The 72,089-nt window shown below is 39.7% G+C and overlaps 1 protein-coding gene and 1 long non-coding RNA gene across 2 annotated transcripts; one reads left to right on the forward strand and one right to left on the reverse strand.

Annotated features, from left to right (window-relative positions):
• Positions 1-2,382: 2,382 nt before the first annotated feature.
• IL7 (interleukin 7) lies at positions 2,383-14,002 on the reverse strand. Its single transcript, XM_085053080.1, has 5 exons — positions 13,387-14,002; positions 9,951-10,093; positions 5,712-5,798; positions 4,772-4,924; positions 2,383-3,466 (listed from the first exon to the last, which is right to left on the reverse strand). Exons 1-5 carry the CDS (start codon positions 13,394-13,396, stop codon positions 3,320-3,322), a joined length of 540 nt encoding a protein of 179 aa, XP_084909206.1. The 5' UTR covers positions 13,397-14,002; the 3' UTR covers positions 2,383-3,319.
• A 4,442-nt stretch (positions 14,003-18,444) lies between these two features.
• LOC146442155 (uncharacterized) lies at positions 18,445-51,174 on the forward strand. Its single transcript, XR_014850169.1, has 7 exons — positions 18,445-20,348; positions 31,523-31,761; positions 32,655-32,771; positions 35,825-35,890; positions 37,533-37,639; positions 47,539-47,817; positions 50,954-51,174. It is a non-coding gene; the product is annotated as an uncharacterized LOC146442155 (long non-coding RNA).
• The last annotated feature ends 20,915 nt before the right edge of the window (positions 51,175-72,089 follow it).

Below are 72,089 nucleotides of genomic sequence, written 5' to 3' on the forward strand. Positions count from 1 at the left end.
GGATTCCTAAGTCACCTTGAAAAATATACCAGATATTCAAATCAGTGTGATCTGTGTATATTAAAAAAAACTCTGCATCTCCTCTATTTCCCCAGCTGTACTGAGAATTTAGTTATGTAGAGTCCATCACTGTGACACCTGTAGTATTTAATTCTTTTTCTTTTTTTAATAATAAAACTGTAAGGGATATTAAACTCACTGGGTTTCTTCTCCTTCATGACATTAGAACACTTTTGTTGATGAAATTATTAAGGAAAAAAGGGGAAGTTTATGCTTTTCTTGATAAGTTTGCTTATGTGAGCAGAAATTACAGTAAGGGTTTGGATTCCTGATTTTTTTTTTTTTTTTTTGCTAAATAGGGATAAATAGAAGAAAGATCCTCTTTTCATTGCTTTTTTTAGGGGAAACTTCCTCGTACTGAGCTCTTTAGTTTACCTGGAGAGATACGGATTTGAAGGGTAGCCTATTTAGTAGAAAAGGATTTGTCTGGATGGATGCAGCCAGACAGTTTTCAGTGTCTGTCCAGGTGGAGGCTGGTAATGAGTGCTGTCTCTCAAGACTCTTCTTTTGGACTGGTGCCCATTTAATATTTTCATCAATGACACAGTGAGATCAAGTGCACCCTGAGCAAGTTTGCACATGGCACAAAGCTGAACAGTGCGGTTGCCATACCAGGACAGGGTGCCATCCAGAGGGCCTGGACTGCCATGACTTCTCAAATATGATGGATAGTGACTTAGACGCTTCCTCTGCCAGTTCCCTCAGAACCCACAGATGTATCCCATCAGGTCCCATGGACTTGTGCACCTTCAGGTTCCTCAGATGGACTCAAACCTGAACCTCATGCAACAACAGGGCTAACTAATTTAAATTCCTACTTTTTTTTTTCCCCCTTGACACCTTCCCATAGATTCCATGTGCTTCTAAATCATGGTTCTGACCTACTCATATTGTTTCGTTGCTGTGGCCAAATAAATAAATAAATAAATGCATAAATGAAAGTGGCACGGAGGAAGGCATGGTAGTGATAATACCATGCAAGTTTTTCATCCCTTTGCCCATTCCTGGAAAGCGCTTTAGTGCCATGCTTGTAACTTCAGGAGAGCAGAGGAAGTTCTCAAATAGAAGGAGCAAACAAGAGCACAAGTCACTGCATTTAGTTTAGCAGTTAGTATGTGCATGTAGGCAGTGACTCAAGAAATTTGGCATCAAGGATCAGGCAGGATATTTATTAAGAAAAGTAACCAGAAGAATTCCACAATTTCATAATCACTCCATTTAAATTTCTGCTCTGGATCTAGCTGTAGTCTTTCCCCCAGGGAAAAACTGCTTTATTTCTCTCAAGACTTTAGTTGTGGACTGCCCCTTAAGTCATTTAAAGTGACTAATTTTTGTAGTAGCTAATACTGCATCTGTGTGTTTTTGCTTTCATTCACACTGCCCTTTCCTTGCCAAGGGGTTATTAGGAAATAAGTGTTGGCTTTCAACTGTTCGTGAATTTCCAAAACAAAATCAAAACAACTGTTCTTTAGTTTCAGAAACCAACTGAATCCTCAGTCTCCTGGGTAATCTTTCAGAAGAATGGATTTCCAGTGAAATCCTTATGATAGCAGTTTTGTTCTCTTATGTACAACATGATACTGTGAAATGTTTCCCTACATAAAAGATATATGAGTTGGGATTGTTTCGGGTTTTTTAAGTATTTGGAGTTAAAGTTGCAATCTCTTCCATGAAGAGCTAAAGAGCATCTGTGAAAGTCTCAGTCACAGTTTTACAGAGTTACCTCTTCTGCCTCATCATCACCATAAATAAATGGGGGATTGGAGAGGGTGTATTCCAAGGAAACATGGCATGATTGCTTTGCTCTTAACCTCTTCCCTCACAGATTCAGTATAGCAATATTATTCCAGTCAAATACATAAGACTAGTGCTGTTTACAGTCAACTGAGCAAACAGTTCTTTGAAGCCCATCCTACTGCTTTTTCAGGTGTTTGTCCTGAATACCAAAATTTTTACAGAGTAGTTCCACAGAAAAAAATTTAGCATAGATAAAACAATTTATATTAGTTTACTCTGAACTAGGAAACTACAGGTTGGCTTAACTAAGGCTTTCCTAAAGTATTAAGTCCAAGGAAGATGGCTGGCATAGAAATGTTTGCCTAAACTGGGCTAGTTACAAGCAGCTAAGAAATAGATATTTTAAAATGGGAAGTCCCCAGCTGTTGGAAGTTACGTTACCAGCTGTGCTTTTAATGACTATCTCTAAAAAAAAAAAACTAAAAAAAGGAGGAATGACAGTCAAAAAGTGAACAGCCCAATTCTATAGAAGACAAATACTTTATTACCAAAGGAGTTATATCAAAGTAAGAAACTGCAAAAGAGTTATAAACAACTATAAAAATACTTATATTTATTCAAAATTAAATATGAGCACTTTATTAGTTAAATGCCAATATATTATTCTCTGACAATATTCACACATTTTAAGTCATGTTTGTCTAACATCTTAAAACATGTTATATAAAATAATTGCATATAAGAAATCACAATCCGAAGCTAAGGAATTCTAGCTCCTCCTGCAGCTACCTCTGGGTTGACCAGATGTACAAGGACAGTGCTGTTTCCAGTCAACTCAACTTACATTCAGGCATTTCCTTTTTCGCCTTCCACAGGACTCACTGTCTCACCTCTATTTCAGCCAGCAGAAGCATGCTGCATCTCTCAAAAATCAGTAACCTTCCTAAGTTTTTCTTTAAAGCTTATTTTTTCCCTGTTTTTCCAAACCCAAATCAGTTAGCAGACCCATTAGATACACCCTGAAAACACTTCCATGTCAGCAGAACATACCCAAGATTAGCTGCTGCTTTGGTATATTGTTACTCTTGGTCCTTGATGTGTTTTGCATAGACATAAAGAAACCAGCTACTTTTTCATACTGTTTTCTTCACCTGCAGATTCCAAGATGGTTTTATAAATTGCAGTAGACATGTAAGTAGTTGCTTTCATATGACAGTATTATAAAGTTACTGGAAAAATCAGAAAATTCAAAGCAGTTTCCAGAGCACAGAGGTTGGACTCAGGCTTCTGCAGAGTTCTGTGTTTCAAATGCTGGTCTTTTATTTCCATTTCTTGGACTTCAGCAGGTTAGTTCAGCCGTTTCTGTTTATGTCATCTCTAGGAACAACGTACAGTAGCTTTCCATCAGAGTTGTGGCATAAAGTGTTCATATAAGCGAGCAAGGTTACTTGAAGAATGCATATAAAATGCAAAGATACCAAGTAATGCCACTTTGAAAGAAAAGAGCAGGATTCACCTGGAATCACCTGGAAATTGTTTTTTCAAATTTATTCCAGCAGGATCGAAGGCTGGATATATTTTCCTTCAGTTCACAAACTTCTTGGTTACATTTCTTTTTGGACTGTTCACCTGTCTCTGTATCTTCTATATTAAATACACGTGGGCAAACCTGAAACAGAACAGATTGTACTGTTAATTAAGAACTGCTTATTCTATTCCTACAGACATCTTTCAAAACAAACTGATTGTGTTACATCCCAATGAAAACTGGAGATATCCTGCCCATGGGACCATGAGAATGTTGCTTTAACACACAGCATATAAGGACACCTGAAATGAGAATATGTACATCCTCTATTGTTGTTTAAAATTTATCCTCCATTGCTAGAAGGACTGAGAAAATAAAGCCAAATAAATTGTGAGCCAAACTTGGACTGTATGTGTTGAGACTAGTGGAACAAGACAGACCAGTTCCAAGGGCTAGTGCTGTGCCCTAGCGTTCAGGAACTCAACCAGACAAAACTATCATGGTTCTTGTTCGCATTCAATAACTGCTCATAATTTTTGCTAAATTATTTTAATTGGTCTTTAAATAAAAACTGGCATCCATGAGGATAGGCAGAAATTACGAGGGTGGCACTGACTTTTATGTCTTGACCGGGATACCTTTTAAAGTAAGGCAAATATTGGATTCACCAGAGGTGACTAAGCAAAATAGACACCAACATTGCTTTGAAGATCTGGTCGCATCTTTTATGTCTCTCCACTTCAAGGAGAAAAAGAATGAGTTAAATGAAACCTTCAATCCATCTATTTAAGCATTATATCCTTTGGTGCCTATGTGGAGACTTTTTGATGTTGGTTAATATTTTTTTGTTCAATAGGCAGCACTGAGCCACACTTTAAAGAACACTCTTCCTTTGCTACAGTAGTCTGTAGATCACTGCTCAACATTTGAGTGACACATCAAAAAGAAGATTCTGCCAATGACTTAAAATCCAAATATTATCATACCTAATTGTTCTTGTTGAATTTGAGATATTGTGGTTAAAACAAAGACCAAGGACATTACAGAAAAGAGAGAAACTCACCCTAATTGTTTGTTCAGACAAACGAAATTAAATGTTACTCTTAGGGTTGGTGAGAAGTAACAATTATGATTTTATACTCTAGAGAAGTTTAAGCACCTTCTTTGCACAAGCCTGGTCTTTGTTTCTCACTGGAGAATTACCTCAGGTATTTCACTACTGAACCAAAGCAGATGTCTTCACCACAGGCTTCCAGATGATTGTCTCAGTCTTTGCAGTGGGCTTAAATGTCTTAAATTACAAGACAAATGCTATACAGAGCAAATTTCCTCTGACACAGAACATGTGCATGATAGTTGTATCTTTTAGAGGTAGATGTGATACTCTGTGCTGAAGAGCTCTAGGAAATAAGTCAAATAGTTAAACTGTGGAATGAGTAGACTCACCTTTTCTTTTTTTGGTCTTTCACATTTGCACTGTAGAACCTGTAATGTCCCACATGAGACGAATGCTGCTTTCCATCTAAAGGCTTTGCTGATTCTCTGTTTATTGTAGAATCTGAGCATGTTGCATGCCATGCTCTGTAGTGATTCTATTTCCTGTCAAGAGAGCAAGGAAAATATGTCCTCAAAAGCTTGCGCACTATTAATTCTTTGCAATGTTGGTTTGTCTTAAAAAAAAAACAAACCCTCCATCAATTACCATTAGGTTTTTTTTGTTTTCATGCTGCAAATCTTTTTCAATAAAACACATCACTAATCTGACCTACCTGCCATCTCTTCAAGGGATTTAAAGTAGCAATTTTTAGTAGTAATAATAGTAGCATAAGGATGTTAGGAAGAAATCACAGACTTAATGAAATCAATTCATGCAGTTAGGAAAAGACATGATTTTTGCAGCCAGTCCTTTTATCTAGTCATGATAAAATCTGTAGCAACAGGTGACAATTGTGCTTTCTGGCATTTAAGATTTGCCCAAACTACTATTTTAAAGATTTCAGATCTGAAGTGAAAAGCTTAACTAATAAAATTTTCTGTAGAAAAATAAAAACAGAGGTTGGAACATTTTAATGTATATGTTCAAAACAAAAAGTGTTGGAAAAAGTGTTGTGTCTATTTTGGATTAAAAATATAGAAGAATCTTCATAGTAGGAAAAAAACACCCACATTTCTTGGATATGGAATTGCTTAATATTTAAAATTTTAAAATATCAGTTTACTTGACACATTGTGTGATTGCAGATTCAAAAACATAACAATCCTGAATATTGTGATTTGACTTTTAAAAGGAAATACTACTCTATAACACTATTTTATTCAGGGACTGGACTGTACAAAGAACTCATCTGAGTTCGTACCCTCTAAATTATGAAAGGTTAAATTTTACCTCAGTATCATTGCAGAAAAACACTTTGATGTTTTCATATTTTTTATTGTTGCAGCACCTGTCACGATTCTCTGCAGACATATTTACCTGTAAAATATCATATATGTTTAGACATGAAAGTACTGTGCCAGTGCTCAGTCACCCTCACAGTAAAAAGCTGTTTCCTAATGTTCAGAAGGAACCTCCTGTGTGTCAGTGTGTGCCCACTGCCCCATGCCCTGTCACTGGGCACTACTGATGAGCCTGTAGAGGTGCCCTTTGCCTTCTCACTTCAGGTATTTCTACACTTTGATGAAATCCCTCTGAGCCTTGTCTTCTCCAGGCTGAACAGTCCCAGCTCTCTCAGCCTTTCCTCATTAGAGAGATGCTCCAGTCCCTTCAGCATCTTCATGGCCCCTTGCTGGATTCTGTCCAGTAGCTCCATATTTTTCTCATGCTGGGAAGTCCAGAACTGGGGACAGAGTTGTTCAATTTAAACCTTCATATTCTATCAATGTACTTTGTTCTTTGGAAATTTTGAAACACAGAGCAATGTTTAAATTTTACATTTGAATTGTAACATGGAATGCATTGAATAGAGTGTTTGTCAATGTTTGTCTCAATAAATGCATGTCCCAGCTCTAAACAGATGGTAGCACTCTGCTTATATAACAACAGAAGATGGCCTAAGCAATATCCCATGCTCTTTTGCCTGACTAATCTTTTATCAGTGGTTTATCCTCTGTTGTTGTTTTTTCTTCTACTTTCACACTTGCCATCAAGATGACAATGGAAGCCAACTCAACAAAAGCTTCATTTTCTTCTTCAGCCTGTACCCAGATAGCCCAATGCAACCAGAAGGGCTTTTAGAAGGGCTGCTCACAGCAGTATTGTTTTAGTTCTCTTAAGTACACATATGAACACATTAGACAACTTAATTCCTAAAGTTTTTCTGCAGAAATTGCCTGTATTTCAGGAGTTCACCCAAGGTGAACAGAACTTCGTTCAGGAAGTGTTCTCAAAACCAAGAGTTTAGGAAGTCAAACATTCGATGACAAAGAAAAAACCCACAAAACAAAACAAAACACACAAAAAACCCACAAAAAACCAACCAACCAACCAAAGAAACAAAAAAACCCCAAAAAACCAAATTGTAAAAACCCAAACCACCAACATTTAGAAGCTAATGCAAATCTTTTCCTGCACCACAACAGAATGAAGTTTTGCAGCAGTCACACAGCACCAAAATTTATAACTATAAATTTATATAGATATGTATATATCTATATATATAAATAATCACCCTAAAATCTCTATAATATCTCTGGCTTCATTTGCCTGCTGTTATTGAGTTTACCCATCCTCACTGGCTTCCTCAGGTCACCTTTAATATAATGTACAGTAACCACTTCTGAAGGCACTATATTGGCTGTGACTAAACCAACCTAAGGGAAATCCTGACCTCAAAAAGTCATTAGTGAAAATTAAATTACCTTACAGAGATCTAATATATAAATCATTAGTCTGCTCTGTAGCAAAACACATAGCTGCTCCAAACATCAGGCTGAGGGACTGAAAGATATTTACTTTGACTCTGCAGTTGCAGGAAAGTGCCTAGTGGGCAGTTGCTATCACCCACCCATAATATTTACAGTTAATGTATAGTGATAATACACTGATTTTACATGGAAATTTCTCTTGAACGGGGAAAAGTATGGACAGAAAAATGAAGAAACTTGCACAGTAGTTGCTTGTAAATGTGTGTTCTAGGATTAAAATCTTCAGCACTGAGTCCCATTCATTTTCACAAATATTAATTCTTTGAGATTTACATATTTATCTTGATAACCCTTTTCATTTTCACACAGTCTCCTAAAAAAACCCCTATATCTTAAAAATCCTTTATAATATTTATTACAACTGAAAAAAAACTCCTTTCAAAATGTATCTGTAATAATGTCAGTGCTCCATTCCAATCCTTGATGGTACCCTGGGGCACCAACTGCATCAAGCTCCATCCTACAACAGGACAGTTGCCCCATCCAGGCCAGGACAATCCCCAGCCTCCCTGACCCTGCATTTGGAGCAGGGCTGGAATGTGTTTCAGAGCTCTCCACCACAGGAAGACAGCAGGGTCTGCTGTCATTTTCTTTACAGATTAGCTATCTTCTAACTGCCCACCAAGAGTTTATTTTTGTTCTCTAGGGAACGCTTGTCTTTGTCTGAAATAAGACAGCGAACTGAAGGGAGTGCTTATCTATTCTAATATGGCCATTAATATTCTCCCCAAATTTGGTGCCTTGTTCAGGATAAAGTCATTTATCTATGGAGAATTACCTTTCTCTCTTCATAATCTCAACAAACAACATGATTGAAATGGTAAATGATCATTCCCTGACCCTAAAGGTATTTTTTTTCCAGATGAGGGTTGATGTATCTTGGTAGAGAAAGGCTGGAAACCACTGTCATAATACTCTGAAGGATGGTGGTTTTCATAACTGTGAAGAAATTCCATGACTCCTGATTTTGCTTTTGGAAAAGGCCTGCATATTACTTGTATTGCATGCAAATAGATCTTGATTTAACTCTGCAACAGAATGGTGAATTCTCATTTAGTGACAACTTGTCAGAAAAATCCTGTTTTCATGGAAATGCCTCTGCTAACACAGCTGTGGTAAGTGTTCGCCCATGAACGTGTTCTTGACAGATGTCAGAGGTTGGGGAGCCTTGGAATTTTTTCTCCATCCCTGTTACTGAGCAACAAATAGCTGGGTGATTAGGGCCATCAACTCTTTTGTAAGAGACAAAGGGGTGTGCTGGGCAGGGCACGGCAAGGCAGGAACCAACCGGCCGTTGGAACTGGCACTCGTTCAGCTGGACCGGGAGGAAAGAGATCGCTCTTTGCTTCTGGCTGCGACACAGGAAATCCAACTCTTTTCTTCTGGCTGGGTGAGCTTTGATTCAACCACTTTCCCACTGGGAAGTGCACGCTTCCCGGGCTGCATTTTTCTCGCAGTACCTGCCAGGGAGTCCAGCTGTCCCTGCCGCCTGCCCCGCTTTGCCGCACGAGACCACAGCGTCTGCTGTGACTGCAGAATCCTTGCTACCTCGCTGGCTAGCCGGGGAGAGCCAGCTCCTGCCCCTGCCGCTCCGCTCGCCGCTCCGAGCTGCCTGGCTGCCTGCTTCCTCAGCTCTCCGCCATTACCAGCTGCCTGAGGCTGACCTGACCCTGCGCCACAGCGCCACCTGCAGCCGCTTGGCAGTCATAGCACCTGCTCTGCCCGGCCGGGAGCTCAACAGCGCCCCTGCTGTTTTTCTGCCGTGATTACACTGCATGGGAAAGTCATCTGCTATTTGGTTTCTGATTCTATTTGTGGTTGTTATTATTGTTATTGCTTGTTTATAGATACTAGTAAAGAACTGTTATTCCTTTTACCTTTGCCTGAAATCCCTTAATTTCAAAATTAAAATAATTCGGAGGGAGGGGAAAATCACATTCTCTGTCCTAAGGGAGGGTTCAACCTCTCTTAGCAGACACCGGTCTTTCAAACCAAGACAACAGATGAATTTGATTGCTAGTAATTCATGAAGAAGAGTTGAAGGGTAATTTTTGGGCATGGATTGGTAAACTTTTATGATACTGTTTTGAAAAGCTGTAATAAATCTGGCTGATAAAGCCATAATGGTGGAGATTTAAGCATGAGAATGTTAAGTTCTTCTGTGCTGCCATCTAGAAAAGATAATTTTTGTTGGCTAAACAAGATATATTAATAGGTAAAATACAAAGAAACTTTTACTGTCATATGAATTTGGTGCCTCTGTGCATTTGTGTTCAATTGACAACATAAAACTTCAGTGAAGAATTCTATAATTAGTACAACAAATTACAGGCTGTGTAATGCTTTCTTCTCTTGATAAAAACATCCAAACAGAAGTAGTCATAAAATTACTTTAGAAAAGTGTACTTTTTAATGAAATATATGATTTATGGCCAAATGGTACATGTGCCTAACTACGTGATGCACAGTCACAAACACCTGTAACACAGTATTTGTACATTCAAATAGGTGGCACCCAAAGACTTCAGAGATTTTAAAGAGACTGAATTGTTGCACCCCCTCAAATAAAACCACCATTCCAGCATAATATGTGAGCTTAAATTGGTGTTCTATCTTGTTTTAATATTAGAGCTTTTATTATTAATTGCTAGCATCCAAAAATAATCAACACTTTTTAGGAAGCCCAAGAGCTATTACCTACCAGCTCATTGATGTCATGACTTAGTATATTCTCATACTTCACACGGATTTCAGTTGTTCTATTTCTCATTACACAACTAGATGAATTCACTGGAGACAGAACAAGAAGCAGTGGCAGAACCGGTAAGGTAGATCTAAAAAAGGCTGGATTACAAGAAGAACAGTTAGGTACATATTGATATCACAGAGTGTATGCTGAATTAACAAATACATTCTGTAATCTGTTAAAATAGCTTAAAAAGTTGTCTTTGTACCATCAAATGATATGTGCCTTACTTGAGGGAAGGATTCAGCACCAGATTAAGACACTCTTTGGGTGCCTAAACTCCCTCATACTTAAAGATGATTTAGCCAGTGTGGGTAAGAACGTACAACTATTGAACTGACCAGCTTCTTTGTAACTGCTTGGGCTGAATTCTTATCCAAGCTTCACTGCAAGTATTGAATTTTGTTGGCCCATAACTGCATCAGGAATATGTAGACAAGTATCTTAATCATAAATATTTAGACATTCAAGTGTCTTAATCCGCAGATGAATCTTGTTTGAAGATTAATTCGCAGATGAATCCCCATGAACATATCTTTATAATAAAAGTGTGTTTAAACACATTTTCAGGCTGACCAAAGATACAAATCCATGCTACTGGCCATAACATGAGACAAAGCAGCAACACAACCTTCTCTGCAAGGGTTTTGCAATCTTTTGGAGCAAACCCCCCTGCCCTTCACTTAGTTTCTCCCTTTAGTGGACCGTCTTGCTTTGCTCTAACATCTGGTCTTCTGACCTTGTATGACATCCAGGAAAATATGAGTTCTGTGAGGACTGGCAGAGAGAAAAGACTGAAACATCAAAAGAACCTGAAGTGACTGACAGGAGGCTGCAGGTGACTGACCTGATACTGGGAATGAGGGAGACTGAGTACCTGATAATACATGGTAGGAAACTCATAACTGGACTCTGGCCTGTAGCTAGTTGGCTAGGATGATTCTTAAATGGAAGGTTTCAAAAAAAAACCCAACAAAACAAAGCTAGAAATTTATATTGGAGGACTAGCAAAGATGCCAGCAGGTTCCTGGAGGAGTATGCACTGTTTCAGTCCATCTCCACTGCTGGGTAAGAACAACAGCTGCATACAGAGTAGCTGTGGGATTGCAGCCAGGAAAGAAAGAAGGGATGCCCTGGCCGCAGCTGCTACTTTCCCTCCTCTCCAGTGAGGATGGGCTGCTGGGTACAGCCAGTCCAACACTCAAGAGATGGACACCTCTAGACTTGGGCATCACTAATAAATCACAGCCTCAGAGAGAAATTCTGAACAACTAAGAAGAAAGCAATACAACTTGACTATAATTTTTATTGAGCCACCTAACTTCTGCAATAACCACAGTCACACCACGGTCACACCATGGTCACATGTGCTCACTGCCACTAAGAGAAACACAGTCCCTTACAGCCCATCCCAGCCATCTCCCTCCACACACAGCAGAATGAATCTTCAAAGCAGAATGCATGCTTTCCCTGACTAATGAAGCCTTCTTTTTCTGATAGAATTCTTGTGAACATGCAGTGATGTACACCTCTGTTCTAGAAACAGAGGTGGATACAGGACTGGAAAAATCTTACCTGTACAAGCTAAATCACAGAATTTTTGTGGCAAGCTGCCTGCCAAATTTTAATGAGAAATTTGATGTGTTGAAAACCAAATTTTCTAACCTTTTCATACACTGATCAACTGAGGTCTATTAATGTCTCAAAAATCTATCCTGATGAGCTAAGTGGATCTTGAATGGATCCTACATGTAGTAAATGTAAAAACTATGTAAGGTGACTATTATGATCTTCAAGCTCCAAGTGGACACACCTGACTTCTACAGAGCTTTATCTCTATAAATCTCTATGCTAACTATATCTATGTTGAATGAAATACCAGTTTGAAGGACTAAGATTTAATATTTTAAAAGACATTTACAAAAAACATTCAAGAACTCAATTACACGGCAACATTTTTCCCATCTCCCATTGCACTTCTTGAGTCCAGTACAAAAGATGAACTGCAATGCTTGTTTGAAAATAGGGTAATACAAGCAACTTGGAAATTCTGTTCCACAAACATGCTTCAAGAGACAAAAATAGCAGTCCTCTAAATTAAAGCCATCTAAGTGACTCCATCTCTTGAAACTTGGCTTGTCCAGCAACCAGTGGAGATGAGAGGTAAAACACGCAAAGTCACTTTTATTTCTTCATTTTTACTTTCTCTGTATCATACAGACTGCCAATCTTTTTCAAATTAGAAAATTACAGAATAAAAGAAGGTCGTGAGTTGCACACTCATGAAGTCCCTTGAGCCACTGTAACATGGTGATCAACTTTGTTCAGACATTCTTAAATGAGTCCTCTGGAAAAACTATTAGGGTTAAGTTACTATGAGAAACGTCATAAAAAGTTCTAGGAGATTCAGATTGCAAATTGAAAGGTATTTTCTTAAAGTAAGGTAACTTACAAAGAATAGGAATTTATAGCATTCCAAATGACCAACAATTCAAAAGAAAGAGAGTATGTATTACTGGTAAGAACCCATCTTTTCAGTAAACTCCCAGAAACTTCTAAGTCATATCTGGAAAGCCCCAAAAATTCTCCTAGAAAATGCATGAACAGTTAGTATTCCAGTATTTCCACATATTAAAAAAAAAACCCAACTCCTGGCTTTCAATTTTAAGAAACCCTCGTGTGCATACAGCCCGCGGCACCTCCTCAGCCGCACCCAGAAAGATCCTTGCAGCAGCCCCGAACCCCCACGGCCCATCCCCATCCCGGTGGGGGGCTCCCTCTGCCCCCGGCCCGGCTCTGCAGCCGCGATCCCCGCGGGGAGAGGGTCACTGCCAGCGCTTCTGCCCCTGTCCCGCCGGACCTGGCGCACGGGGCGGGCGAGGCACCCCCGGCGCTGTGCGGCACCTGCTCCGGCCGCACCCGCGGGGCAGCAGCGCCCACGGCAGGCAGACACCCGCGGGAAGGCAGGCAGGTGCCCGCAGCTCCCGCAGCGCTTCCCGCAGCGCTTCCCGCAGCTCCCCCGCCCCGTGCTGACCCCGCTGCTTTTGCCACTCCCGACCTCGGCTTCCCGGCAGCAGCAGTGATGGGAACCTCTGGCTTTTGCTTTCATTCTACGGGGAAAAGGAAAAAAAAAGCAAAACTGGGAATTTCCCCCGCCGTCACCACGGGTTTAAAAGGCACCGGGCGGCAGCGCGCCGGCAGAGCAGGAGAGACGGCGGGGCAGACGGCGCGGAGCCAGCGGAGCAGGTGAGGAGCCAGCGCGGCCGGGGTGCGGAGCGGAGCGGCGCGGAGCGGAGCGGCGGAGCCCAGCCCAGCCCAGCCCGGGGCAGGTGAAGCGGGGCGCCCGCTGCGGAGCGGAGCGGAGCGGTGCGGTGCGGAGCGCGCTCCTTACCATGGAACATGGTCCGTGGGGAGGCTGTCTGGGAGCTGCGCCGACGGGTCCGCGGTCATGGTGGCGGAGCCGCCTCGCCCATGACGGCCGCAGCGGCGGAGCTCCGCGCAGAGGGGCCGAGAGGGGCCGCGGCTGCCGGGCCGGGCTCAGCAGCCCACCGCCGCCCGCCCGCCCGGGGGGGCCGCGGCACTGTCCGAGGCTGCGGAGGGACGGCTGGGCTTTGCTTTTCCCATGGGGCTGCGCCGGCACCGCGCGGCTACTTTCACTTTCTGCTCCGCCGCGGCGGTGCTGCCCGCGGGCCGGTGGCGGTGACCGGGACGGGCGGCATCCCCGCTCCGCCGCCTGCCGCGGGGTGGGCGAGCGCCTGGGGCCGGGCGGAGCTGCAGTGGCGGAGCTGGGCTGCGCCGGCGGGGGTTACATAGAGCCCCGGCTACACGCCCAGTGCCGTGTGTGCGGCCGGGGAGGGAAGGATGGATCTTGGCACTACGCGTGGAAAGAGCCGCTCATCCGCGGGGAGGATATCCTTAAAAAAAAAAAAAAAAAGAAACATCACTCCGTGTTGTGGAGTCGCTTTTGGGGAAGAGAGAGGCTTGGTTTGAAAGCTGATGCACTGCCCTTTCGCTCCCTGAGCTCCCTTGGATGGGCTGTGGGAGGCGGGACTGCCAGGAGGGCTCTGTCTCCGGTCAAGGGTTATCCCGGGCCGCTGGCATGGGCTCAGCAGTGCAAGGTGGACGCTTTCTGCAGAGCTCGTCGGCTCCCCCCCTACCCCCAGCAAAGTTCAGTTGTGGAATCAGAGAGGATTAAAAAAGTGTGGTGAACGGCTCAGAAATGTGTTTTAGCGTGGAAGACACCCAAATTCTAAAAGCAAACCTGTAGCAAGATGTGTTTTTCCAGGTAAATTCAGAATGCAAAAATTGCCATGTTGTGCAGTTGGAAAGACTTGGAATAAAACAGGGTATGAAATATCTTAGTAGCTTAATAGTATCTTATTTCATAGATACTACTTACCCCCTTCACATCTCCTGCCCAGAATGCTTTCTAAGTTTTGAGTTCTACATCACTTTTCCTGCTCTGCATGAGAACAGAGAGCTAAGTCCATAACTGCTCTTCCTTCTCACAGGAGTGCTTTTCGAAGGGGTGGATGGATATTGAGGTGTGAATACCAAGGAACAAATATATGGAATGCTCAGGATAGTTTCCTCCCAGTCTCTTGAATTGAAATTCTGTCACTTCATTCACGTGTGAGGAGGTGCTTAGTCTTCTTTACTGTCTGTGAATCACACTCTGCTTTAGATTGGCTATACATTTCTCATGAGTTTTTCTTTGGAAAAGAGTTTAATCAATTCTTCTTCAAAAACATTATGTCAAGATTCAAGAGAGAGATGGTATTCCACCCCTTCGGCTTTGAGTCGGTTGACTTTATTAATGATTTCCTATCACTACTATGTGGGCAAAGAATAGAGATCAACATCAACACAGCTCCATACAAGGAGCAAGCACATATCGTTGCTTGTTCCTTTAATGAGTGCCAGGTTGGATATGATGAATTGTTCAGTTCTTGAATTTGAACAACGATTTTGCCTTAATAATGGATAAATTATCTAGTTTTTATTGTGTCTTGTCACTTTTTTTGCTTGTTTTCATTTCCTCTTTTCTTTTTTGTCTTCTGTCAAATATTGTCTGAAAACATCTCTCTGTGCATTTCAAGTTGCTGGCATGTGCAGGTCAGAGAATGCCACAGGACTCTTCTTTTGAGGGGAGATTAGTACCTGGTGTAATGCAAGCATATTTGTGACTATCTGTTTGTAGGGTCTGGTACTTAGAAACTTGCACTTTCAATACTTAAATGTTTCAAAAAGCTGCACTATGAAGCTCCAGCCATGCAAAACTGTATTATCAAGATCAACTTTCCTTCTAGGCAAGTAGTTCTTCCAATTTCTTATGGCAGTACATGCATGTTCACAAAATGAGACAGTTTATGCAGATTGCCAGGGTGCAAAATATAAAGGAAAAACTTCTTTAGCTGCTTTGTTGATGTTAGTTTTCTCGTGGAAACATCAGGAGGACTGATAACTGCTAAAATTTAATTTTTTTTTAATAATGGATTTGATGGAAGAAGTCAGCATAGTAGCTTAAAGCATTAATGGAAACGTAACTCTGAAAGGTGATGCTGGAGTCTTAACAGGAGTTTTGCTTTTTTATTCAGTAGTGGAAGGATCTTTTTTTTTGTCTTTTTTTTTTTTTAAGATGAAAAGTCTTTTAAACGTATTGGAGACTTTCTTCAGTTGAAGTGACAAATAGATGGCATGATCTGTACTTTGCCCCACATCATGTGTTTAGATCCCAGTCAATCCCTCTTACGTGACCTAACCCTATACCATGGCATAAACTTATGATATAGATGTTATTTGATGTATTTGTACATAAAGGGTGCTTAAATATTCAAACTTTGTCTGTAACTTTTACATACTTTAAAAAATATTTTTAATCTCTACATGCATTTTGTTTTCAAAGTGTTTCTTTTAGTGATTTAGCAATGTTTGCTTTTTTTTCTGAAAAGATTACCTACAGAAAGATCAAATTCAAGTATTCAGAAGCATATTTTTTTTAAAGGAAAAACAAACACCAGCCAGTCGAAATATTAAAAGAAGGAATTTAAGACTGATTATGTGAACGTCATCTTAACAACCCATTTTAATCAAGAAATCATGGAAGGAGTCCTGAACATATAAAAGTTTATCCCATCTGAGACTTAGACTGATACCAGTCATTTAAACTAGCTGCCTGTTTTGCAAAACACAGTTAGTGCTGAGCTGTGACAGAGACCTCTCCGTCTGGAGTGGAATTAAGCTGCAGCTTGACCGCAGCTGTGGGTAAAACCTTGGGAGGAATAAAACTGGAATATTTCTGTAGAGTTTCCGAGACATTAGGTGTCTCACTTCACTTCCATACCTTGACAATTTATAGAGCTGACCATTTCAATAGGAGATATATTACCTATATTTTGTAAATAGTTAGACTAAGTAAGATTCCAAATAAGCAATCCCTGGAAAGATGTAGTCCAATGCAGGGCATTGCTGCAAATGTGTGCAGTTTTCTCTTTCACACTGTTTTTGAAAATAAACCATAGAAGAGGATACTGCAAATTTCATATCTAACAGCTGAAAGGCACCTGTAATTTTAGCTGTTATTGTATGAACATATTTCAGGATTCTGTTCAATACATTTCCTGAGGACAGTTTCTCTAAACAAGTTTAGAAATCTAATTGTCTCCTGACCTGGTCAAATTTATTCTTAGAAAAGCAGGCATTACATATTAACCTCCACCAGAATACTAATATTGCTGGGTAGCTACGTGATTCCAAAGCACGTACGTTCTTGTTAAGATTCAATTCTCCAAAGTCCAAGTACTTCTGGGATTGTTGCTTCTTTCTCCAGCTGTTGCTTGTCAGCTTGAAAAGGTCTTTTGATCCTGACTTTAGATTTTATTTTAGGTTGCTCACAAACTTACAGTATCATTAGTGAATTACTGTATTGTTGAATAACATTAATTAAAAAGTTTTAAATTTTTGATGTAATTTTGGAATAGAATGTATGTGCTGCAGTTGTAACTGGTGGAACTCAGGAAAGTGTTATTATGCTCTTATTTTTAAAAATAAATATTAAATAAATAATTTAATTTATTTAAAATTAAATAAACTTAATTATTCTCAACTAACTCTAGTGGATGGGGAATAGACATAGTCTCCCCTACTCCTTCCTCCAAATAAATCTGAACCCACAGAGAATCCCTACTTGACTGGGACTCAGAGTTATGTTTATTGTGCATCCAAACCTCTGATTGATATTCAGGTGTGGGAAGTTCTTATCTTCTGTTGTATTTGGGCAAGACCAAGGGACCTAATTTTATCATTACACTAGAACACCCATTTTTTTAATTACTGGTGTTACTTTCTGAGTACAAATCATTTGTCCTGTCACTGATGTAAGCAGTGGAAAAACCCCCATGAACTGACTGATAAACTGGTTTTCAATGCAGAATTATATCTTACATTCATTCAAATGTAATGTGTGTATGCCTTTTTCTTTGGTGAAAATTAAAGAAAAAAAGTTCTGGAAAACTATTAAGAAAAGAATTGTGGAAGTGTGGGAAGGAAGATCCCAGGAATTATTTATTATCAAGCTGTGGAACAGAAGCGGTGATTACTTTCTTTTCCTGTCTTGCTGTGCAGGAAAATACCAATAAAGATTTTATCAAGAGCAATATGCCTAATAAGGGTATTTTGAGAAGCCACCACTAGTTAGGGGAATTTTCCAAGAGCAGTACTAGCAGTGTTGAGGAGATGGTGGCAATCCTGGCTGCCAGGGCACTGCTTAGAGCCTGGTGTGGATCAGGCCTTTCCCCAGCTGCAGTCAGGCTCTGGATTGTCCCTGGGCTGTGTTTGCTGGTGCCTGGGCTGTGCCCAAAATCCAGCTGGAACTACTGTGCTGCTGGGTCACAGCATCTGCTGGTGTCAGCTGGGACACAGTGAGAGGCTGCAGCGGGACAGTGCTCCTCACTGTGCAGGTTTTGTGCTGGTTGTTGTCTGTTTCAGTGCCTCAGATGAGGGTGAATGTGGGAGACATGAATATTTCAGCCAAGACAAATTATGAAAATCCTGTTCCTGCTTTAATGAGGCACAGTAGAAAGAAGGGGTTGGGTGTGGGTTTCTGCCAATGCATATTCTTTTGCTTTTCCTGCATTAAAAAGTATCTTTTTAGGGAGGAGAGGAGGTTTGGTAACCACAATAATCATTGCAGATATTAACCCATATTGAAATGATGAATATTTCATTGCATTTCAGGCTAGTGAAATTTCCTTTGGGTTTGGTGTTGTGCTTTTAAGCGTTTCTTTTCCAAAATTATAATCAAATACTTTTTATGATTTGAGTGAACCAATATCTTTTAGTGGTCTTTCTTTTAACAATATTACATATACAAGTTTAAAAAAACACTTATTGAACTTTTAAATTTCCTGCTCTCCTCTCCTTCATTGCCCATTATTTGTTTTGAGAAAATGTGATTAGTGAGTAGATTAAAGGCAAACTGTCTCTGAAATATTACTCAGTTTCTTCCATTTTTCTTTCTTTTCATTTTCCTTTTAATGTGCTTTTAATTTTTTTTTTTTAAGAGAACTGGAAGCCTTTCTCCTGGTTTTAAAGACAACCACAAAAGTACTCTGAAAACTGACAGCAACTTAATTGGAGCCACTGTGCCAGGGAGTAAAATTAAATCTCTACAATTTTTTAGAACCAGAGGACTACCTGAGGAATGAGTTTCAGGTCTTAAATCTTGGGAATATAATACAAGGTGCTAAAGGTTATTTTATCCTTGCTTTGAATTAATAAATGCCCATTACAGTTCTGATGAATGGTTCAGGTCTGTTACTAAATTAATTAATATACTTTTTTTTCTCCATCTGAAAGAGGTGTGGGGTTTTTTGTTAGATTTTGTTTGTTTTTTCTTGTAAAATCCATTCCCTGATTATTTAATCAGGAATATATATTTTAGGAAAATATATTCTGTGTCCTTCATACATAACATAAAGCTGACTCGTTTCTCCCAGCATGAAAACATACTTAAATATGATGAATTCTGTGAATTTCAGGGTTTTTTTATTTTGCCAATCATGCCTTTCTAGCTTGGTATGGTTTTACTTGATCAGCTTTTACTTAATTTGTTTAGTCCAGCAGCTTGTTTAAATCCATCCATTTAATAGACCTTGAGATGTAGTCTTTACTATCAAGAAGCTGCATATATTGCATGATGGTAAAATTATCTTGAAGAGGAAGTCTGTTCCTAAAACTTATTTAATTAAAAAAAAAATCAATACAGAGGAATGGTTTAAAATGGAAAGCTCTTATTGTAAGTGTGGATTTTGTGAGCCTAGTCCTGCAAGCCTGTGCCTGCTTAGCCCTAATTTGACATGCCTAACTTCCACGCTTATTTGTAAGCAAAAGATTAATTTGCACATTTGAAGCTTGAATGAAAATAGAGCATTTCCCCTTTGAAGATATGAGTTATTTATGACATTAATTTTGCTGCTGTCTGGATTTGCTCCCAAATAATTCTAAACCCATCTCTATCTCTGAGATTACAAATTGCCTTGTAATAGTAGCGTAAACCATTACAAATGTGCTTTTCTTCCTTGTTTGCAGTGAGTGTGAGATCTGTGTGTGGTTAGAGTGGGAGGGGGTGGTTAAGAAAGAAGAAAAAGTTCAATTAAAATATGATACATTAATGCAGTTTGCCCAAGAAGCGTCACTTGGCAAATCAAAGCAGTCGGTGCATGCTGAGACTTGAATTTCTTTTTTAACAATGTACACTTATATGTTACATGAAGATGTAGCCACAGTGTTTCATAAGAACAGTGTGCGGCTACTGTGGTTTTTATTTTATTGTATCCATTTTAAAGGTCTATATTTGAAACAGTAAATGGATATGTGTGTGCTTGTTCTGTGGTGTTTGAGCCTTTTATTGCCTTTGGTTTGTGTTCTCTCTTCAGCAGAGGTAACCAGAGATAACACCACCTCTAAAAGAGTGACCTGGAATTATTCTAACCCACAGAAAATGGATCAAATAATAATGTGAGCTATAAAACCGAAGGAAAGAAATGAGTGAATGTCAGTAGTCACTCTTCTTTATTGTTTTAAATTGCATTCACAAATTGTTCCCAAAATATTCAACAGTGACATTTTTCAGAATGCTGATGAGCCAAGGCTAAACATGACTGTTGAGACTCTCTTTGCCTCACATCCTTAATTACTACTTTCTAATTAATCTGTCTTTAATAGGCTGTTTTGATTTCAGAAACTTATTCCAGAATGTCCCACCTTGACTCGAAGATTTGGGTCACTTTCAAAGTATTAAACAGACATATAATTATGAAGAAACAACAGCAATAGGAGATGCAGCTAATGAAGGTTGGTATATTAATAGTAAAGGTTTCCTGACTCAGCAGTTTTTAACCCCCTCCTCCCTAAAAGTATTGAAGAAATATACTACACATCTCTTATTTCTTATCCCTGGCTTATTCGTTGGAATTCTGGGCAATAGAGCTTTGGAAGGAAAAATAACTTGCCAGTAATTCACAAGTAATTTCACAGGCAGAGTTCTATTTTGCCCCCTGTTTTATTTGATGTGTTTTTATACAGGCACTGAGAAGCTGTGGCATTTTCTGTGTGTGTCACACCCAGTGTTAGCTGTTATCTTTCCTGACCCAGATGATACAATTTAGTGCCTTTTGTCTGTGTATGGTTAAGATTAGGGCACGGCTGTGAGCAAGGCGGCTGAAAATGTGTTTAGGTGAGACTGTGTGATTAAGACATTTAAAGAGGTGAACAGGGGTTTCAGCAGGGGGCATGTGTTTCTTTGGGAATGCTAGTCCACTGCTGGCAACCTGGGCCCCTAAATCAGAAGGGCTTTACAAGGGGTAGAACTGCCAGATCTTCCACAGAGGCAGAGCCTTGCAGGCATTATGGCATCATATACACTTATCTTCAATTGCTGCTGAAGAGCACCCAAGGAAGAGATCCCTGTGCTACAGTGTTCTCACATTTGTGTTGATCCCTTAAGAGACTTTTGGTACAGCAAATGCACCCTTACTTGGGGTACACCTGGGGAAATACCAGTCTTAAATCCATGGGACGTTCTCCTTGCGCTTATCCTGCCCCAACTCAATATTCCTTGTGCTCTGCTCTGTTTATAAGGGTCTTGTTTGAATGAAGATGTTACCCAGTGGTGCTCATAACACAGCTTGTGAACATGGACAAAGAGTCTTCCCCAGTGCCAGCTGGTGAATATGCTAGCACCTTAGCTTCCATGGGTTTGGACTGAGGCATTAAGAAGATGTATGGACAACATCCTCTAGCTGCAGATCCTGAGGCACAAGCTGAAATTGCTGCCCCCTCCATTTCCCTGGCATGTAAACCTCTCCTCACTGGGAATCAGAGCTCACTGTTACTGTTTGACAAGCAGAAGAATGGGAACTTCCATGGTTTGTGTGCTTTTAGGAAGAGTTTCTATGCACATCTCTAGGAGACAGATGCAAAGAAAATACAAAATGCTCTAACTCTTGTAAAAGAGCGAAACAAACCTTTACTGTTGCATAAACAAAGACACCTTGGATTGTTAGCATTTGGAGATTGTGAACAGAGAATGGACCCAGAAGTTGCACTCAAGGTCTCAGTGTAATATGGAGATATCAAGGCCAGGTTGCTGGGGCATTGACCACCCTGCTCTAGTGGAAGTTGTCCCTGCCCACAGCAGGGGGGTTGGAGTGAGATGATCTGTATGATCTCTTCCAACCCAAACCATTGCATGAACTCCACTGGTCCCACAGCAACCAGTGACCTTGAACCTCCACTCCTGCCACCTCACCATAGCTGAGTAAAGCAGCAGAAACAAACCTGTGCTATCTGAATGGGTAACAAAATTGTTAAAAAGCCCAATTTATCTCACAAGAAATGTTTTAGTTGATACAGTGGAGTATATGCAACTGTGAAGACAACATTATAGAAGTGTTTGGACTGAAATGTTAGAAATATGTTCCCTCGAAGCTGGATTGCATAAAGAACAATATGAACATTTAATGGTGCATGGGCACCCCTCTCATCACCCCCAGTTAGGCTCCATCTGCCAAGGACTGACCTATCTTGGGCTGGGTTCTCAGTTCAATTTGGCATGCAGGTATGAGTGTGCAAATAGGTTACCAACAGTTGCCTAGTGCATGGGAAGTGCTAGAATTTCCATGCTTTTCCATTTTTCTCCTTCAAAGATTGCCAGTCTCTTCCTATTCTGTCCTTCCTGCTCACATTGTTTGGAGTCAATGTGTGGCACAAGGCTGTAACAAGTGAAGTCACAAGTGTCTTCTGTTAGTCTAGAAGCCACTTGAGGAGGGATTCTGGAATAACCTTTAACCAGGTGCTGGAGGCTTAAGCTGCTGGAAAACTGACTCTCCTTGACTGTCAAAAATTTTTTTTTTAGCCATTGCCCTGAAAAGAAGCCCTCCATTCTGGGCTTGGCAATTTACCTAATATCCAGTAAGTTCTGGCTTGGCAATTTACCTAAGAGCCTGTCAAGGAAACTTACCTCCTACAGTGACCTTTCAAGCTTGATTACACCTGAGATGGAGATCTACTCAGGCAGTCCAGAAATTGCTGTGGTCAGAACAAGACAGGGCAGCCCCATTAGGAAGGGGGGACAGGAAGATAACCTTCTGCTCCCTGTCTGGGGAGGTGTTTCCAACACAAGCTTTAGAAAGTGATCAAGACAATTTCCACAAGGCACATCTACAGAAAAGTCAGTGGGATGCCAGTTTCCCTCCCTTGGATGTCTGGATTTGGTGGGTTACCTGCCTCCCAGGTTCTTCTGGTGCCAGTTAAATCTATTTTATGTCCTTTTCTAGAAGTATTTCAAAAAGTTGCCAGGTCCAGAAATTTAAAAAGTGCTCAGGCTTGTCAAGGTTGGAGTTATCAGTTCTAAGCCCTGGACCAAGCTTGGATGAGTGCTTTAGGAAGAACCAGAGGGAAAAACCAAAGGCAAAACAGTGCCAGACTAGCTAGTAAGAAATTTATTAAATACACAGGGATTCCTTCCCTCCCTTTTCATTCCTGTGCCCAGGGTTTGCACCAAGGATGCATGGCATGGTGTGCCAACCTGAGAGTGCTGAAAGGGAACCAGCTCCATAGGAATGATAAAGTGTCCTGTGCTCACAGGGAGCTGGGGTGTGACAACCTCCCCTTCCCAGATTTTCTGCACAATCTATGGGCACAGGAGAGTAGATGGCTACAGCATTTTGCTTTTCTCTCCAGAAACACTTTGTGAGAATACTTTCTGGTTATCTTGCCTTGCCACAGACATGAACTGAAGATCATAAATATGGTAGATTGATATTTCTTTTGAAATAATATTTGAAAAAAGAATAGCAGGAAGGTAAATTGTACATGATTTTTCTGGTGCAACACTAATTATGAAAATGTTGGTGATCCCTTTTGGCAAAACTCAAGGGCTAGCCTGTTGTTTTTTTTCCCCTCATCAGTTCTCCCCACTCTCTAGGGAGCCTGCCAGAATGAAATCAGTCTGGTGACAAACTCCTTCAGCGGTAGCCTGAAACGCAGGTGTGAGTGTGATCATCATGGCAGGAGATGGGCTGATGGCTGAGTGGGACAGAGTTGGGGTTGGTTCTTTACTTTCCTGTGCTGACAACTCCAGGGTAATGGATGAAGCTCTGCTGGCCTGGGCTATGTGTGTCTGTCAGGGACTGAGGCACTGCTCAGCACCTCGACCTCTAACAGTGTGTTGGCATCACTGCGCTCAGAGCAAACAAGGAAAGAAGTAGTTTAAGAATAAAATGACAAACATATGCAGATGTGTGCAGTGCTAATTGCCACCACAGGTGTCAGCCACTGCCAGCCCCCACATAGGTTTTTCCTTGTTATACCACATCACCACATTTGACTGGTCCTGTCCAAACTGGGTCACCAGATATATGGGGGAAGGAGATGGGGAAGAAGTGGGTAGTCTGGAAATGGCTCTCATCTTTCAGCCAGGCAGCTCTCTGCATGTTGCTCTGGATGTGAGACAGGCTGTGGTTGTCCTACAAGTGAAACACTGCCATGTGCCACATGGCAATCAGTCAGTCAGCAGCTAAATAAAACTGTGAGTCAGGTGAGAGATGTGCCTGGAGCAGGGCAGGCTGGAAGGGGTTTGGGAGCATGTATGAAGGTGCAGTTGCTGCTGCACTGGTTTATGTGCCTCACAGTGATTTTCTAGAGCAAGGCTGTATGCCAAACACTCTGGAAAAGCTTAAGGTGCAATCAGAATGCAGGATACTTTAGCCCCAAGAGAATGAAGTTGCAACAATGTTGCCTTGCTTGCTAGGGGAGATCTGCCTGCTGGTGCTGTCCGCAGTGCTCATGCTCTGCAAAATCAAGTTATCCATTTCTTACAATTTGAAACCACTTCTGGAAGTGAGGACCGGGATTGACATATGGGTTTTGTTTTTCAGTATCTTTTTAATAAGTGGTGAAGGATTAGATTAAAAAACATTTCACAATACAAGTGTGGGAAAAGTGAATGGTTCTCTAAGTAAGATGTCTTTAGCTTCTGTTATTATCAGGATATCTCAAGTGTCATCCTTTACTACTATCTTCACCAAAAAAGATTGAAAGTCTCTTTTTTCCCAGGGCTGCTTTGAGGGGAGGAAGTAGACTAGAATAGAGTTTTTAAGCTGAAACACCCCCCACTCCCCCTTGGATAATTTTTTACATTAGTTATATGTAAAACTGTTGATCCAAGAGCTTCTTGGCTGCTGCTTTCTTCTTGTGTCTCTTTGCCTTTAAACTGAATAAAGGTGTGTCTGTTCCCAGCCAGACAATATTATTGATAAATTATTTTAGGAAAATTTAAGTAAAAACAGGCTGGTTGACTTCTGAAAGGAGGAGAAGCACTGAAGAAAAATACTTGCTAGGATGGAACTTGTTCACTTGAGCTGTGCTGAAGTAGGAGAAAATTGGCATAGCTCACACAAAACATTTTTAATGTTCCAGTTAAAACTTGATACGATCTGTCAGCTGTAGCAAATATTTGTTCTGGCTTTTGCAGGTATCTGTCAGTGTTGGCTGGGTCTGCCTGTATGTGCAAGTGTTAAAGGGTACCCTTCCCTTGCTGTCTGAGGGTGCTTGCAGCAGCGTGGGAAAGAAGGACCTTCTTTGGAACAGGGTGGAAATGAGTGGCAAAAGCTCATGAAAAGTGCTTCATTGCTCCACAGGGTTAGGGCCAATATAAAAGGTGTTGCATATGGTGGAAAAATTTGCATGCTGTTTCTAATGTAATTTATTATTTGTTTTGTCCTTTATCAAAAAGCAATCTGATTCCCTATCCTCCTTTTCAATAACCAATGAAGATTTAATTCACTTTCCCCTTTCTGTGCTATCTGTGAGACAATCAATTTATTTGCCCTTGTAGGGACATGAATACAGATTGACTTCAGAGGTACATGCTTCTGGAAAAGATACGCAAAAAAGTAGTATCAATAGAAGGGCCAAAGCTGAAAGATGGTTATTTGATTTATAGAGTGATAAACTGGTAAGTGTATTGCTAACTGAATCCAGTGGCATTCACAACAGTGATTATTATGCAGTTTACTGCTCCATCCAAGTGCCTCTGTCACTCAGTGTTGTCATTAAAAATTAATGTGGTGGCTACACACTCAGAACTACCACTGCTAAGTGGCCTCCTGATCGTTTCTCTGACATGGAAAAAGAAGCATGCAGATAAAATTGTCTTTTATCTAATAGGTCATTTGCCTCTTGCGCTGAAGAAAATGATCCATTAGGTAGAAGTAAAGCTCTACATTTTCACAAAGTAGAAGATAATTATGAGTAGGTCTTTAGCAAACAAAGTTGTCTAAATTCAGCAAATTGCAAAAAATTAGAATATATATTCAGTCTCATCTCCAAAACCATAAAGGCCCTACAGGCATTCTGAGTCCCTGTCTTCTGCTTCCTAGTTTGGGTGACTGGAGCACAGCTCAGAGGTTGGGAGAGTCATGCTCTGCAATGTTTGTTTAATGTAACAGATTTTGGCCAACACATACAGTTGGAACTTGGCAGTCTAGGTAGCCTGCAAAGTTAAACTCTGCATAGACATGTTTCCCTTTTTGTTAGGTACAAAACATGTTTGAGGGCTTACATCAAATACTGTGCTCTGATAACAGGAGCTGTAGTCTCGCCAGTTTGGAAACTTAAATGGCTGATGGTTTACAAATCAAATTTGTACTGCAGTACAAAACTGCAGTGGGTGTGAAACTTTCCCTGTAGCTCATCACTGGCTTGGGCCATGTCCTTTATGGATGCCAGTTTAAGAAGGTCAGATATGCTTTGTACTTCTAGAAGGTTTAATAAGTATTCCTATAGCTGCTGGTTTATTTGAGATTATAACACCCTGGCCTCCTGTTGTATGTCGCTATCTGAAATTGGATTTGCTTCACAAATGAATTAGGTGACTTTTCCTAGTAGTTTAACTTCCAATGTGTCCTTCCAAATGCACCAAACTTTCCTAATGTGCCATATTTGTACAGATGTCTCTTTCTGGAACAATACTCTTCTTTCTTGGAAAGATGGAATTAGGGAAAAAAAGCCAAACCTGTGCAGAAGTGAATTTGTTTCTGGAATATCTTGTTTTCGTAATAAATCTAAAAGTTCTGGGCTACAAATCTATTCAGGCTACTACTCTGAGAAGTGGTGGCATAATGATTTGATAAGTGAGGGTGTAAAGTGCTGACAGTGAAGGTTGTAAATTCTTCTTTTATAAACTTCAGTGATTCACATATTAAATAATTTATGTCCTTGTAACACCAAGTCACACTATAGTGCAGTAGTTTTTGGACATATACCTGTTAAGTTTCTTTAATAGTTAGATCATAACCAATACTTACTGTTTGAGTATTGCAAATGCAGTATCTTAAAAGCACAGGTTTTACTTTTTTAGTTGAGAGAATCCTATTATGGGTTTTATATCTGTAAGGTATTCTTAAGTAATTGTATAGTTGATTTTTAACCAATTACCAGTATGCAAAACACCCTGTCATAGTACTGGTAATATTTCGTATGTAGTTGCAGACTATAAAACATTTATAATCTCTAGTTTTTCCCATTAGAGCTTCTTCCCTTTTAGTGAAAGAATTATTTAGGAATTGGACAACCCTCATTGTCAACCCTTTCCTGTGCAAAAAATAAATGAGATTTTTGTGGTCAGGAGAAAAAATTTCAAAGGCTCAATAGAATAAATAAGATTGTTAAAGCCAAGACTTCCAAACCTTAGAACTAGAATCAACTTAAGTTAATTTTGGAAATGTTTAATTGTTGTCAGTACTTTACTGAAGAGAGTTTATTTAGAGTCAGTTAATACTTGGCATACAGGCAAATATACTGTGTAAGGAGTCCTTCCCTACACACTACATCATCACTGCAGCCTAATGCTTTCTTTTAAGCAGTGCTGCCAAAGTACTGTGTTATCTCAAAACGCTAGTTTCATTGGTTGATATGAACAGTAAGCTGGTGATCATGAGGATACACAATTCCTCCAAGTTTTGTGAAATTGGCAGCTGTGTGAAAGAAACTCATTGTCTTGACAGAATGAGTGGCTCTAGTATAAAATTGTGACTTGTTGTAAATCAGATAATCAACCTGAGAGAGGAAATTACAAAACCTTGCAGTTTGCAACCAGTCTGACTGGCAAAGCTAGGGAAAACCAAGTATGGTTCAGTCCCTGTTTTGTTTTTTTTTTTTTTTCAGTACGTGGTGCTTTACTTCCACTACTCTGTGCAGGAGCAGGGCTTAGGGGTATGTCTGGAGTGTCCTTACAAAGCTCTGTCATTCTTCATGGTGGTTTTTCCTGATGGAGAGAAACCAAAAATTGCTTGCCCTTTTCTAAACAATGAAGGTCAAAAGTGATGACACTGTAGTGTGCTCATACTTTTGTCCCCAGATTTGTGTTGCCCTGATAAATTATGATATTACATTTTTGATGGTGTGAGATTTTATGAAACGGCATGCCTGAGTTTTGCAGAGCTTAAAAGGAGTACAGATGCTGGAATCGTGTTTTCTGGTGACCTTTCACTGCCTTCATGTCTCTGAACATTATTCTGTGAGTTGGAAAAATGTAGCAGGAAAACATTTTTGCAGACATGGATGCTCTAAATATTTGTTCACTGAAGGGTTTTGGAATTTCTGATCTGCAGAACACTTGTTAGTGGCCTTAAGACAGCTGGCTGATCATGTTGAGTAGGCACTGCTCCAGACACTTTGTGCTTGTAGGATAGTATCTCATTCAGTTCTGTACAGTAGACAGGAATCTTGTGTGATTGCAAATGCAAGTAGTGAGTTTTCTGTATCCATTGTGATACAGCCACATCATAAAAGCACTTGAGAACTTCCATTCTAATATTTAATAAGGGTAATGCTCCCTGTAATGAAATTATAGCCACCCAGCTCTTATCTCTCAATTAAAAAAAACAAAAAACCAAAAAAAACTAAACATAATTGAGCAAACCATTACTATTATATGATTTTATTTGCTCTTTCGCATGTCCACTCTGCTCTCAGGGTGTGTGTGTGTGTGTGTGTGTGTGTGTGTTTGTGAGACTTCATCTTCTTCAGTGGTATGACATGGCATTGTGGTCGTCTAACACTTGAGATATATTTTAAACAGATTTTTCTCTGGCCTAATTAGTGAGGATAATTTATATGACTAAACTCCATTTGCCTTTACTATCATGATTTTGAGTATAGCCATGTCTGAATGATGTGGACTTCTTAAACAACTTTTTGGGCTTGAAAATTGGTGACAGCATAACCCAGAGTTTCTGTAGGCTAGCCCTTCATTTCTGAACTGCAGAAAGAACAAGGAACTGGGAACAGGAAAATTACTTCAGGGGGCCTTCTCCTGAGAGAAGGTCAAACACTGCTGTTACAAGGAACTAGAAGTGTTTTGCATCAGTTTTGCAAAACAGGGTTCCAGGTAGGGATGCTTGCTCTGGGGGAAGATTGGTCTATGTCCTTCTGACCCGGAGTTCCAATCCTTCAAATTCTTCTCAAACAGGGAAGGATCTCTCTGAGAAGAATTGTAAATGAACATGGATTTCAGTACTTCAGTGCAATCTCATGTACCATAGCCCTTCATAGATTTTAGTTTATTAAGCAAAAACTGAAAGCAGATTCTTTCAGTCTTGGATACACCTCAAGATCAGTGTCTCTCAGTATGAATTCTTGGGAGAAAGATGACAAGCTGTCAGCACTAGGTAAAAATTTATGTTATTTACAAAAGATAGGCGAGTGAAGGGTGTGACTAAGTAGCTGAGACTTCCAGGAAAGAGAGAGTCAAGATATGAATCAGCAAACATGAAGGAAGAACATCTAAAATGTTAATGACCAGACATCTGTTATGAGATATGGATTGTTTTCTTGTCTTCCACTTCAACTAATACTCTCCTTTCTCAGGCCACTCTGCGTGTTACTTTTGGGAATGTAGTGATTAGAAGTATTTGGCTATTCAAGTACTTTGATTCAGAAATGAGGGGAGAAAACAAAAATATGCCATGAAATAAATTATATGGTATCTTTGTCTTTTTTATGACCCTCATTAGTGTAAACATAATACTGTAATATATTAATATTTTTCACTCTTTGTTTTCAGTCTCCTTTTTTTTTAATAGGTTATCCAATACACCCTTATGTAAAATATTAACAGAATTTTTACTGATTGCTTGAACATATTCCTGGTAATTTTTTACTTTATGTGAAGTTATACTATTAAGACCTATAGTCCTTCTCAAATAATAAAATTTAGAGCAGCAATTAAGAGGCAGGATGTTGCATCAGTCAACATTTTATGCGTCCCCAAATTAAAACTGTTTGAAATTGTTTGAAAATTAGAGCTGCTTGCACTGTCTGAAGACTTAAAGACAGGGAAAGTGCTGAGAAAACAGATGTGATACTTATTTAAGTAGGGAAGAGGAGGAAGGGAAAGAGGAAAAGTTGAGATAGGTGGGCAGTTGTAGACCAGTCAATTATTTCCAATTTCCAGATAAATTCTGGAATAAAAATTCTAAATACATACTTGAAAGATCAAAATGAGATGAATTATAATAAACAAGTTATGTTGAGCCAATATTATTACTTTCTCTGTTAGGATAATATGTCATTTAAACAGAGAGGAAGCAACAAATTTATTCTGCCTTGGCATTATTAGGACTTTTGATGCTGTTATTTATGACAGGTTTATACAGTAAGAGAAATATGGCCAAGGCAATGTACAGCTAGCTGGGTGCATCACTTAGAATTCAGATTCCAAACAAACTTGTCACTGAGAACACTCTCAAGGATGTAGAAAACATATATAACAAGGGTGTGCTTTGTGTCCCATGCTAACCCATATATTGTCTATGCCACAGAGTGTGTGCCATGGAACTGTGAGGTGTATGGTGCATGCTGGAGGACAGGATAAATACTTTAAATAACCTCAATGAGCTGAGGTAGTTCAAAGAGCAGGAGACGGAAAATAGGAAGATGTGAAAGATTGCACCTGGTAGGAGTGAGCCAATACAAAAGCACAATACAGACTTGTGAGTGTGACTCTAAAGCAGACAATGAATAAACATTGCCCTTTTCTGTGCCATCTCTTTCTGTGTTTTATCCATTACAATACATGTGGACAGTGTATTTTCTTGTGTCCTTTATGACCTTTTCCTGTTGGATCTGCCTTTCTACTTTGGACAGCCTCATTCTGTCCTTTGTGCTTCAAAAAGATTTTTGCCCTCATTAATTTCCTGCTGTATACTTGTATACTTTCCACACAACTGTTTTTGTTTTTTTTGTAAGATGGTTCAATTGGTTAAATTTTTCTTGGAGATGTACTTTTTTTCTGCCGGTGAAATATAATCAGTTCCTTGTAACTAAAGTGGTGTCTCCTGTCTTTGTGTCCCTTGCTCTTCTACCTCCTTTTTCCCCCCAGAAATGCTAAGTCATCATGTAATGGTTCTGCTACTTGACCTGCAGATTCCGTATGCACAGCTGATTCTCCTGGCAGCACTGCTGACCACTGGAAGTCTTCTCTCACTGCTTTCCTCACCTTCTCTGCCAAACTGTCTCCTGCCTGAAATCATCAACAGAATTTGCTTTTCTTCCCCAGCACTAAGACACAGATTTTTATGACAACTACATGGGTAACTCTTCTGACTGGATTCTGGGTCTTCTCACCTTCATCAGTTCACTTCCACCATAACAGTTTCCACTATCCCTGTGCTAAGGGTGTGCTCTCCTGGCACAAGGAAACAGGGTGTTTCTTTCCCCCCCAGGCTTGTTCTGCCACACATTCAGCCTATATCAATTACCCAATCCTTTCTCAGCTATGCTAACTGGCCCAGATAACCCCATAAGTGTTATAACATGTTTAGGGACTTCCATTCAGATTCCTACATTTCCTTCATTGGTACAGAGGTCTGAAGTGTTTTGTAAAAGGACTGTTTTCATTTCCTTGCAAGCCTGTATGACTTATTTTAAGGAATAATCATGCCAGATCACTTTCTCATTTCTAGGCAGAGAGAATTGGCAGATCATCAGTAAAGACATTTCCGGTGAGGAGAGGAAACGTGAGCGTTAAGGTGCTGTTGAAATACAGATCTGGAAGATGACGGGAGCACATTCAAGAAAAATAAAAGTTGACAAGAACTGATGTAGACCCTTGACATCAAGGGGGCAGAGATCCTTTGGTGCAAAAGGAAGCAAACTGGCTGATTGTTGTCTACCAAAGAGCGAGAACGGGATTTACTCATAGGTAAATCTAGAGACTGAGCACAATGGGAAAGAGCTAGATAAACTAATGGGTGATTGATGTGTGTAACTAGTTTGCAAATAACTTCAGGCTAGATCATGGAAGATGGCTTCTAATCAAGGGAAAAAGCCTTATTTCTGTGTTTTAGCCTTTAGCCTGTGTTATGGCAGAGATAAATAGCGAATTAAAAAAAAAAAAAAAGTGTAGTAGTACTATGAAAATACTGTTGCTAGGAGGCTGCTGGAGACACAATAAAATGGCCCAATAGTATCTTTCAGTCCTGAGCTACAGAAGAGATCTTCAATACACTAAAGTCTGTCTCTCATACTCTCTCTTTTTTTTTTTTTTATACAAAGACTTTTACAGCTCCTACATATTTAAAAGCAAGAACAGATTTAGCAAAGCTACACTAATGTACTTGCTGATTCTTTGAAGCTGGGAGTTAAAAAGAGTCGTATTCTGGGGAGAGAAAAGAGCATTTCTTTGATTTTAATGATTATTTAAAGAATTAACTGGTAACTCCTGTTTATGTTTAGCTTACGCTTTGTCTCCAAGAACTGAGCATTCATCTTAAAATCAATGGTTGCCTAGTGACAAGCAATTATGATATAATTTGATTACTTACATACAAATAAAATATTTTCTTGGCCGGTAATGATGGTAAGAAGCCTAAAGTTGTGATTTTATCAGTTTTTGGAGGTTTTAGCAAGACACATGCATGGGTTTTGACATTCTTGTAAGCTACTTGCAAATCTCTTGTTATGCATAGAACCATTTCCATTATGTAATTAATGTTTATATTTAAGGGTGGAACAAAGAGGCAGACTTGGGTTTTCATTTTGTTTTGGCTTTATTTAAAATTATTTCATATAATATTTTTAAAACATTTTTGCCAGAAAAAATATAATTCTGTGCAAGTTATCTTTGCTGAGAGCTATGGCCGGCTCAGTACCAGCAATCCTGGCAGAATCTGTGTTTGCCACTTAATTATTCCAGTTCATCTCAGTAAGAAGGTAAGTTCCTAGTAGATGTGAATTTGCTGATTGTGAGCTGCCTCAAAATACTGAAAGAAAATATTGCAAAGACCAGTCACAAGAACCATAATGAAATGCATTCTTACTGAAATGAATAGGTTCTTATTGACTGAGTGTCATTTGTGCTTTCACAGATTTGTGTTACTGGAAACTAGATTCTTTACAAGGGACACTTGTTTTCCTGAAAACTAAAAGTGAAAATAAAACAAATTAAAAATGTAAGAGAAAAAATATAACCACTATAACAGCCTCAATTTATGAGGAGCATAAATTTTCAAAAGATGTTTGTTGTTTCTGTCGGCTTTCACTAGTACAGAAGTTTCAAATCAAAATTATTACATTCTCTCAAGGAACACTACTTAAAATCATTATTATTTACTTTATTGCTGGCACAGTAAGAAGGATAAGGCTAATCTAACAGTTGAACCTGGGATAATCAAATACACTTCTGTGGATTTGATTTGGATTATACAGACGTTTTCAAGACTAGAATACATGTGAGAGGTGTAGGGGGTGTCCACTCTTTCTCTAGGAGCACCCATGTTACTTATTTTGGCTGCACTGTCTAGGAAGCAGCTGTTATATTGATTCTTTTTGCAGCCATGGGGGAAACACAACATTTTGCTGTGCTGGAACCATTTCACTGGTTCAGTGGAGGCCAGCAGAGGCTGGGAAAAATGCAAGTAGCCCTCTTTTAGAGCATGCTTCTCTGCAAAGTCACACACCTCTCTTATTGACAGTCTTGTGGATTTTTTTTTTCACTTATCAGTTGCTCTCCACTATATAGACAAAAATAAAACACATTGTATAAAACTTGGTTTAGTTTATTAATGAACAGTAAGACTAATGAGTGGCATTTTAAGTGCTACAGAACAATCCTGTTATGACTGCAAAGGCATCACTTTCTTTTTTATATCTATAAGGCTATACAACTTCCTTTTTTCATACAGAAAATGGTCCGTACATTAATTGCAGTGATGAACATGGCACATGGTGGAATTTCGACCTTAAAAATGTTGCTTATTTTGATGTGCCATACCAATTAATACCACACAGAAAACTTCATGTATAGGTGAAGCAGCAAGGTATTTCCTCACCAGTCAAACACAATGTGGGATTCTCTTGTAGGGATTAAGTCTAAATAATGCCTTTTCCTCCCCTGCTTTTTTTTTTTCACTTTGCATTTTCTCCTGCTTAATGAAGGAAATAAAGGACTTCAGATCACAAAGGACCATAAAATAAATATGAGCATTTAGTAAGATGATGTCATCTTCATATTTTATGGATCCATGGAGAGCTGAATTGAAATGCAAAGGAAGAAAAGGAAGATATGCATTACTTCTGTATCTGACATTAGCTATTCTTACCACATTGCAGTGTCAATTTTTATTTCTCTCTTATGAATGAGATGCTGTAAAAAAAACCAAACTGAAACATCTCAGAAAACAACCACAAGAATGAAATATAAATATTATCTTCAATATTGGCTCTCTTTATCCTAGAGGTAGACCTTTGTGTGATGCTATGTGCTGAGGGAGAACTCTGGCAAGAGCATCTTCCATCTTCAGGTGTGGTGCATGTAGGAGCTAGAGGTGGAAGGTGGAGATCAGATAGGCAGAGTAGGCAGAGTAGGGAAGTGCTGAGGAAGGAAAGGAGCCTTCTGGAGCTTTGCTGAAATCTGATGAAGAATGGGAGCATTGGTGAGCATGATGGTTTAGTGCAGGGAGACAGTGCAGATAAAGAAACTTTTTTTTTTTTTTTTTTTTTTAAGAAATCGGAGTGTAAGGTCCTTTTAATCTGCTTAATGCCAGAGTTTATCTTATTATTATGTAAACTTCAGGGCCGGGAATATATAAACGTGTAACCTGTGCACCGGGAAACCCTTGTCTGTGGCTCATGTTCCACGAGAGGGAGCCAGAACTGTCTTAAAACGTCGGCAGGGAACCCTGAGCAATAATGCAGCCAAAGCTCGACCCAGGGCGCTGCCATTGCCTGCTGGCCAAGGCAGTGTTTTATTTTACCCCAAGGCAGTCCCCATCGAGCTGCTGCTGTCCAGGCTGTGCCTCCCTCTCCTCGGGGCAGCCCAGGCTCGCAGGGCAGAGAGGGACATCCTCTGATCCCCCGGCTCCATCCTCACCTCCTCCTCCTCCTCCTCCTTCCTCCCTTATGCTCGGTGTGCGCCGTGCCCAGGAATTACCAGCAGTGCGAAGAAATTCTGCTGTGGCTGTGCAAAGACACGAGTGTGTCATTGCTGTTAGCCCTCTTGGGATAATCGGCAAAGAATGCAGTCCCTTATCTGCAGCTGGAGTTTTTATTATTCTGCTTAGCTGAGGCAATAAATGCAGGCAGCAATCTGAGGGGTGAAACTGGAATTAAAATATGCAATGCCTGGCAGGGAAATAGGAAGTAAGAATGCTTTTTGGATCATTGAGTTGTGTGTGCAAAGATGTACTTCTTCCTGACTTTAACAGAACAACAAAGCCTCTAATTGGAATCCTTCATTTATGAATGCATGTACTACATGGAAAAAACCCAGATTTATAAAATCAGATAGTGGGTGATATCTGATAGTGATATTTATAAAATCAGATAGTGGGTGATAATGGATTTCAGAACAACTTGGAGTTATGAAACTGACTGCAATAAAAGTTAACTGATCTGAAATAAGAGTCAGTGATATTAAAAAAATATTACTGCTAAAAAAATACTTCCTTTGGCAAGGAAGTGCTCCTTGAGGAGGTCAGCTGGAACCACTGGTTGAATGCATGGAGCTTGAACTGAATCCCATGCTGGCGATGTGGAGCTAACTGAGCCTTGCTGTACACTGAGGGGCACCTGTGAAGATGCCTTTCTAGGAGATTTCTAGGTCAACAAATGTCCAAAATCGTAAGGCAGAGGTCTGCAAGCAGGAAAGCCTGTAGGTACATAAAGAAAATGAAAACATTTTGAAAAACTTTTAAATGAACAAAGTATAAAAATGCCATTGTTTTAAAGCCAACAATATCAAGCAAGAACAATCTCATTTTTTGCAGGGAAAATTATTATTTATTGCATCAATGGATGTTTCAAAGCAAAACCCACTGTTCCTGAGACATAAGGTAGGAGAATTTCAGGATTGGAGAAGTAGTGTGTGTGAAAGAGAGGCAAACCCTGCAATGATAGAATAACAGAATGGCTGGAAAGGACCACGGTGGGTCATCTGATCCAACCTTCCTGGTCAAGCAGGATCATCCCAGAGCACATGGCACAGGGTTGTGTCCAGATGGTTCCTGAGTATCTCCAGTGAGGGAGACTCCACAGTCTCTCTGGGCAATCTGTTCCAATGCTCAGTCACCTGCATGGTAGAGAAATTCTTCCTCACATTCCGGTGGAACTTCTGTGCCTCAGTTTCTGCCCATTGCCTTTTGTCCCATTGCCTGGCATGTCTGAGAAGAGCCAGGATCCATCCTCTTGACACCCTCCCTTCAGTTACTTTTCGAGATGGATGAGTTCCCCTCACACAGCTGCCTTGCCACTGGGGTCCACTGTGTCTTTGTCCATGTGTCCAGTCAGTCTTGTTGGCCTGAGCCTGGTCGGATGGACCCGACTGCCAGAGCTGAGGGGCATTAATAGCTGGTTAAAAGAGTCAATGAAAAACTTTGACTGAAGGCAGGGGTTTGTGTTCTGGATTGTAAAATACTGCTTTTATTTATTGGTGGAGGGGTGTGAATGTGTGTAGAAGTACAAATACTCACTGCATCACACCACAGGGTGGAATGGTTAGCATGTCTTCCTCGTACTTGTGCAGTAATGGGGGCTGTGGGAGAAGGGTGAAGCACTAGGCAGTATCTTGTTTGTTTGAGTCTTGGAAACTTCACTTGACATATGTAAAACTGACGTAAACACAACCAGAAACTGAATTTGGTGACTTTAGTTTTGCCAAAGCCAAAAAGATTTTTTTGCTTGAAGGCTTGTCGTAATATACATTACTACTGGTCTCTTCACCACTTTGCCCTTTGGTCTGCTAGAAGCAGCCAAATGCTGAAACAGGATACTCATAAGGATTATGCAAACAAAGGGAATATTTACATATAGAGAATGATATTGACATTTGCATGTGCCTCACAGTGCCCCCTCAAATGACACTGAACAAGGTTATATTAAGGCTTCTTTATTAGATTTGCATGCTGTGTGAATTATGACTGATTCTTAAAAACACAAAGTGCATCACTACTAAGCTCAGACACAATTAATGTGTGGCTAAAACTTGCAGTCAGCTTATGGTTGACAGTTAATGCAAACAACTGGAAGACTGTATAGAACCAAAATGCATTTAAAATATCTGGTGCTCAGCAATTGAAAGTCCACTCACATTTTACTTCAGCCAGCTTTTTTCATTGAAAACATCCCTTGAGAGTAATTTATCCTCTTTTTAATGTTAGCAGTCATATGACAAAATAGTTGCATGGGAAAAAATGTCTTGGAGAAGCATCTTAGCAAGTGTCTTAATTATTAGGTAAAAATAACTTTTTGTCTGACAAGTGAAGAAATGCTTGCAAAATACCAATATGGGCTTTTTTTTAAGATTGCTGTTATATAAATATTACAAAATCATGAAACAAATGTTATCAATAAGAAATATGTTTCTCTCATTTTTTCCCTGTTTTTTTTAGTTCATTAAAAAAAGGGCAAAAAAACCCTTAGGAAGCAAGGGTTAGCAAATATACCAGTACACTTACTGACTGCTTTTTTTTTCTAAAGTGACAAAGGCAAACCAGAGGCTGGTCTGACCTTTATGAAAGAACAGATCCATGGGGAAAGAAGTTTCTTTCTGACAGACAGGAAGCTATCCAATTCAACCATTAAAAGTAATGAAGGAGGATATTTAAGTCATCTGTTATCCCAGTAAGTCAAATGCAACCTCAGGCTGTTGTTTCTCTAAGGCTAAAAGTGTACTTACACAGAACATCTCACTTACAGAAACTATCAAATACTCTATTGTAGTAATTATAACCAAATAAGCTATCCATCTGTTAGTGTTTCGAGGTAATATTTTAATTTAAAATATTTATTGTTTTTCTTTCAGTATTTATTTTTTTCACTGTGCACATAATCCCAAATTTCACTCTGATTATTATATTACATAATTCTCTGTGTCTGCTCTATTTTGCAAGGCTCTCTGTTAATAGTTCGCTTATGATCCTTAAGTTCCCAATGCATATCTTGATATAAAAAATAGTTGTAGATAATCAATATTTACTAAAGCAGAGAGTGCAATTTAGAAGTCTCTGGTAGGTATAGGTGTAATCACAATACACCTATCACCTACTCACCTAATCATGATAGGTATAAGACAATAGTGCTATAGATCATTATGTAAACAGAAGTGGTTGTAATGTAGGATGGATGGTTAAGCTGTGAAATTAAGGAACCTCAGAATCAGCATGGTACATATTTATTTAGAGAAAAAGAAAATACATATGATGTAAAAAAGACATCCTGACTTTAGCAAGCAGAGAAGTGATCCAGAGTAGTAGGCACCTGTTAGCAGCTTGTCTCTATTTGTTGGTTTTCCACACAATAGATTGAATGGCTACACACTTTATCTTTTGTTTGTTAAAACTTCTCTTATAAAGGCAGCAAAACCCATGGTTGAAAAATGTGATTATTAAAAAAAGTATCGTGGCTTTATTTGTGCAGTGCTCTCATTCAATGGAATTCGAATGAAGTTTGAGAAAAACTGCAAGGGGAAGAAGAACTTTGCTATATAACAAAATGCAAAGTCTCAATATAAGAGCTGAATCATTACAAAAATGAAATTGCAATGCCTCAATACCCAGCAGAGTGGATGATGAGCAGAGTACAGTGGAAGGAAGGTAGCCTGGCTCTTCCACACCAACTCTGTAACCCAACTAAACAGTGCATTCTGCTGTGAAACTGAAGTGTAGAGTTAAAGGAAACTCCAGCTAAGCAATTTAAGTTAAAGCATTTTGGCACAAATCATTCTGATGTCTGTAGAACATCTCATATGTCACACATCCAGGAACTGGGAGCTCACTCAAGTTCACATATTGTGACTTCTCCATGCTGTCAGGTTGGGGATGGGGTAGGTGGAACACTCTGTCCCTTGCCCTGAAGTGAGATTGCACAGCGTGTGGATGTCCTGAGTGAGCCCAGGCTGCTCCTGGTCAGGCTGAGAATGTGACAGCTGAATATTGCAAAATGCTGGGAAGTGTTGATGTCCTGATGGTTGGATTGTATCCCCAGGCAATGGCAACCAGCAAGCAAGTTCTTAAACAAATCCTTTGTAGCCTTTGCCAGGCACTTTGGGCTCCCTCCAGGAATTTTCACTGAAACAGGACAAACTAATAATGATCACTGTTATAACAAATGGGGCTTCATTATGTGCCAATGGTGTTGATACAACTGGAAGCTTTCCAGAATTATTGGGGTTTATTTGCATGGCGTGAAAGTATTATGAAAACTGAATACAGGTAATAACATGGAATAGAAGTCAACTGAAAATTTTAAATGATTAGGTAAACTTGAAATTTTAAAAAATCTCCATGGAATATGAAAAGACTAAGGAAAACAAGCTTTTACCTAAAAGGAAATAAGAAAATAAAATCTATTCTGGAACTTATAAACAATGCCTTGAGAGATTGCTCTAATCTGTTCTGTAATAAAAGAGGACTAGGAGGCAAAAAATGTAAAAAACATAATGAAAATTGAAGTTGTCTTGAATTCATTGATGTACAGATAATAAGTTTTATTTAAAAGCATGGTTTTAAATACATTTACCAATAAACATTCCCTAGAAAACTCTAAAGTACACATTTATTGAATAACAACTTAGGTAGGATGACATATGTTAATGATTGGTGAAAACAATCTTAAGCTAAAAAGTCATCTTTACCAATGCATATACCAAAAGGAAATGGCTGGTAAAGTTGTATAAAATTACTTCATCTCTTTGTTTGTAAATATGTTTCTCTGTGTTAGATGCTTACTGAAAATGGAGCAAAATATTCTGAAGAAGGGAAAATAAATGATGGGTCAGCTGAATCCCTGATATAAAGCTCTCCTTTGAGTTCTTGACTGTGGGGCTAATGTTTGCTGGCTGAAATTACTCTTGCAGAGGTTTGAAAGTTGGGTGAATTCCTGATTTTCATGTGAAATTCTCCTCAGTTGTAATTGCATTAAATGCCACATAATGTATATACATGTATTTTTACGTGCTTTTTAAAAAATAATATAGCATACTTTGTTTCAAATGAACATTTCCTTAACAAGTATACATAGTAATGTGAGCATGACACGCTGATTTATCTGGCAGCATGAAATTAGTTTTTTGCTACAATATTTTATGTCTGTTGAATCAGACAAAATTATAATAGCTCAAGGGATTTTCATCTGACAGAGATACTTTCCTATATGTGTTCTTAAATATTAACATCATATTTTAATTAAATGTTGAGCAAGATTTTTTTTTACTCTTTTTGAGAGTAGTTGCAAGATGAAAGTTGAAACATGAAAGACAGTTTCATGTTATTTTAAAGTATTTATTACTCCTGATGTACTTTAGGAAAAAAGGAAGAAACGATAAAAGTTAATTTGAATGAAAAACATTGAAAGAGGAAAGGAGAAGAGTATGCACACAGCATTTGCAGTAATAATTTGTTCAGAATGTGTTGTGTTTGCCTGAGAAAGGATTTGTCTAATTACTGAAAAATAATGTACTAAATCTGTGATTTTAATCTTATAACTTTTCATAATGAAAGGAAGTAGACCATGTAAAGGTCTGGTTTAGCAGAGTGTGTACAATTCCTTTTTCACTATTACATTTTGTATTTTGCTTACAACAATTGGCTCAGGAACAAGGGCTTTTTTCACTTTTCAGTGGTGCATGTCCACAACTGCATGCTGTTGATTTGGCATAAGTTTTAGCACTTCTAAAACTTGCTAGAAAGTGACTGACTTAAAAAAAAGACAAAACAAAAAAAACACAACAAAAATCCAACCAAACAAAAAAGTGTTGGTATGTAATTGCATCCCCAGATTAAAATCAGGCTTCAGTGCCTTCTCCTTTCTGAGGGTTTTGTCCTGGCAGCACTAGATACTGACCGCTCCCTGGAGCACAGAGGATGTGAATGTGAATGCACACACATAGTCTTTCACAGTGGATCACAACTTCTGGCAGCAGCTAGGAAATTAAATGTAATCTCTTACAGTTTCAATTTTGTCTTATCTGTTGTGCACTGGAAAAGACTTTGGGTCCTTGTCCCAATGGACTGCCCCAGTCCTTATCTCACAGGGAGATAGGAAGCAATTGCACAGGACAAGCCTGACTGTTTACTCAGCAGCACAGAGAGCTTTACCTGGAATTATGCCTTATGCACGTGGAATAACTTTTTCCCCTTGCTCACCTCCTGAAGGTGATACTCTGCTAGCTGCCCACAGCAAAGCACTGGAGAGTCTTAGAGCAGCAGTGGGAAATGATGTGGAGGCACGGTGGGACCCTTGAGAGGGAAGCCAGCTGGGAGAGGGATCCCTGGGGAGATGAGGGTTTCTGAGGCCTCTCTGCCTCCCAAACTGTGCTACCCTCTCCCTGCCATGACTGTCCCACTTGCTAGAGAGTGGAGGAAAGGCAAGGGCTCGCTGTGTTAGCATCCCTTGCAAAGCTGGAAAAGTCCTGACTGGTACATAAATTCAGGCACCAGGAATCAGCCCTTTGTAGTAGACAAGAGCTTGTTTTCACATTTCTCCAGATTTTTGCACAATTGAACATTCCATCAGCTTTGTTTGCTGTGATTTCCTTTTCCTTTTCCTTTTTATCTTATTTTTTTTATTTGTCCAGCTGTTCCTCTTTTTGAACCCATGCTGTTTCTGAAGTCAAAATAATAAGTGTGAAATAAAATAGGTTTATCTATTCTAGAATATATTCAAAGTGATGAAAGGTTTGTTCTCAAGATGTTCATTATAGAAGTTGGCTCTTGCATTACAGAACCATGTAGTTTCAATGGTTTTATTCTCCAGAGCCAGAGAAAAACAGCTTTTTTCTTCTTTTCTAGGGCAGTGGAACTCAATCACATCCTCCAAAACTGCAGGTGACAGAAGGTGATATTTGGCAATGGAGTAATCATGTAAAAGACATGTCCTAACAATCTTTCAGCCCTCAGGAAACTTCATGTGTCATATGAGAAGAATTTTTCAAATTTTAGGTTGTTATTCTCAAGTATTTGACATAGATGACCAGAATGGCACATATTTTTTTGTCAGCGTCACAAAATGTAAACATGAATTGTTAAAAGTGGCCTATGTGCACTCTAGTGAGCTGGAAGGTGAAAAACTAAGGTCTTTTACTGTGACCATGGAAGATGCTTCTAGGTTTTGAATGGGAGGGAAAGCACGTATGTCCCCTGTGAGCCTTTCAAACCATATTAAAATTCCTAGATTTGTCTAGCTTTTTGCTCTGTAAACCCCAAGATTGATCCATTTTCAGGTGGGTCTGCTTGCAAGGAGCAAGCCTCATTTAGTGCACTCTTCTCTCCTTACAGTTAAAAATGAGTCCCTGCTCAGAAGGGTGTTAGCAGCACAGGTCACTTGCACAAAACCCAAAGTGTCTTGTCCACAGGTTGCTCACAGCCCTTTGTTTTGGGTCTACAAAGGAAGGTCCCACCAGCAGCACTGTTCAGCTACACAGCTGCATTCCAAAGCAGTACAAGGTACTGTTCCATGCTCTATAACAATTGTTTTACTCAGTTGAGCTTCCAGTACATTTTTAGGCTCCCAAGGTTGGAGATGAATACTTAACTGCTGCACACTGCAGATGACAATGAATTTTTGCATGTTCATTTCTACAGTATTGGTTTTGCATGTGTCTTTAATTTAGACAGTCTTTGCCTTAGCATTTTCACCCTAGTTCTAGCATTTAGGAAGGAAAGGGCAGTTTCAACACTGAATACACAGGGATTATAGACCACAGCTGGCGGTGCAGCCATTTCAGGAATGGCGACCATAGTTGTGAATATGTTGCCTTTTATACTTCCCAGCAGCAAATGCACTGATTGTTCCTGGAGACCTCCTGAGAAACAAGTTGCCAACTGACTTGTGATTCAGCTTCAATCTGCGGGAAAGGAACTTTTAACTTCTTTTTTTGTGTGCTTTTATGCATTTTTAAGCTTTACCTGGAGATGTTTCAGAAGTTGTCCTATATGGCATTCCTCTGACCTTGCCTCAGGTTCTGTTCTTCCTTGAGTGTCTGCTGGAAATAAGAAGCCATGACTTCCAGCATGTGCCTTACTAAAGCCTGTAGCTCTCTGACGACTGGGAACCTTCATTGTGCTACTTGACCGTGTAATTGTGCCTCTGCCCAGCTCAGCTTCACCCGTGTTAGCAGGCTCCTAGTGCCCTGGCTGGGCAAAGGGGGATTTCTCTCCTGGTGGGGTGTGGCTGGACCCTGGGGTCAGATCAGACAGCCTCATGCTTCTGGAGCTGGAGTCCCACCTGTGTCTGGCCACAGGGCTTTGCTGTGGGAGGTGGGCTGTCAAACTGTAATTTCACAGAGTCATACAATGGCTCAGGCTGGAAGGGACCTTAAAGTTCATCTAGTTCCACACCTCCTTCCCAGGTGGAGATAGGTTTGTTCTCATGTGATCAATCTTTTTATAGTAAGTGCTGCCAAAGAGTCTGTGATCTGGAGAATGTACTCATTTCTCTCAATCCATTTGCGGTAAAAACAACCCAAACAGGATGGGAAAAGTATCCTGGCAAGGTTTCTGGCTTATCTGATTCGTTGATTCAGCATTTCATAAATAAATAATAATTTAAGTATGTTTTTTCCTTTGTAAACAATACTGGTCTTTTACTAGCAAATGGTTAATTTGTCTTTTTTTTTCTTTTGACTGTCAGTTGGGGCCAAGGCATTTGCATAAATATTACTATTTCTGGCATGCCTAGAGACTCTTCGGGTTTTGTCAAGAACAAAGTGCTTTAAAGAAATGCACAGCCAAAGATGATTAAAGATCTGTGCACACAATATGTGATAGATTTGTCAGCAATTAATTTTTTAATAAAAGTCACAATAAATAGAGGAATCCTCTTAAGATGTGCTACTGGAAATCCCATAGGTATTTCAATTTCTTGAACACTTTGCTGTGTGAACAGAATATTCATTTAAGTGCATGTATTTTTGTGTTGGTAATTCAGCCTGAAAAGCAAACTGTTGGGTTTTTTCCTCCGTTCACACATGCCCTTGAAGTATTTTTGGCAGCAATACTGGGAAGACAGTCACTCCACCAGTGTTTGATTCTTAGTGCTGCATGACAGAGAATGGGGGTGTTTATGGTGACTTAATGGCAGCATTGGAGCAGATGCTTCACATCTCCCAGCTAAGGGAGCAAGTAATTCCTGCCACTCACATGGTCCCTCTGATTAAGTGCTTCTTGCTGCTTCCAGGAAGCCATTTGCTGCCCTGCAGTGTTCTCTGATTCGCACACACTTGTGTGCCTCTCCATTTAATTTGTCTCTCCCCCACTCAGCCTGCTGTGTACCGTAATAGGGAAGAGCAGACTTAACCTCACAGTGATCTATTATGGCCCAGTGTTTCATAGACAGAGGCCAGGACTGCTGCTGACTCTGATAACTTTAGTAATAATATACTGCAGACTCATTATCTAATTTTTCATCTTTAGATTGATCTTGATTAGGAAAAAACAAACCCACATGCTGTGATTAGAACAGTCCTCAGTCTCTTTTAGCACAAACAGGGTTAAATGTTGAAGTGAAGGGACATACTTTTAATTTTATATCATGGAATTACAAGTGGTAACAGTGATGACTGTGTAACTCAGGAGGTGAAAAATGACCAACCAGTGATGAGCAAACACTGGCAGAAAACATAAAACCAGACACATAATTCACAGGCCAGACAGCAAGAGATAAGACACTGCATACGAATAAGAATATGTGGATGTGAGAGCAAGCAAGTGCTGAAGAAGAGGATCTGACTGCTTCACTGAAAGTGCAATTACACAGAAAGCTCTTCTGACTGCATCTCATCAGTAGCTACCATCCAGTGGCATAAAACTGGTTAAAAAAATACAAACCAAAAAGCTGTACGAAAATGGCAGGCTTGCTTCCAGAAAAAATAAATAACAATCAGTTAAAAATATCAATACATAACATCTCCCTTACAAATAACTAGCTTTGTTCCTGTTTCTTCCTCAGAATGTTTATTTTTGGCACAAATTTAGATGTTTTGTTCTGGTTTCAGCAGACCATTTGAAAAGATTGTGCATTCTGGATAGCAATCACCTAGCTATTTTGGCTCACTGAATATACCTTAAATTAAGTAAAAATAGTGTTTCATCCATTAATTAGTATGTATCTTCTATTTATATCTGTTAAAAAAATCACTGAAAACCAGACTACTGGTATTTCTTGATTATTATTTATATCCTATGCTGTAATAAAATGTAAGTCTCCGTTTAGTCCTTTGGTAAAAGATCCTTATGTGCTGTCACTGCAGTTATGACCTGAAATAAGAGCAGTATTCCAGGTTCTAAGGACTTTTTTGTGGCTGCAGAGAAGACAATGGGGATATTCCTTCTGAAGCTGTGTGAGAAAAGAGTATGGGGCCCAAACTGAAGTGAGATTGTTTCACCAAGAAGGAGCGTCAAACTTTAAAATTGATGCAAACATTTTTTTGGTAAATTTTTCTCCTTTTTTTTTAACCAAGTGCTTAAGTTCAGGTTTTAGGGTTGATCTCTGTGGTTCTGTGGCTTAGGATCAGCCTCTAAAGGCTACTGTGTACCTCAGCTCTCCTAAGAAACCTTGCCTGCAGGATCAGCATGTAAACCTAAAGGAGCCACTCGCTCTCAGAGGACCTGGGTGTGGAGAGGACCTCCTTCCTCTCCTGTCTAATGCTGGTGGTTCCCAACTGTGTCAAGTTCAAGATGACTGGATTTTCAGAAGCAACAAACTCAGATTATGCTTGATCCCCTTAGAAGATCTTTAGATCCAGACCAGCAAGAGTTCCTGTTCACCTCAGTCAGTACTTTTGCCATTGGTTTTGGTATTGCTTGTCTATACTGCCCTATTTGTTTCAGTAATGACTGCTATTTCCTAGTTAATGTACTGTTTTTTTTTCAAGAACAGACTTTAAAATGTATATTTATTACGGATTAAGAATACTTGTTCTCCCAGAGTTGCAAACCTGTCAGCAAAATGTTTTATTCTCATGCCCAAAGCATTCAGTGAAGGACAATTTATGAGTAAAATGCATAAACATTTTTCATCGTTCAGATTGCTGAGCTCTGGGTCACTTCACTAAGTTTGTGGAAGTAGCTGATTGCACTCTAGATTTGTAAAGCCAGACTGGATTTCCTGCTTATCTGTTTACTTCAACTGCCTTTGATGATCCAGCACATATGGCCTGATGCAGTAATACTGGGTTACAAGCCATCTAGTTTTTTTATGCTGGAGAAAGATTAAATTACATGACTGTTTCACTCAGCCATTATAAAATTTGGCTGGAGTTTTCTGCTGTCTTTCAGAAGAAATTGAACTCCTCCAGTGAAGGCTTCTCCACGCTTTTGCAAGTTTCAGGATGATGGATATTTAGTTCCACAGGTTTCATTTGCGTATTTAAGTACAAATACAAAGCAGTACATACTCAAATGTATTCTCTGAAGGTTTTTAAAATTTATTTTTATTATTACTATTATTATGATTATAGTAGTGCTCCCCAGCTGGTAACACTTACATTCTCTGGATCTGATTTAGTCAAATGCCAAGCAAACAGATTCTTAAGTGACAAGCTCTCCATCCAGAAGTCTCCTGGCTCAGTTTTCCAAATTACGTATCTGAACCATTTATTTTTTAGTAGTGTGGCTAACAATAGATTTTAAAAAATTTTTGTAAAGCACGCAAAAGTGACTGAATAAAATATAAATATAGTTTATAAAAATAGAAGTCTCCATCAGGATCTGCTATTCTAGCATTAAACAATAATAATCAAGCTCCTAACCTATTTCAAGCAGGTAAGTAATTTTCTAAGTAGACTTAGACTGATGTGATTAGGTGTAAGTAACTGCAGATATATGTGGGAAGGACTTTGTGTGTGGGACTGGTCATACAGTTAAATTTCTTTTTCTGCATATGAAATATCTAGGCTGTAGGTGAGCAGGCATGTTTTGCATCTGTAGAAGACTGAGAATCCAGGACAGAATAAGTGAGTGAAGTCCATAATGACACCAAAATATCAAGTGATATTGTATTCTCTATCCTCTTTTTCTTCCAGAACACTTGGTTCAATACACCCCAAATAATTAAACACTCCCTTGTAAAGCACTATCAGCATTGTAATCATAATTCTGTCATGAAATTCTAGTATTCAGATTAGGAAAACTAAATATTTTTTAAAATTAGGCAGAAACTTGATATGATGAAACAAACAAAAGCTGTTAAACTAATTGCAAACTGGAATATATGTTTGACAGTATGAAAATTACAAGCAAAATACAATTAATAACTTGAATAGTAACAATCTGATTTTACTCACTATGCAAAGTTTAATTTCCTATCTTGTAAATAACAAACCTCATAAACAAGCCAGCAGCTAGATTGATATAATTAATCAGTTTTTATAAGTATGCTGGTGCTGGGTGACCAGTTTTAAACAAGGAACATAGAAAATGCTTAGAATTGGAAATGAAAAGGATCCATCTTATTCAATATGAACGAAGAGTAATTTTTTCCTTAGCAGGGTAAAAAAGCCTTGTGGAGGTCACTGTGGAGGAGCTGCATTGCAATCAGCTCCTTCAGTACTCATGTGGCTAGTGTCATGATATCTAATACTCCTTCTGCAAAGCCTCTGATGCTACTGCTTCAGCTGTGGACCATTTTACCAGCAAAATCCAAGGTGCTTCTGCATCCCATCAGCAGGGCTGCTGTCACAGTGCTGAGAGTGTGCCACTGGTGACTCACAATTGGCCTTGCAAAAATTGTTCCAGGGGAAATGAATCCAAAGAGAAAAATGTTTGAGGTTTTGGTTTTTTTTTTTTAAATTTTTTAAAATGGGTGGTGGTGGTGGTTTTTTGGAGTATTTTTTGTGAGGAGGAGGTTTACCCAAAAGAAATAGTCCCAACTGTGGACTCTGGTCAGAGCGAAATTCCAGAAAGGAGCATTTGGAATAGTTTCCTTTACAAAGCCATCGTGTCAGTGGAATAATAGAAACATTAGGTTGGAAAAGACCCTCAAGATTATCGAGTGCAACCATTAACCCAGCATGGCCAAGTCCTGCACTAAACTGCGGCAGCGCGGTATCGCAATTCAGGAACGACCACCCCACGCCGCAGTGTGGAGGGGCTGCCCAGGGCCAGAACACGCCAGGCAGACACGTGGCTGTAGCAGGCAGTGGGGCTGCAGGGGACGCAAGACTCCGTGAAGGTGTGGCGATGGAAGAAGTGCAGGATCACCATCTGGAGTTTCCAGGGATTTATTAAGGTCCACAGTTGAGGGTCAGAGGAGGGTGGAGAAGGATGGAGAGGCGGGGGAGGGTTCAGGGTGCTGGAAAGCCAAGATGGTGAACCCCGAGTCTGGCTTCCTCAGCGGGTTATCAGGAGAGGGAACAGAGGCGTGGTTACTCAGAAGAACCAACTAGGGGAAGCCAGAGGGGAGGAGCCAGGGAGGAGAAAGGGGTAAACCAATAAGATTACAGCATGGGATGGTACAGGTTTCTGCTAGAGAGAAGTCTCTAGAACACCATCAATATGCAAAAAATCTTATAAGCACACTACAGCACTAAACCATGTCCCTAAATGCTACATTTACATGTCTTTTAAATACCTCCAGGGCTAATAATGTCATTGCATGGCCAATTGAAACACCACCTGAAAAATTACCTCACAAACTGTTGACTCCACTACTCACTGATGTGTAATATAAAGAATATGAGTTTCTATGATTATTATTAAATTGATTTTTACATGTCAATATTCTGGTAGTTGCTGAAATCTCAAGTTTATTTCTAATTATGTGTTTGATAAAGTGGTGGGTTTTTTTCTATACGTTGGACTATTGACATGTTTTAAGAGGAAATACAGCACCAGAATTTGCCACACTCCAGTCTTGAAGGACCAAGTACCATATTGTGGGACACACAATAATGGTATTAACAGAACAGATACTATGTATGTTTTCCACATACTCCTAAAAAGCTTTTCAGCAAAATATATTGTCATTGAAGAAGCAAGTGGCCCTAGCTTTTCTGACAGCTCTCCTAGAATGCCATTAGAAACTTACGATGTTTTAGTACAAGCCTTTAACCTAAAAGCAGAAAAGTGTTGGAAGAAAAATGCTGCAAGGCCACCAAACAAAAAAAATCTCCACAGACCGATGCCTTTCATTATCAGAGAAAGCTGACTTTAAGTTGAATTCTTAATTAATACTTCAAGTCATCTTCGAGCATTTAATGCTGTTTCACCCATTCTATTTGGAAGTCCAAATCCTGATCAGTCACTATATATGAATTTCAATCCAAGCCATCTTCACCCAAAGGGCCATTTAATAGTTGTACTTTATTAAACATAATTTTAAAAAACTGATACTCTCCCTATAGCCCACTTCCATGTACAAAAAGCCCTAACAAATTGAGAGGGGGAGAACAAAGGCAGCTGGTAAGGGTCAGGATGTGGAGTTGATCTCCTTTCTGGTGCTGAGGGCCTGGCTGCACTCTTGTATAACTGATTTTATGGACTCCTGGGCTAAATGTAGGACCTGCCTATACCTAATGAACCTTAGAGTGTAATCAAAAAGACAAATATATGTGAAAATATGAAGATTTTTTTTCTTAGAAGACCTTTGGGTACTCTTGCAGTCTTTGGAATCTTCTTCTCTATCTTGATAAAATCACTGTTGTATGCAGCAGAGTTTGCCACTGAAACTGTGTTCCAACCTAATATTGTAACCACAAAAGTCTGAGTAACAACCCTGTTTTATTCTATACAATGGGTAGTGTCTGTACAACAGCATCTCTGAGGGAAAAGAAAACAATATTCCAAAGACACTAACATAGGTTAGTTTAACTTAATCTCTGGCTTCAGCCTACAGTTCGTGTCAGAAAAATATATTCATATGAGACTTTACTGTTCTCAGAATAGCCCTTGTCAGGAGTTTGAAATGTCTGAAACAAGATAGTCAAAGAATCCTTAAAAATGTACTTCAGCGCTCTGATTTTTCTTCATATTTTGGAGCTTTTTTGAAAAAAAATCAGCATATCTTTCTGAAAAAGAGCTGAGAAACAAGTCACATGAAACCATATTTCTTCTCTTGGAAACTACCCCACTGGGTGTAGTTGACACTACACTCTTGGATTTTGCAGCTTGGGCTCTGAAACAGTGATCAGCATCTATGGACCTGTTTTACAAAATTAATTTTAGCAAGGAAAAGAACAGCATATTTGAATTGAAAAAGACCTTTTACATTCTTCCCTGTTCCACCTCCTATAAATGCAAGCTCATTTCTTGTCTTCTTGCTCCATAAATTGTTGCTTAAAATTCTAGGGCTTTAGATCTCAGAAAACTGCAGCAGAGCAACACTTTTTCCACCTGCACTTTGCTGACTCAAAAATTCTTCCTAATTAGCTGTGCACATTGATATGCTGTCATACTGTACTATCTTGTGTTTCTCTTCTTCACAAGGAGCGAGAGTTTTTTACAAAATTTTTCCCATTAGTAACTATTTTCAGCCCTTACCTGTGTGGTCCCCAAAGACAGTGAAAATATGGACTTCATTTTTATCTACTTTTAATATATATTTTTTTAAGAAATGCTGCACAACTATGCTTTCATATTCACAAAAATGTCTGTAATATGACACAAATATTATGACCATAACTTTTTAAACAACTCACATGCACATTTTCCAGTTTCTTTTGAATGCAGAAATAATTGCCAAACTACACTTTCTTTGCACAATGAGATACTGATGTGTTCATAGAGTAATTTATCCAGCTTCCTCTGATCATTCTCACATGTTCATGTATATATCCTTGCCCCAAATGCTGTTCTTGAGGTCCATAATTTCTGGGTTCACACGTGTTGGCAATAAACTAATATTTTACTGCTTCTGGAGACTTCAGTCAGGTTTTGTAGTAATTTGCTGTGACCCTCCCTCTACAGGCATATGGAAGCACTGTGAACATGGGTCTGCAAGTGGTCTTTTGAATCAAAGGGGTTGATCGTTCATCAATTTGAATCTATAGATAGGTGTAAGTATGCAGCTATTCATGCCAATATAAGAACAATGAAAATTGTGACATCTTTTGAAAATCTCAGAAATTTTTGTTAAACATATCTTCATTTACAAATAAAAAATGCTCATTAAATTTTAAGGGATTAAACACTGAGTTTCTGCCTTTATTGATTTCAGCTATAGTCTCTCTGTCATACACTTTGAAATACTGACCTGCAGCATTTGGATAACAACTGCTTCACAGAAAGAGTGCTCACTGAGCCTGATTTCCCAGAATGGCTGCAGGCAAAAGTCTTTCATATTTGCACAAGTAGATTTCATGAGTGTGTGCACAAACTGTATCCTAATGTGGCCATGGGGACAGCGTTCATAGTGACAATCAGTGCAGCTCTACAGAAGCATTTGGAGAGCAAATGAGTGTGTGCTGAGGTCTGACACTGACACCATATGCACTTTAGGGCAAGTTTACTTAACAGCTTCACAGACTGTGGACCAAATACTTTAGGCTTTGAAGGAGCATGCTTTGGGGACACACTACTCCAGATTTGCTTTCCTCTGAAAGAAATTTCATCTGGGCATTCAGAGCCTGGTCTCTGTGTGAATCTAACTGGTAAGTGAGGATGATCAGAAAATTCATCTCAGAGGTGCCATCCTGAATTGAAATAAGACTGAAATTCAGGACATCCTGAGCTAGTCAAGCATCCAATTGTTCTCTTCAGCAGGCTTGTCATACCCAATTCAGGAACATGATGAGTCACAAATGCAAAATGTTCCAATGTCTGTTTGCTTTATTTTGCCATATGTGGGGTTTGGAGGTTTTGTTGTTGTTGTTATTTGGTTGGCTTTTTTTTTTTTTTTTTTTAATTACATATTCTCCAGTGTCTTGTCTTATCTAGAAGAAAAGGGAAATGCCCTAAGGGGCCTAGAGTACTATTGTGATCAGCCAAATTTCTGGATGAGTGCTTTGAAAAATAGCTCTTCCTTTGCTAAAACAATGGGTATACTCCTCAGCAATATTGTGCAATCCATCAATTCTGCATAGGTTTATGGATTGAAAGGAAGGCTAGGGAGAGGGAGCAAACAGAAGAGGAGGACTCTAGTTAGGCAGTAAATGCTATGAAATCCCTTTAGTTCTCACAGTTTGAAATATGCAGTGTAAGATGTGTCATTTAGTCACACATGCACTGTCAGAGCACCCTCAGGGAGCATTAGTTTGGCATTGAAAGTAATCTTAGTGATTCTGCTCTGACTTAGGAAGAAAAGGCTGAACCAGACAGGGAACTTAAAGCCTTTGCCAAATCATCACCCACTTTAGAGGATTTTTTTAGAAGCAAAAAGAGGAAAACAAGGGAGAACAAGATACCCAGAGATGTTCTTTGCATGTTTTAGGACTGATTTTGTAGTGTAAATTGTATTTTAATTTATGGTTTATATGAGCTAGGAGAATCCTAGCTCCTACCTGGTTTCTCCTCCTTTCAGCAAAAGGAAAAGAAAGTAATTTTCATGCCACAGTTCTTGAATTTGAAAATGAAAAAGGCTATTATTTTCCCCAAATTTAATGAAGTGCCAATCAGCAAAGCATTCAAGCTTTGTCCTAGTGAGTAAATGCTTCAATCTTATCCTGAATCAAGGCCAATAAACTGTGGTGTTCAAAACTGCTGCATATCATTACATGTGGTTTTTCATAATGATAATAATAACCCTGTCACAGTATCTTTTCTATCTTAGAACTGAATATTATGTTGGAAGTTTATAATATAATTTGATGTTAATATTAACACCATTGTGGTGGTGGGTGATACCACCTCAGGAACAGCTGGGGAGCCAAGTGGTTCCAGTACAGCAGGGTTTCACTGGTGGCAAAACATCCCAGTCGAAGTAACACGATAAGTCCCTCCCCAAATTATGTAAATCCCCCTGGCTGTAACCTAACCCCTGACTCATCCCTCCCTTCTCCCCATTGGTTGTAGTGTTCCCCTCGCCTCCTCTCCCCTGACCCCAGGTGATCCCTATATCTAGGGACACCTGGGGCTCATCTTCCTCTTTCACCCTGGAACCCTCTGGAATAAATATCTGGAACATCCAGTTGATTGAGCCTCTGGATTCTTTGTCTCTGGTAATGCATGAGCTATCCAGCTCTCTGGGTGAGTGAGAATCTGTGCCTTACACCGGCACGGGTGTGAGAAGGGTCTTTCTGTACAGCACCAGAGCAGTGCTGGCTGGAGTGATCTCTTGATAGCCTTAGAGACACTTTCGGTAAACGCAGAGGCCTGTTTCCACCCCTCCCCCCCCTCTGCGTTACACCATAAAACATTTTAAACTCCCTAGAATTTTGCTAAAGCTGACAAATATCTGTTGCATACAGTTAGTGTTTTTTCTGATTTTCAGAACTTCCTAGAAGTACAAGAAAATCCAGCCAAAAAAGTCCTAAAGAAATGACAGTCTTGCTGATGACACAATGAATTTGGGCTCATTCATGATCTCTCTTTTTGCGTGCTTACCTTTGCAAAGAAGAGAGTGTCCAGGAGAATCACTGTTGAATTTCTCAGCTCGTCTGGGGTTGGTCGCATAGGAGAAACAGAAATTTCTGAAAATGTCCTGATTTTTCGCTATGAATATGAGAGTATAGAAGAGAAGGTTAGTTTTATGGAGATATGTATCTGAGCCTGAATTTATGACTATTTAGCAGACAATACGTAAACCTCAAAGTCTACAGTTAGGTAGGTGAAGAAATAAAGATAATATTCTGCTTTTTCTGTAGCCTGTCTCCCCTGATGGACCCTGGGTCATTTGTGTTTTGTGTTTGTTTTGATAGCATTTAGTCCAATTATATCTAATCGGTCCTCCAAACACCATGAAGTGATGGCAGAAAAAAAATCAGATTATACAGGACTGATAGAATTGTTCCAGGAGCTATATCTACAGAGGCATTGAGATTTCACCTGAAGTCTCTTTGACTTTAAGGTAGTGTTTGATCTTGATTCACTTACATCATGCCTTGCATAGACTCCCTATGTCTTCCTCAAGCTTTCAACAGTAAATTGTACAGCCAAGGTACATAAACCCAAAGCAACCACTGTCTTGTCTCTCCAAAACAAAGAACCATATAAGCTGGATGGTTCATTATGTTTTGCATGAAGTGAATTTTGTTTAGAAACCTATAATCTGGGGCTCTGATAATTTTTATCATTCACCATTAAGAAAGTAGTACAGAATTCAGATTTCTTTGTGTATATTCTGCAGTTCTTCTTAAGATTATAATTTTAGTTCTACCATACCTCTGCCATTTGCACTAACATGTCTAGATGTTGTCTTATATAAACTTCGGAAATTATAACGTTGGTGTTTTATGCCATTGCAATGCACAAACCTGCATGCTCAGTAAGATCAGAGTCAGGTCCTTTTTTTTCCAAAGCAAGTGAAATCTTGGTGCAAATAACATAAGGGCATAAAAATAAAAAAGTATATATAAATATATGTATACTTTGTCCTGATATGTATATACTGCCATAGTGTTTTTCTTTTGCCAGTCCAGTCTAACACATGCAGGGTTCTTGATTTCAAGCTCAGTTACCATCAGGAATAAAGTCAGTTTTATGGGAACTTTATCATATTCATTACAAACGTTAGGAGTGAAGAAGTGCACAGGAAAGAGAACTAAATTTAGAGTATGGGGATACCTCTTTTATCAGAACACTTAGCATAGTCTGTGCTTGGGCTTATGGACTACTGAGTGTCATTTATTGTCTTAAATTGTTAACCTTTTAGGCTGTATCCATGCCAAAACCTCTCTGTTCAGGTATGGAAAGGAATAGCAGAGGGTATGGGAAGAAAAAAAGAGTAAAGTGATTTGGATGTAAACCATAGTGTTGCTTGCACTTCATGTTATTAAGTGATGTAGCTGCAGCCGCAGTCTTTATATTCAGCCCTCTGAGTGTTGTGTGCTAGTGAGGAGGAGTCACACATGATGAGATGTTGACAGATGTGATTTGCTTTAGTCGTAGATTTGATTGGGAAGGAGTTACAAGAAGCAAGATACTAAAGTTCATGAACAGCAATTTGTAAAATCCATTAATTGTTGCTGGTTTTACTACAGAAATAGATAGCAGAGCTCTTCTGGGGTATGGAAGTGCCTTCAATTTTGAACACGAGGCCAGAGGACAAGTATATTGATTTTCTTCTCATAACTGTAGTATGCCTTTGGATTACCCACTGTGCTAGCTCCATCAGGATAGAGCTTGACTACCTTTTTCCTAAGACAAATTGATTTGCCCACATTTTTCAATAAGTTTGTGAATATGAAATAGTTTCTATGAAAAAATAAAAACCGAAATATAATTAGTTTTGTATTATAGGACTGTGAGTTAGCTTGATCTTGTTAACATACACTGTACTCATAGAATCATGGAATTGTTTGGGCTGGAAGGGACCTTTAAAGGTCAGCTAATCCAAACCCTGTGCAGTGAGCTGTATGTTAGACACTGACATACAAATCACTAACATACAAATCACTAACACAGCAGCTCTAACAACATGCTTTGGATCCTCCTAACTTTTGATAATTAGCAAGGAGTGTATACTTTTGTAGGCGACCAAAAGAAACATGACTTGTTGGAAAACGCAGTTTTCCAGCAAAACTTGTGTTAGTTGAGCAGGCCTGAACAAAGCCTCAGCATAGCCAGGCCTCAGTGAAAATCCTAACAGGCCGCAGTAGTTTGCTTCCCTGAGAACACTTCCTGAGAAAATATCAAAAGATGCAGCTGTGTAAAGAATGTACGGGAGGAAACTTGTGATTAACAAGGAATGAGGGAGTCACCAAGAAAATCCCTGAAGATGTGAGAACAGGCTGCTCATACGTGTGTAGCTATAATCAGAAATATCTGTAACAGTATATAAGTTTCTCGTTTGGTGAAATAAAATGGAGCTTGCTTTATGACTTATGTTAAGTCGTGTGTGAGTTCTCTCTCTCGCCATTCATCAATGACTAACTATCCCTGGTCAAATTCTCCGACAGTAATAATATATATTGAATAAACACATTCAAAGAATATTCACAGTGCACATAGGTTTCATAAAAATTTCTCTAAATATTTCCTAGCAAAACTCTTTGATTTGTATTCTTGATCAAGATAAAGAGCATGATGTTTCCTTTCAAATTGTAAAGCTCTGAATACTCTTAAAATATCTTCATAGGAGACCAAACAACAGGGTTTTTTCTCTCCCAGCCACATTCTCAGAAATGGTTGAAATATTCAGACAAAAACATTAGTAGGGGGGAAAGGTATAATTCAGGTAATAAATGGAATAGAGAACTTTCATTTAAAATTGCTAACAATTAGAAAAGTTGTAAGCAATTGGTAGTAAAGCCTTTGCACATGAAGCAGGCTTCTGTTCAAGCTTTTCATGGACGGCTTTGCCTGTAGATAGTGATGCATGAGACATTTTTACTTTTGTCAAGTATCTCATAGTGAATACTTGCTGAATTGTTTGTGTGAATAATTCCCACCAGCAGGCTGTTTAGAAACTGCCTAGTGCTGTTTGTTCTCTTGGGTTATATGACTAATTTTATCATGCATTACTTATAATAAAAATAATTAAGCCCCAAGCCAGGGTTCTGTAGATATGTCCAAGTACACCCTTCTCCCATAGCAACTTGCGGTCTAATATGAAACAGGTCCCAACAAGCCATGGGAACAATAGTAAACAGTGAAGAACAAACTGCATATGTCAATGAATATAACAGCACTAGGAAAATGCTTTCATGCTGCCCTGGCTCTGTCCCTCTGCCAGTAGTTGATCTCAGTGACAGAAGTCCAGGGTAAGTGCAGGTAACTTGGGAGCACTAAATCATTAAGGATTGTCTTAGAGGCAAATAAATGCGATGTGTGTGCGTTTCATCAATAGATGCACAGGCATACCTGTGCCCCAGTCGCTTTCCACGCTCCCCTTTGGCGTCGCACTGCTGGCAGGAGGCAGAGCAGCAGCCCCAGCTCCTCGGCTGCAAGTGCAGCAGGGCGAGGCTGCAAATGCTCTGCCATCAGCAGTTCCCAGGGTTTGGATGTAACTCAATAACAGAGACTTGTTTACAGGCTGTCTGAAGTTGCTGAGGATTCACAAAGTGTCTTGCAATAGCTGGTGTCACAGTGACCTGCATGTCATCCCATGGGTAGTAGCCAGATCCTCGTTCCTGAAAATATTTGCATGTATGTATTCAGCTACGTTAAAATAACTTGTGCAATGAGTAAACTGCAAACTTTTATATGGAGAAATTAATGACCCATATGTGTTCCTTTACTGATGTTGCAATCTACTTGCCCTGTAATTACAATTGAGCACAATAGTGATTACTATTAAGAGAAATCAATTTGGTGAGGAGTAAAGACAAAATTATTCTTTTGGCATGTGGCCCTGATGTTACATAAGAACTTTGTCCTCCTGGAAGGCTTATACTCTTTCTGACAATACCTACGCTGCTTGATCAAAGGAGACTTTCAGATTCAGTGAATAACATCTGCTATGCAGTCTCATGAGTTGTCACATTGGGCATGATCTTGCTCTGATAAGATCAGATTTCTTGGAAGAAATAATAGCAATAGAGATTTGAAACAACACTAATCAAATTCTCCAAATGAAACAAGCTTGGAATGGACCAGAATACAGAATAGAATGTCTTCAAAACTTACTAAAGTTGTAACTGCAGTGAAAAGCAGGAGTCATTCTTCTATGGTCTTGTTTATTGTGATTCCTAGATACTTGTGGTTGTACACAGACCTAAGCCCTTTCAGTATCAGAGCTGAAGTCAGTGTAGATCTGTAGGTCAGCACAATCCTGAGGGAAAGGCTGCTGGAGATTCTTTACTTAATGAGGATAAAACAGAGCCACTTCTGGTCATTGCCACAATTGTAACGCAGAGTGTCCCAAATTACAGGTTCTGAAACTGTCTTATTTCACTTTCTGCACATGTATTTTCTTCCCCAAGTGTATAAGGAAATCTAAGTGGGTTACTTATTTGTTTTTATTGCCTGTGGACCAGCATGTTTGGGGAAAACCATAATAGAAACAGAGTATGTTTTAGGGCCAGTTACAGATATAGAATAGTTTTTATGGATGCAGGCATACTAAGCACTAGAGGTTGTCAGATACTAGATCAGGCAGTAATGTGGTTTTCCACAGAATCCCAGAACGGGTAAGGTTGGAAGAGACCTGGGTGATGTGATCCAACCTTCCTGTTGGAGCAGGGTCTTCCTAGAGCACCTTGTTCAGGATTGTGTCCATGCTAGTCTCGGATATCTGCAGTGAGGGAGACTCCACAACCTCTCTGGGCAATCTGTTCCATTGTGCACACTGTAAAGTTCTTCATCTTGTTCAGGTGGAACTTCCTGTGCCTCAGTTTCTCCCTGTTGCCTTGCCTATTGCTTGGCACCACTGAGAAGAGCCTGGCTCCATCCCATTGTCACCCTCCCTTCAGATACTGATAGACATTGATGAGTTCACCTCTCAGTTGCTTCTCCTCAAGGCTGAACAAGCCCAACTGTCATAACATATTCTCTCGTCAGAGAGATGCTCCAGTTCCCCAGTCATCTCTGTACCCCTCTGCTGGATCTGCTCCCTGTCTCTCTTGTACTGAGGGGCCCAGAACTAGACACAGCACTCCAGATGTTGCCCCACCAGGGCTGAGTAGAGGGTCAGGGTCACCACCCTTGGCCAGCTGGCAATGCCCTTTCTAATGCCCCTGAGGTTACCATTGGCCTTCTTGGCCACAAGGGCACTGCTGGCTCATAGACAGCTTCTTGTCTGCCAAAACCCCCAGATCTATTTCCACAGAGCTGTTTCCCATCAGGTCAGCCCCTAGCCTATACTGGTGCATGGGATTATTCCTCCCCAGGGGCAGGACCCTAAATTTGCCTTCATTGAACTTTGTTAAGTTCCTCTCTGACCATGTCTACAGCTTGTTGTCCAGGTCTTGCTGCATGGCTGCACAGCACTTGGATATTTGTCTCTCCTCCCAGCTTTGTATCAACAATCTTGTTGAGGAGGCACTCCATCCCATTGTTCAAGTCATTGATGAACAAGTATGAACATTGATGAAAAAAGTAGGGAAATATTTTGCCTACTTTCTGTGTGATACTTCAATCAGTTACCACATTCCCTATCTTCAACCCCAAAATATCATGAATTATCATTATATGTAAATTACCCATATATATATATATATATCTATACGTGTGTGTGTGTATATATACACATCAGTGGTTTTATACATGTAAGTTATGTATAATATATATGCTTTGCATGTTACTTTGGGTTTGTGAAGCATGAAAGATGTTACAAAATATTAATTGTTATTGTAGCAGATGGCCCTGGGTCTGCCAGATGTGTTGAGATGCTGTGCTTCATTTGGTGAAAAACTAGGGATACTAACTGAGCCACGGAAGGAAATGAGAGGGCAAAGAAATTTATAAAAACACCTGATTTGTATTGATCCATGAATAAATCGGACTCTGTTTTGGCCCTAGTTTAAAGATATAATAGATTACTATGAAACTGAACTAGAAAATAATATTTTTTTCTAAATAAAAGCTGTAATACTACACAAAGGCCAAACCCACCAGCTGCACTGAGAATCATCCCTGGCTGAGTATTGGGGTGGGGGCAGAGCACAGCTCACAGAAGCTAGGTTTGCACAGACTTCCCCCCCAGCTGAGGGGGAGGAGGAGGTTTGGGGCGTGTGGTGTAACCTCTGGTCAGAGGCAATGAACACCCATCCATCCTCTGTTACACAAACTGGCCCAGCTGTGGAGCCCCCAACCCCACTGGCCACATCCACGGGAGTTTCACGGGAGAGGCAGCTGAGGGGGAGTCCCAATCCATCAAAGACCCCCCAAAGTGCTCCCCAGAGGCCTGGCACCACAGGAGTGCAGGTGATGCGAGCAGAGTCTGCTGCTAGAGACTGCCCCTCCCCTGGGGGACATGTCTGGACATTGCCCCTGGCCTGAGTGTATATTAACCCATGGGATTCTGTGCTTTTTGGGGGGACCATCACCACCGAGAAGAGCAGCTGGAGAGGATCAATGCAACATCGTTGGGATCCACGGATGGTGATATTTTCTTTCTCCCTCTTTCTGTCCCGCCCCCCCCACCTCTTTTCCTACTTCTCCTTTTCTCCCTTTCCCTCTCTCTCTCTCATATTTACTAGCAAATAAAACCCATACTATTGACTGGCATATGGTCTCGTTTGCACCTTAATTCGGGCAGAGGTATTGACAAAGAACCTTAGTATTTGGATCACAACAATCTATTAGCCAAAAAAAAAGCCAAAACAAGTAGAATTTAGATTTGCAATTGCCTATGAAAAGCTTTACAAATATTTACTAATCAAACTCATATCAGTGCCTGAAGGAATTAGTACTTCTGAATCTAGATAAGAAAGTCTGGCAGATTTATATGCAAATGCATGCTATTGTCACTTGGTCAGAATTACTAAGACACAGTAATGAAAGCACAGTCAAAACACACACAGGTCTGAGCTTTATTTCAAACACAAGTTTCTAGTTTCCTGTGACTTTTTTCTTCTTATTAAGGTAAAGCAAACAAAAATTCCAAGAAACAAAAAAAGGAATTATTTCTTCTTCCCATGTTTTTCTAGTGAATTTTTGTTATGATTTAAAATGTGTCTTTGTAACCATTAATGATGTCTGCATTGATCTGACTTACCTAATCACAAATACTGGATATCAATTATCTCCAAAATAATTCCTCTTTCTCAGTTTAAAAAGAAGTCACCTGTGGATAATAACTTAGATGAACAACAGCAGAATTACAGGTATCTGTAGGGCAAAATACCATTCTATTATAATGAAAAACTGAAAATAAATTGACAGTATTATTCAGCCTGAAGTACAGGAGAATTTGGGAGCACTTGCCTGAGGTACTGCAAGTGACGAAGGGCTCAGAGAAATTTTTTTTTTTTCACTTTGCCATATTTTAGTGAAACTTAGTAATATATTAAGTTAAAGGCCACTAAATTGAAGATCAATAAAAGGAATTTTATAAACCATGCATGGTTGTGGCTGTGGTTGGATGTATGTGTGCATGGGGAGAGAGGGAGAGAGAGACCTAGGTCCTGCCACATTTTCTACAACACAAAGATATAACCTAACAGGTTGAGAGTGGGTAAAGGACTGAACATTTCATGAATGTGCACTACGTTCTGATGTGTTTTCTCCTCTTCACTGGCATTTAGTTTGTAAAAGTCTTAGTGTATCAAATTGCATGGTGTTACAGCAGTCCTTCTTACCATGTAGTACAGAAATGCAGGATAACTATGGATCTCCTTAATAGACCCTCATGCCCATTATTATTTTATAATTTAAGATGTGTGAATTCACCATACTGCAAATGAAGGGGGAACAAGAGGCTTCTCTTTAATGCACATTACTAATGTTTCTCATGACAGCTATAAATCATGTAACTGCTAATTTGACATCTAGACATATAGAAGGAAAAGTTTTCACAGCCAAATATTTTTCTTTGTTTTTCTTTTGTAAACAGAAGATTAAAAGAAACATTTGAATTCTTAAGAAAAGCTATTCTTAATTGAACTATTCATTACTTAAGAATTTGGGCTCAGATCTTCAAATAAATCCATCATTTTGGGTTTTGTTGCAATATCTATTTCTTAAAATAGTTTTAGTACTTTTTTTAACTGCTAAAGTGTTCCCTACTTGTGAAAATCACTTCAGTATTGACACAATGGAACTTTGATCTGAAAAGATGATGTTTCCATCACTGTTAGGTAGCAGCTGACTTAAACTAGTTTTTTTCTTTACATCAAAAGCATAGAATACTTTAATCATGTTATCTGTCTTAAATAAAAAGCCTGCAATAGCTTATGTGCTTAATATGGGTAAGAGAAGCGTGCTTTCAAATAATGGAAAAATAATAGGAAAAGCCAAAATGAATGTGCAGAGCTCTATAATAAATCTTTCCCCCCAGTTTGATTTGGAAGTTCATTTCAGAGGGAAAGCTGAATATAATTTCTTTCATTCCCCAGCATCACAAGAGCATGGTTTATGGTGTTGGACATCGCCATGTAAAAGGGAAGTTTAAACTCATCCTACTCAAGGGTGAAAATTCAGAGCAAGCAGTGAATCATGACGCAGCATGAGCACCTCTCACAGTTTGGCACTGCTGACAATAGAAAGGCAGTTGTAAAAGCAGCAGTAATGCTCAGATCATGACAATGAGAATCTGAGGACTTTTCATGGAATCGTGGAATTTTTTAGGTTGAAAAGGATCTTTAAAACCATCAGGTCCACCTGTTAACTCAGCACTGTTGTCTTTCCCACTGAACCATGTCCCTAAGGGCTACAACCACACTTTTTTGGAACACTTTCAGGAATGGTGACTCAACCACTTCTAATAAACCTTCCTTTATAACTCTTTTAATGAGGACTTTTTTCCTAATACCAAATCTAAACCTCCCCTGGCACAACTTGAGGTCATTTCCTCTCATCCTGTCACTCGTTACTTGTGAGAAGACACTGACCCCAACCTCACTACAGCATCCTTTCAGGTAGTCATAGAGAGTGATAAGATCCCCTGTGATCCTCCTTCTCTTCAGGAAAAACAGCGCTAGATGTCTCAGCCATTCCTCGCAGGACTTGTGCTCCAGACCCTTCCCCAGCTCCCCTGCCCTTTTCTGGACACACTCCAGCACCTCAATGTCTTTCTTGCAGTGAGGGGCCCAGGAGTGAACAAAGGATTTGAGGTACAGCCTCACCAGTGACCAAGCAGGACCTGCTTTTCCTGAACCCAGGCTGGCTGGGCCTGATCCCTTGGCTGTCATGCATGTGCCATGGGATGGCACTCCAGGTGATCTGCTCCATGACCCTCCCTGGCACCGAGGTCAGCTGACAGGCCTGTAGTTCCTCAGACCCTCCTTCCAGCCCTTCTTGTAGATGGGTGTTACATTTGCCAACTCCTTGTCAACTGGGAGCTCCCCAGTTAACCAGAACTGCTGGTAAATGATTGAAAGTGCTTCAGTGAGCACTTCCACCAGCTCTGTCAGTACCCTTGGGAAGATCCCATCCATCCCCATAGACTTGCAATTGTTGAAGTGGTGTAGCAGGTACGTGACCATTTCCTCTTGGATTATGGGAGCCTCATTCTGCTCCCCATCCCTCTGTTCCAGCTCAGGGGGCTGGGAACACAGAGAATAACTGGTCTCACTGTTAAAAGATTGAGGCAAAGAAGGCATTGAGTGTTTCATCCTTTTCCTCATCCTTCATCACTACCTTTTCCCCCACTTCCAATAACACATGGAGATTCTCCTTAGTCCTCCTTTTCTTGCTGATTTATTTATACCACAATTTTTTGCTGGCTTTTACAGCCAGATTAAGTTCTAGTTGTGTTTTGGACCTTCTAGTTTTCTCCCTGCATAACCTCACAACATCCTTGTAGTCCTCCCAGATTGTCTGTTCCTTCTTCTGAATGTCATATAAAGTTCCCTTTTCAGCCAGACCAGTCTTCTTCCTCACTGACCCATTTTTAGCGCATGGGAACAGCCTGCTTCTAGACTGTTATGATTTCCTTCTTGAAGAAGGTCCAGACTTCCTGGACTCCTGTGCCCTTCAGGACTGCCACCCAAGGAGCTCTGTCAAACAGTCACCCAAATAGGCCAAAGTCTGCCCTCTGGAAGTCCAAGGTGGCAATTCTGCTGACCAGAAAAGAAGACTCTATAACTTTGTGTCCACTGGCCATCACATCATCCACCAGTCCTTCTCTGTTCACAAGAAACAGGTCCAGCAGGTGCCTCTTTTGGTAGGTTCATTCACCATCTGCATCAGGAAGTTACCTTTCACACACTCCAAGAACCTCCTAGACTGTTTCCTCTCTGCTGTGTGGAATTCCCAGCAGACATCTGGTAAGCCAAAGTCCTCCAAAGAACAAGGGCTAGCAATTCTGAGACTTCTCCCAGCAGGAAATAGAAATATTAATTTCTAAAAAATAGATTATTTCCTCTGTGTCTTCATCCTCCTTGGGTGGTCCGTAACAGTCTCCCACCATGATATCTGCCTTGTTAGTCTTTCCCCTGATTTTTATGCATAAACACTCAACCCTATTGTTGCCATGACTAAGCTCTAGACAATTGAAACACTCCCTAAAACAGAGCCACTCCATTGCCTCCATTGCCTCTCCTTCCTTGCCTGTCCTTGCACTCCAGATATGTCTGTCATCTCACCATGTCTCTGTGATAGCAACTATGTCATAGTTTTCCTGCTGCACAAAAAAAAATTCTTACCTTTCCTAGGAATAGAGTTCATTCTGTGAGATATCCCCAATTCTCTCTTTCAGCCTGCTGTTTTTCTGCTTCTGTTGTTTTCGCTTCTCTCATGCTGGGCATTTGGTATTCATTATCTATGAATGTGCTGAGGACTGAAATGTTGTATGGAGTCAGTAAACTGGCAGACCAGTTCAGTGACTCAGCTAAAAATCTTGTGTTGAAATCTAAGGCCAAATAATCTTGCTAGCCTATTCAGTAATTTCAAACATGTCTCATAGAAACTGCTATTCATGGAACATTTACAGCTACAGATGGCTTGTAGTCAGGAATAGTTTTCCTATGAATTTCCTTATCCCAAAGGATTTATTTCATCTTGTCCTGTGCCAGCTGGGTGCAGCAAAGAATAGTTAGTTGCCCACTGCTCTTTATCCTTCTAACCATGCTGTGAGACTGTTCTGCTTTTGTTAGCAATGATGGAGAGTAAACTGTGTTCCTTTGGAACCCATTTCCATGCCCATCCTTTTGTACTGGGTAACGGCTTGGGCCAGTGCCTGTTTGTTTGCTAATGTAGCTCTTTGCACTAGCTCTTACTCTGCCAGAGTTGTGGTGCTTGTAGCCAAGCAGTTATGACCCTATAATATGCAGGACAGCTCTGCTTGCACTGGCCATAAATCCCACTACTCTGGCACTTTGCAGAATTGGGCAATTCCCAAAAAGCTTACAGGACAGAATGGCTGTTCATCATCAGCAACATAGCAAGGGCAGAGGAGATGAATAATGCCAAACTTCTCCCTCAACTATATGTATGTGCAAGCATTGAGTAGCAAGGGCCCTCATTTTCTCCCATTATCAGCTAAAGTTATCTCTCATTATCAGCTAAAGAGTCCATCAGGGAGTATGAGAGACACCTTTGACTTCAAGAACAGGCTGATGATTGCTTAAATCACAGCCTAGATGTACTTGCTTGAGAGTTTTAGCTTACTTCCTGCCATTGTCTCTGTCTGGCAATGAGTTGTCATGCTACACAACTGTCTACACCTACCTGCCTTATCTAGTGCAGGATATCCTCCTAATCAATCTGTGGAGTCCATGTGCACTTCAGTTCTTATTCCTTGGCCTGCAAAAAGGTTGGAAACACAACTTTAAAGCTTAAAGTGTGAAAAAGTGTGAAAAGGTGAATTAGTTGTATTTCTGATGTTTAATGTGAGATGAAGTAACATATTTCTATTTTTTTTTTTTTTCTTAAAAGCTACACTTGGTGCAGAGCTGGGTGCTGTTGATGATTATGACATTTCATGCAATCCCCATTGGGACTTACAGTGGGAGGAAGTAGAACAGTCCAAGAGTCCCCACCTCAGTTCTCAGGTGATTTCATAGAGAAAAAAGGACTTGAGAGATCTTGTCAAGAACAGGCAATGTGCCTGTAATGGTTGCTAGGAAATTTTAGGTGGTCTTTACCCCCTTTTCCTTCCTGAATAGCACATGTCATGAAAACTGAAATTGAGAGAACCTTGTCAAAAATAAACTATTCTTGAATACTTTTCTGAACTGGGGCTTGAAAAGTCTTTCTGTTGAATAGCAGAGGTGCCAGTTTTCCTTTTATTTCACACCTTTAAATACTGTAAAGATATTTTTGTGAGAGCTCTGGTTTTGCTGTGAAATGTTGTGTGGTGCAGAATTCTTCATTGCACTCGTAATGTCCTTCTGTCTTGGCTTACCTGTAAAGTCCCCTGACAACTAATGATCAGAAGGAAATTAAGAGTTTCAGCTGTTAACAGCTGTCTTTTTTTTATGTGTGTGAATGCTAATAACATTCTACCCCAGTGGGTGGATGAATCTGTCCTCCCAAATTTGGCAAACGTTTTCATTCACTTAGCACAGAAACACAACCTTCTCTTTTCCCCCTACTTCACAAGGGTGATTTTTCATGTGGATCAACCATGTATTATTTTCACTGAGGCAGCTGGAATATTTTGATTGATAAGTAACTTTTTACATCTCCAGTTTTTCCAATATGATTTTCTTCGCTTATTCATAGTCTTTGAAAGGGCTGGTTCTCGTTACTGATGGATAAGTGTGCATTCCAGCTCAACATGAAATAGTTGGGTGGAGAGAACAGCTGTTGATACTTCCATAATAATTTGGAAAGTCAGTGTAGCTGACAAAACAAATGAGCCAGATTGTGCACCTTAACCACAAGTTGAGTTTGAATTTATATTTAACCAGTTTTGCTCCCTTGCACAAAGAACATTACTGCATGAACAGTCCCATAGATCAATGGAAGTATTTACAGAACACAGTGCTGTTAATAGGAAGCTGGCAGAACTGCATTCTTTTCTCCAAAATTTCCACCTGCCTCTACTGAGCTAGTTTCTCTCCCTTCAGGAAAGCTACCCTGAATTATTAGAGCTGTGCTCCAGTTCAGCTGATAACAGTAGGCATTTTTTGCAAGGGATGTGTTATATGGCAGAGATTACTGTTCTTGGTCTGTAGGCAGCTGTGTTAATCCATGGTTTAGAACCACATACTACCCCCTTCTTCTTCCCCACTGCCAGTGCTAAATACAGCAGAGAATTCCTGGTTCCCTATGACCATGATTAACAGGGCATTTGTGTCTTTTGTGTCCAGATTTGCTTTTTCCTCTATTAAAGGAGGCTGCTTTTCTCCCGAAGCTCTAAAGAAACATAGCTTCTGCTTTGAAAAGCTAAGCACTGCTCTTGCCCAAATAGCTACATTTACTGATCCATAGAAACAGAAAATAAGAACAGAGAGAAAGCATTATAGAATACTATTTTTTGTTCCCCATATATTGTGGGGTTTTAATGAGTTCTTGGGCAGAGCAGCCCACAGTGCAACACCCCTCAGTGTTCATGACAAATGGTCTTCATTGCCATGCAAAATTTTATGCTATTGGTAAACCTGTCTGCAGTTTACTTGATCACTATTAAATTTTTCTTTCTTACCTTTCTATGCATTCCCATATTTCTAAACAGTGTGACAGAAAGAAATGGAATGAAATAAACAAAATGAATAGTTTTGACAGAAACACAAGATTTGCATTGCTAATCTAAATTGATTGATTTCTTTGAAATGATGTTTTGGTAAGACTCTTGTTTTTGTAGAAATGGATTTACTACAACAGGGATTCAAGGCATTTAAGAACATTTTCTATACTGGCAGCTACTGGAGCAGCAGAACTTTCCACAATTGTGCGTACTTACAGGCCTGATTGCCTGAGAGCAAGAGTTCCCTCTTGATGAAATGTCATGACCTTTGTCATGACCATATCAATTTGTCATTGTTAGCTTTCTGATACACTGAAACCAGTGAAACCTTTAAGAACAAGAGGTGATAGTGCCTTGTAGTTCTAAAGCATTTAGTCTTGCCTATAAAAGCTTAAATGGTCAAAAGGATACTTTGATTACAAATATTATGAAAAAGACCTTAATGCCTAATCTTAACTCTGTAATTACAAATTATTGTCAGAAAGTAGTAGATAAGATCAAGAATAAAATTTCCAGAAATTTTACTGTCTTCAAATCCTGTTGCCTGTTTTATCTGGAGTTACCTCTGTCAAAAATCCTCTTTTTGTCAGACCTCACTCTCTAGCCTGAGATGATATATGAAACTATTCAATTTGACACCTGAATGGTCGTGGCAGTGTAAATGATAATATGCTAACTTTATTCCATTACTTTCATTAATACTGACTCAGTTACTTTTTCTTCTGTATTGGCATAAAGATGGTCTATTTCTGTATGTGAAAACCATGTACCCCATGGAATTAATTTCATACATTTTTCTTTTGATGAAAGCTTTGTAACATTTTCAGATGCAATATCCTTTAATAAAACTAAAAGCTTCCCAACTAGTTGTACAGGGAAATACAATTCAGACTAGTTTAATCTTTTATGAGCTAGTGTATGGCCACTTTTTAAATGTAAGTTTCTGCACTTTCTATCATGTTTGATTCATAAATGTATTACTTCACATTAGGCTACAGTGAATTACCATCAACATATTTTACTTATCTAGATTATAGCCTCTTAAATGTAATTTATGTCCTGTTAATGGAGGTAGGGATTTATAAAACCCTGAAGCACTATTCCTTAATTCAGCTTTTTGTTGTCTTTCTTGAACCTTTTCCTCTTTGCGTATCTGTAGCTCTCTCTGGTCTTATTTGTCACCTTGGTAGACCCACTTTTTGGCGGGGCAGTTTTCTACAAAGGCAAATGTAAGATCCTGCCCCTGTGGAAGAATAACCATTACAGGATGGGGGCTGACTTGCTGGAGAACAGCTCTGTGGAAATAGACTTTGGGGTCCTGGTGGGCAACAGGTTGTCCATGAGCCAGCAGTGTGTCCTTGTGGCCAAGAAGGCCAATGGTATCCAGGGGAGCATTGGGAAGAGCATTGCCAGCAGGTTAAAGGAGGTGATCCTGCCCCTCTGCTCAGTCCTGGTGAGGCCTCACCTGAGATTCTGTGTCCAGTTCTGGGCTTCTCAGTTCAAGAAAGATGAGCAACTCCTGGAGAGGATCCAGTGGAAGGCTACGAAGATGATTAGAAGCACCTCTCTGATGGTAAAAGGCTGACTGAGCTGGAACTGTTTGGCCTGTAGAAGACAGAGGGCAATGAAGACATCATTTGTCAGTACAAGCAAATATCTTAAGAGTGGATGTCAAAAGGATGGGGCCAGACTCTTTCCAGTACACATGGGCACAAACTGAAACACAGGAAGTGCCTTCTGAATATGAAAAAACTTCTTTGCTGTGAGGGTGGCAGAGCACAGGAACAGGCTGCTCAGAGAGGTTGTAGAGTTTCTTTCTCTGGAAGAATTCAACACCTGCCTGGACATGATCCTGTGCAACCTGCTCCAGTGCTTGAACAGGGATATTGAACTAGATGATCCCCATAGGTCCCTTCCAACCCCAACTCTTTTGCTATTCTGTGATTCTGTAAATCTATTCGGAAGCTGAAGTTGACCAAAAACTGGCAGATTATTTACTGTCGCTAAAATAGCTCTAAAAATTGTTAAACGCAGTAGCTGCTGTAACAGGGGATTAACTTTCCATCCCAATGCACTGTGTATTGGCAGCAATGATGGTATGTTCATATCTCTGTATGGAGATATCTTTGATTCCCAAGAAATCAGGGTGTTGGAGATGAATGCAAAGTAAAACATGTGCTACATATGGTATCAAGAGCAAAATAAGTAAAAGGTGAACAAAGAGGCAAATTCTTCTAGTAGCAGGAGGATGTTGCTTGGGCATATTCTGGTGATGACATGATCTATTTCATGGTATGGGAATGACCAGGAGAAATTCTCTGTTCAGGAGCACTGGCATGGAGCTGTGACTTCGACTGGATGACAGAAGCAGCTTTGCTGTGGAAGGATGTCAGGGAATCTTGTGCATAGCTTTGAGTGCTTACAGAAATAAATGGTATCAGCAAATGTTAAAACAGGTCAGGACTTGCAGAAAGATTATTAAAGATGCCGAAACAAAACGGGAACAAAGAAATTACCTGCTTTGCAAAATTTTGTGTCTTATTTTTGTGTGAACAAAGTACCTTCTTAATTTCCCTTCCCCCACCCCACACAAAAAGTGTCACTGGTAATTTTGCATTGCTACAAGTGCACAGACTTTTAAAATAGAAATGGTAGCTGGAACACATATGGCAGAAAAAAAATACAGAGAAATTAACTCTACTAGAGGAAAAGAGTAGTATATACAAATTACAGTCAATAAATCTAAAAAAGATCAAGAGTGCATTACAATGTGATTTACTTTGCATTCCATAATCAAAGCCAATAATTCTTACTTCCACTGTATTTATGGTAGATATTTCTTCTTCTCTAGATTTCTGTTGTACTGGAAGTGAATTAATCCCAAATTCTTATTTATTCTGTCTTCCCCATATCTACATTTTAAGCATGAAGGTATTTTATGTCATTTGACATAGGCCTTATCACATTTATAGGATTGAGACGTTATAAACGTCATTAAAACCAATGTGGTACCCTCAATGAAAATTCAGTGATCAAGCCTGTGCCTTTTTGTTTGCCTTCTTTGGGAGCACTAATATATTGAGTGATAATCTTACAACTGTATCTCATGTGTTGTTTACAATATAAATGACACTGAAATTCAGGCAATTAATACAAACTCTTTACAGAGCCAGAGATGCGAACAGCAAGATGAAGCAGCACAAAATCCATCAGTGCTGCTAGACATTTTTTTGTTGCTTTTCTGAATGAAGTTGATTCTCACTTTCAACAGGCTGTGAAAACATTCCAATAAAATATTTTTTAAAATTGTGCAGCCTTCAGGACTACAGCACTGAAAGGTGCCAAACGAGTCTTAGCATTAAATTCCCCACAGTCACAAGTACCTTAAAAACAGAAGGTATGTGAGAAGCCCCCAGACACTTTCCTGGGTATCTCCTAGGAAATATCTGATCTCCAGCATACAAGGCATCAAAATGGTGTGTTGTGAGTCAGCTCTGCATTATAGATACAAATAAATTCTGCTTACTCCTCCTAGAACTCAGGGCTCTCCTCTATAAGTCTGTTGTATTATTTTTGTTATATCAGATGGAAACTGTAGGGAAAATAGTACTTTCATTAGTTATTTTTATTTTAAGATTGCAGTAATAATGGTAAGCATTGTAGAAAACAATGGGATCCTGTATTATGGGGTTGTGGGAAGCTGTGTCCTTCAGTTTTTCCCTTTTATAGCTGTATCATGTGTCAAAAATACTGTGCCAAAAATATCTAAGGCTAAGAATTTTTCAGCCTGATACCTAGTGGAATATCATCCCAATAAACAGATAAGCTTTAGGAAGAGTTACTGAATATGATCCAGGACAGGACAGGACAGGACACTCCGCTAGCCCAGAGCTTAGCATTTTCACTGTCAAGGAGGAGATTTTAGTTCAGTTTGCTGCTATCTTAGCAAAAGTAGGAGAAAAGTTGCACATCTATTTGTGCAACTTTATGCAACTTATGCAACTTACGACTGAACATTGGGGTTGCTGAACTGCGGATGTAAATACTGGCACCCTTCCTTCTTTGAAGCTGTAGTCAAAGGAGGAAGTGATTAACTCAGTGAGGAGGTCCATGCCTTCACATCCTCAGCAGGAGAAGATGACTCCTTCCTGTACAGAGACTTGTATTCAAAACGTGTAGGAGGGCAAGGGTCTCCAGATGTGCTAGCCTTTGTGGATCCCATGCTGAGACTCCAGATTGATGTTAACCTTTCCCAAGTGTTAATGCCAGTTTAAAAAGAACCCTCTCTATTTACTTGCAGCTAGTCATTCTTTTCACTATACTCCATCTTGCATCCCTCTTCAGCTATATTTATCTTACTCTCTGTATGAAGGAGTAAATGGTTAAAAGAATGGGAACTGCTTAGATGAGTTTTGCCTCTAACAAAATTACCATTAACAGGAACCATAGGCACCTTGCTCTTTCTCTGTAACAGACAAAGCTGTGAATGATGTGGAAAGATGGGGCTGGCATTGTGAAGCTGAGCCTGATTCCTGCATGGAGAATGAGAACTACTAGTAACAATAATCATCCAGGGAAATGGAAATTTTATCTTTCTACTCATTTTTGCAGCAGTGACATGATCTAGCTTAGCACATTTTGTAGTGAATATGTAAAGAAGCCTGGTATATCGTCAGTTGTACAAAAAGCAAAAATATTCAATATGAAGAGCTTGTTTCTGCATGCAGTTCTATGCAAACGGAAATCCCTACTGCATTCCATTGTCTTGATATG

The sequence above is a fragment of the Lichenostomus cassidix genome, chromosome 2, assembly GCF_008360975.1.
Source record: "Lichenostomus cassidix isolate B80296 chromosome 2, HeHo_3.0, whole genome shotgun sequence".
Classification (NCBI taxonomy): Eukaryota; Metazoa; Chordata; class Aves; order Passeriformes; family Meliphagidae; genus Lichenostomus; species Lichenostomus cassidix.

Excerpts from the sequence above, each read along its gene's own strand:
- IL7 (XM_085053080.1), bottom strand. Across the intron at positions 5,799-9,950 it reads GTCATGACATCAATGAGCTG|GTAAATATGTCTGCAGAGAA; the intron begins GTAGGTAATAGC and ends GATATTTTACAG. Across the intron at positions 4,925-5,711 it reads TTTTCTGCAATGATACTGAG|GAAATAGAATCACTACAGAG; the intron begins GTAAAATTTAAC and ends CTCTCTTGACAG.